The following is a 72,089-nucleotide window of genomic DNA, read 5'->3' on the forward strand; positions in this document are numbered from 1 at the left end:
TTCATTTCTATAAAGAATTATTGCACAATGGTGCACATTGTACACTAATGTGTAGCTACGGCAAAAAGCAGTTATAAGTATTATATACAGTTATATTGGAAATCAGTACCATCTAGCCATATTTTAGAGACACAATACCAACTATCATACTTTAGAATTTGGATTTACACATAAAAGTATTTAAAACTGCTGCATACACCTGTATTCAAACCCAGTACCATCTAACCCCAAAAATGAATGGATCAATCCATTAACAGATGGTGCTACAGACTCAGTTGAGAAACAGTCAGGGAGTGCAGAGGTTGACTCTGACTCTGAGGTTGACATCAGCCACCCTCTTCATTTTCCCCGGACACAGCCAGTAGGCCTATGCCTCACCAGTCCACTGAGCCCACAAATATTGGACAGCTGGAGGGCAAGGACATTGATCAGAGAAGTGTGGTTACTGCAGCTTCAGTGCCTGTTGACTCTGGCTGTAGCCAAAGTGTGGGCAATGTGCCACAAAGGAGGGTTGATAGGGGTGCTCAGAGGGGGCCTGTTGTCCCTCCTCCACCTGGTGGAGATGTCTCTCACCATATGTTTACGGCCATCATGGAAGCACAAGTACATTGAGAAAGGCACTCCAGACAAATGCTCAGGGTTGTAGATGTTGAACAGGCTGACATGCATGACTGGGCCAACCATCTTGCCGACTCCCTGGATCAGATGAATGACATGTTGGAATGAGGGGTGTCTGTGATGGACCAAGGGGTGTCTGTTATGGAATGAGCAGTGTCTGTAATGGAACATCTGCTGGGATGGAAATGGTTCTCTTGTCGGCATCAGTCAGCCACAACATCTACTGATAGCCAACATGCCTGTGCCTGATCATGGTCCCATAGTGGCAGTACTTCCACTTGTCTGTCGGTGAGTGTGCCGTCCACACCCAGAGGTGGCAGGCCATGGGGTTGTAGTTCTAGGCATTCCTGTGAAGGTAGTATAGGTTCATAGGTTCATAGGTAGGTACTAGGCTATCTGCCCAAGGGCATTTATAAGCCTAGCCTGTGTGTGTCAGCTTTTGCCGCCCCATTGATTAATTAACTGAGCCTCTGTCAAGAAGAGCCAATGAAGTGATCCCAGGGGTGTATTTTCTGTTACCCATCCACTCGTCAAGGTTTCTCTTGAAGAGTGTTAGTGAGGGGCTCTGCCTAATGTGGTTAGGAATTTTGTTCCAAAGCATGGGGAGTCTCTGTGACAGGAATCTATCCCTCCAGCATGTTCTATTTATTGTTGGGGCAAGGTTTAGCTCACTAGAGCGAGTGGCTCGCAATGACTTGGATTTCTTTAGGTGGAGCATGTCCATCAATTCTGAGTTGGACATGGCTTTGTAAGTCAGGCAGTGATCACCTCTGAGTAAGCGATATGCCACTGAGTACAGCTGGAGTTTTTCCAGTTGGGCTGCATAGGACATATATTTGAGGCCAGTAATCCTCTTGGTGAGGTACCTTTGTGGTCTTTCCAGCTGTTGGAAGTGTCTTGTGAGGTACATCCCAAAGGGGGCATTGTACTCTATGATGGGTCTGATGAGTGATGAGAAGAGGGGCATTATAACCTCTTTATTTCTAGATGCAAACCCTTTATTAATTAGGTGGGCTACATAGAAGGATTTCCTAACTACTTCAGCAATATGATTGTCAAAGGAGAGATTACTATCTACCTGGGTCCCCAGATCTCTTATTACCTCTTCTGTATTAAGGGGGCTGCCACCTATGTGGTAATTCATGGGTGTTTTGTTTTTCCCAAATGGGATGACTATGCATTTTTTGGCATTTAGCTTGAGACCATGACTTTGACACCAGGTGTCCATCTCAGTAAGCTCCTTTTGGAGAATGTCCGTGTCAGCCAGAGAGTCAATTAAGGCTCCCAGTTTGCAGTCATTGGCGAACTTGGTTAGCCATAGTCCTCCTGTGTTTGCCTGTACTTCTGAGAAGTATATGCTGAACAGTAGGGGTCCCAGGACTGAGCCTTGTGGGACACCACTTGTGACTGGTTTAGAGTTGGACCTGGAGACCACTATTCTTACCATGTGTGTTCTGTCTGTAAGCCAATTGGCAATTCATCTCGTGACGTAGGGGTTTATGTTCAGGCTGGTGAGTTTTTCTATAATTTAGAGTGGGGAATGGTGTCAAAAGCCTTGGTGAGGTCAAGGTAGGCTGTGTGAACTACCTTCCCCTCATCTATGGCCTTGATGACTGTCTTGAAGAAGTCAACCAGGTTTAGTAGGCAACATCTGCCCTTAACAAAGGCGAACCGGGATGGGTCAAATGTTTGAAGGTTCCCAATGTCTTTGCTAATGAGTTCCATGATGATGCACTCCATAGCCTTGCAGACCAGGCTAGTAAGGCTTATGGGGTGATAGTTACCAGGGTCAGTTGTGGCCCCTCCTTTGTGGAGAGGAATAACCGTTGCTGTGCTCCATTCTATGGGCACGTAGCCTGTGGAGAGGCTAAGGTTGAGCAGTGTGTTTAGGTGGGAGGTTAGTTCGTTCTGTAGTTCATGCAAGACACAGCCTGGGACACCATCTGACCCCATTGACGCTGTGCTTTTGGCTTTTGAAAGGGCTGTTTTCACCTGTGCGTCTGTGATTTCCGAGACACTGCACTTTTCCGGTATTGTTGTGGGCCCCTTTGGGGGTGAAATTTGCACTGAATCTATCTGCCAGGATGTTAGCAATATCAGAGGGTTCAGTATATTTTGTGCTATTTTGCACTAGCTCAGAGCATATCTGTGAGTTGCCACTTAGATTCTTGACATAGCTAAAGAAGACTTTGTGGTTATCTTTTGAATCCTTGGTTATTTTTCTTTCGAAGTTAGCCTTGGAGGATTTTATGAGGGACCTTTGTTTCTTACTGATACTGATCAGGGTTGTCTTTCCTTCTTAGGATTTGCTTTTTTTCTGAACTAGTTTCCTCCTTTTGTTCTATTACCTGTTTATGGCAGGGGTCCACCAGACTGGTTTCCTTCTCTTAGGGGGAGTGAGTCTTGGTTTTGCTAGGGATGGCATGATCCATGCATCCTTGTAGGTGCTCATAGAGTGCATTTGTAAAGGTTCCTGCATCTTGGACACTGTTATCCTTTAGCGTGGGGGCTGTGAAACTTACCACCTCTGTCTTAAGTAAGGTGAAGTTTGCTATAGAAAAGTTTTTCACTGTGGTTTTCTTGGTTGGAGGTGGTGGGGTGGTGTGGACATCCAGAGTGATTAGTTTATGGTCTGATCTAACCAGTGATGGGTTAACCTCCGGTGTGGAACACCTGTTGCCCATGTTGGTGATGACCAGGTCCAATATGTTTTCACCTCTGGTAGGGGAGTTTACCAGCTGATCTAGGGCATTTGAGGTGATAAATTCCAGGAAGCACTGGACCTGGGAGTTTGTACTTGAGTAGTTTTCCCAGTTAAAGGTAGGGTAATTGAAATCACCCAATATCAGGGTGTTTGGTAGGACCTTCATGTTTTCCAGTGTCCCCAGAAAGGCAGAGTGGTGGTCCTGGGTCATAGAGGGTGATCTGTAGCAGGCCACAATTTGCATTGCAGATTTGCCTGATGTTAGTTGCACATGGATGATTTCGGAGGTATCATGCTGCACCACTAACCTAGAGGTGTAGGTATCCTTGATGAATATGGATGCACCCCCTCCTTTTGTGTTTCAGTCCATGTTCTGTGGCCAAAATGTGTGGTATGAGTTTTAGCCTGGTAGTGTTGCAGTGCTCTGTGGAGCCTTGAACCAGATTTCAGTTACTGCAGAGATGTCGACATTCTCCATACTGAGGAGTGCTTCGAGTGCGTGCATTTTGAGATTTAAACTCCTGGCGTTGAGTAGCATAACCCTCATTTATTTATTTGTGCTGTTTACAGAGGTGGGTTTGACTTTTGAGCCTTCCCTAAAAAAGGCACTATGGGGGCAGCAAGAGCCTTGGCCAGTATTCAAAAGCCTAAGGGTGACAGGTGCAAGCCATCTCTAGCGAAGCAACTAGGCCTGTCGAGCATGTCATCCCAGGCTGACAGACACTAGATCTCCTTTGAATGATACCAGAAGCTTAGCCAATTGTTGAAACTGATCATTTTCTCTTTATACTGCAGTATCATTCTTGGTGAGGCAGGATGCTACTCAGGATCAGGGTCATACCCACCTGGGCTACATGATCAGAGAGCTCTTCCATGTCTCTTTTCATGTAGTCCAGGGAGGTACATCTCAGGTCATTCACACCAACATGAACAATGACATAGTCATTTTTGTACTTGTTCTGGAGTGAACTGAGTGCTTGTGTTATGTGGCGGATTCTGGCTCCCGACAGGCAGCTAACAGTAACCTTCTCCTTGTCCAGCCTAGTGAGTGGGACATCAGAGTGCCTGACTATAGAGTTGCCTATTACTAGTGTGTTAGGCATGTTATTTCGCCTTAAGGGCTGTGATTGTGCGGAACACTGATTTTGTGTTTTATGTGTTGTCTGGTTTGTGACGGGAGGTGCAGGTTTTTTGGGTGTCTGCTTTGGAGGTCTGTGATGCTTTTGCAGGTTTTTATTTAGAGCCTCTGAATATAATTTCATGTATTTATGTGTATTTTTTGCCAGTGTTGGTTTAGTATGTCTATGTGAGGCTGGAGGTGTGGTGCAAGTGTTAACCTTCTCCTCATGACTGCCTGTTCCAGTCTTGGGTGGAGAGAGCTTAGCCTCCAATTTAGCTATATAATTGCATCTCTCACATATGTTAATGTTTTGTGGTAGGAGGAGAGGGTTGTCTGTGTACATGAGGTAGTTGTAACATTGCCACAGGATACCCAGGTTCACCAGTTGGACTGGAGAGTATACCTGAAATTGCCCTTTGGTCATGCCTGAATACAAGGGTGAGCTGCTTTGTTGCTTGGTTGGTGAGGGGTGTATAATGAACCTTGCCATGCTGGGCAATCAAGTGTTGGGGTATATTAGTGCTTGCTATTAGGTCTGAGCAAGTGCTGGACTGTAGGATGCTTTTTAAGTGCTTAGGTTGAGAGACTACTTTCAAGGGAAAAACTGAAGAGGAGACTTGGAGGAGCCAGGATAAATTTAGCCCTAGCTAACTGGCACTGCCTGGATGTGCAAAACTGTGCAAATGCGGTTTTTACAGCAGGGAAATGAAAGAGATAGAAATTAGCCCAAAATGGCCTATAAACTACTAATGTCTGGGCTGGAACCACTCCTCCAGGGACAGATGGCTGCTCAAAGCTCCCTCTCTCACAGGTGAACAGAGAAACCTCCCTCTATCCAAGTAAGGTATGGGCAACACTGAAAATTGTAACACAGCCCTGAATTCAGCACTAGCCTGAACACTGGACTATACTAGCTTAGAAAGGTGGGAAACAAGGAAACATTTTTTTAAAGATAAGGCAAAAACAGTAAAAAATACACTTAAAACAGCTATAGATGACTACAAGCAATCAGAAAAAGCTTTTAAACAAATTACCTAATTAACCAATAAAAAAATTTCAAAACTGAGCCCTGTTCCTGTAGTCTTCAATCAGACAAATTCTAACTGCACACTCCTGCCATTGGGGTGCAGGGGAACCTTCTCCAAAAAAAGAAGGCCTGGATTAGTGCTCAAGTTATACAAACAAAGCTAAATTCAGCAGGCCTGGATTTAGTCTATGCTGCAGCAAACAAGGCACACCAATTTCAGTAAGAAACAGTTCAAATATGCAGGCACTATAAGCCTTTAACCAGAAATTCCCAGCTCAGAAGGGCAGAGTTCAGCCTCTCCTCTCACAAGAGTGCAGACCATGAACCTTCTTAATGTAAAGTAACTGGCCTGAAGCCCAAGTTCTTAAACCAGAACTAATACACTTTTAGAATAACAGACACTGAGCCTTCAATCAGCAGTTTCCAACTTAGAAGGATGTAAGCTACCTGTCCTGCCACAACAGTGCAGACCACAAACCTTCTTAATGTAAAACAACTGGTCTGAAGCCCAAGTACTTAAACCACAAGGCTTAGAATGATAGCTACACTTTAATCAGGTTACTGCCAAGCAGTAATCATTACAATTGAATACTTTTAAGAAGGCCTGGATTAGTGCTCAAGTTATGCAAACAAAGCTAGATTCAGCAGGCCTGGATCTAGTCTATGCTACAGAAGCAAGGCACACCAATTTCAGTAAGAAACAGTTCAAATATGCAGGCACTATAAGCCTTTAACCAGAAATTCCTAGCTCAGAAGGGCAGAGTCCAGCCTCTCCTCCCACAAGAGTGCAGACCACAAACCTTCTTAATGTAAAATAACTGGTCTGAAGCCCAAGTGCTTAAACCAAAAGGCTTAAAATGATAGCTACACTTTAATCAGGTTATTTCCAAGCAGTAATAAATACAATTGAATAGTTTTAATAAGGCCTGGATTAGTGCTCAAGTTATGCTAACAAGGCTAGATTCAGCAGGCCAGGATCTAGTCTATGCTACAGCAAACAAGACGCACCAGTTTCAGTAAGAAACAGTTCAAAATACAGGCACTATAAGCCTTTAACCAGAAATTCCCAGCACAAAAGGGCAGAGTCCAGCTTCTCCTCCCATAAGAGTGCAGACCACGAACCTTCTTAATGTAAAATAACTGGCCTGAAGCCCAAGTGCTTAAACCAGAACTAATACACTTTTAGAATAACAGACACTGAGCCTTCAATCAGCAGTTCCCTGCTTAGAAGGATGTAGCTACCTGTCCTGCCACATTAGTGCAGACCACAAACCTTCTTAATGTAAAACAACTGGTCTGAAGCCCAAGTGCTTAAACCACAAGGCTTAGAATGATAGCTACACTTTAATCAGGTTACTACCAAGCAGTAATAATTGCAATTAAATACTTTTAAGAAGGCCTGAATTAGTGCTCAAGTTATGCAAACAAAGCTAGATTCAGCAGGCCTGGATCTAGTCTATGCTACAGCAAACAAGGTGCACCAGTTTCAGTAAGAAATAGTTAAAATATGCAGGCACTATAAGCCTTTAACCAGAAATTCCCAGCTCAGAAAGGCAGAGTCCAGGCTCTCCTCCCACAAGAGTGCAGACCACAAACCTTCATAATGTAAAATAACTGGCCTGAAGCCCAAGTGCTTTAACCAGATCTAATACAATTTTAGAATAACCGACACTGAGCCTTCAATCAGCAGTTCCCAGCTTGGAAACATGTAAGCAACCTGTCCTACCACAACAGTGCAGACCACAAACCTTCTTAATGTAAACAACTGGTCTGAAGCCCAAGTGCTTAAACCAAAAGGCTTAGAATGATAGCTACACTTTAATCAGGTTATTTTCAAGCAGTAATAAATACAATTTAATACTTTTAAGAATGCCTGGATTAGTGTTCAAGTTATGCAAACAAAGCTAGACTCAGCAGACCTGGATCTAGTCTATGCTACAGCAAACAAGGCGCACCAATTTCAGTAAGAAACAGTTCAAATATGCAGGCACTATAAGCCTTTAACCAGAAATTCCCAGCTCAGAAGGGCAGAGTCCAGCCTCTCCTCCCACAAGAGTGCAGACCACGGACCTTCTTAATGTAAAATAACTGGCCTGAAGCCCAAGTGCTTAAACCAGAACTAATACACTTTTAGAATAACAGACACTGAGCCTTCAATCAGCAGTTCCCAACTTAGAAGGATGTAACCTACCTGTCCTGCCACAACAGTGCAGACCACAAACCTTCTTAATGTAAAACAACTGGTCTGAAGCCCAAGTGCATAAACAAAAGGCTTAGAATGATACTTACACCAAGCAGTAATAAATACAATTGAGTACTTTAAGAAGATGCAAAAGCAAAATAAAAGTAGGAAGAAACAGAAATACAGGAAAAGTAGATGAAAAAAGTGCAATTTTTTTTTTTTTGAGTGAGCAAATGAGAGGGGCCTAGGAGGAGTATCCAAATGCAAATTTACAAGAGGGGCAGGCAGTTTCAAAGCCACCAAGATTAACACCAAAACAAAAGCAGGGAGGGTGGATGGGAAACTAACTGAAAAAATAGAGCCACAACTTCCAGCTAGATTGTATTCAGTGCAACACAAAGAAATCAATGTAAATGCTGTATTATTTGAAAAAAGTCTAGATAAAGATTTACTTTATCTAGTCTGTGTACAGATATACACACAACAGTTAAATGGTTCAGCCTGCCTGCTTCCTTTTCTTACTCACACACACTAACTGACCTTTTGTGTAAGCCTAGACCCCCTGCCACCAAAACAATACCCTGTGCATGTGATGATAAATGTGCCATATCCCTGTTTTCTCTCTTTTGGTTTCAGTGATGCAAAATATTTGTGTCTGATACAAAGGATACATAGCTACATTAGTGCATAGTATATCTGCATTTGTGCTGTTGACCTAATAATTGTACCTGTCACGTATATTTGCCTTGCCAAGTTTTACATTGGATAGCATCATCATGCCAGTACTGTCTATCATATTCTCTTGTAAGGGTTGTGAAGTCAGGAACTGAACTGCAGTGTGTCTCATTACTTTCCAACGTTTCATTTTAATGGTTTTCCAATATATACATGTGGTACACATTATAATTCACACCATTACATTCAGATGTCAGAATTGTATGACAGCAATGTAGTCAAATCTCATCAAAACAGTAATACAGTATAATGCTGTCCTTTGTAGGAACCTCAGCAGACACATGCAGCAGCTGGACAGACCACAGGGCTTTCTCAGCAAGATAACACAGGGCCTACTAACCATGTGATGCTGTATGTGGATAGATTAAAAACATGTCACTGTAATCTGTTTGGTATCAGATTAGGTGACATCTGCCTGGGATCTAGGTCAGTGTCTAATCATGCCCTTGTAGGATGACTCCATATGCAACAATGTGATACAGCCAATGACATCATCATTGTCTGTTGAGCATATGGTAATAACAATGTCCCACATGCTGGTGTAAAATGCTCTCTGTAATATCAAGTAACAGCTCACATATACCCCCCCCACACACACAGACATACACCCATTTGACTACAGTGAGAATAGAACCACTGCCTATTTAAGTACACAGACTACAGAGCACAGTACTTTACACAAGTGCCACAGCACAAGTCTGACTTTTTATGGCTGCAGGTCAATTTACAGTGGATGACATCAGCAGGCCATGTGAGAGACAAGAGGTTATGATGGCTGCATGAAATGAATATGTAGGCTTATGCAAGTATCAAAATAATGGCAAGCTATGCCATTGGAGAAGCAACTGTAGGATAGCACATCTATTCTGATAAGTAGACACACACACACACACACACACACACACACACACACACACACACACACACACAAAGTTGATTGCAGTGAGAACAGAAACCCTACCTATCTAAGTGCACAGACTACAGAACACAGTACTCTGCACAAGTCTGACTTTTACATGGCTACAGGTCAACTTATATTGGATGACACCAGCAGTGCATGTTGGATGGAAGAAGTTGGGATGCCTGCCTGAAATGGATCTGTAGACAGGTGCAAATACCAAAACACTGTCAGTTTATGGGATTGGGGTGATAACTGCAGGATACACACCCGCTGTTCTGGCTAGATGCACACACACACACACACACACACACACACACACACACACACACACACACACACACACACACACACACACACAGTTTACTCCAGTGAGAACAGAACCCTTGACTATCTAAGTACACAGACTATAGAACTCGGTGTTTTACGCAAGTGCCATTGCACATGTCTGACTTTTACATGGCTGCAGGTGAACTTATAGTACATGACATCAGCAGGCCATGTGAGGGGCAACAGGTTGGGAAGCCTGCATAGGTACATAGATTCATAGGTTCATAGGAGGCCAGTAGCCTAACAGGACTAGGGTGTGTAGAAGCCTAGCTGTGTAAAAACACAAGTACCCTTATTGAGCATAGTTGGATGTTTGCGTTTAGCAGTGCAACATTGTCACCATCACTGACTGGCCCTGTCCATGAGGGAGCACATACCATTATATATTATACTTTGTAATCTGGTTGATATATGTGTGCAAAAATACTGAGCACCTGGGGTTGTATTGCTTGGTAGGGGTGGGTAACACATGTATGTGTTGTGAATATATGATGTATACTTAGAATGTGCCCTCAGTTTTCAATGTTTCCACATGTACTTTTATATCATAGAAAGGAAATGGACAATAAACACTAATAACAAAGCATCATATATACAGTTCCATAGCACAGTGAGCAGCGGATTTGCATGATGGTTAACAAAGTGTACAAGCATGTGAGTTACAGCTGTTTGTGCATAGTTAAGCAGTGCACAAATATGAGCCACATTGCAAACATCTGATAAGCAGAATGCAACAGTGGTAAGCAATGGCATGTATAGGCAGTTGTGTATGTGTTTTTTGCAAAAGTTAAAGCCATGCTGGTCCAGACAGCAGCAATAGGACTATAGTACACAGTATACCTGCAGTCATACATTGGATGATCAGTATGATAATACATAGATTACTCCATCAGTAAACATAATACTGTGTGGGATATGCTGTATTTAAATCCAGAATCATGTGTATGGCAGTTCTACACTTACACCATTTGCAACAAGAATGTTGAGGAAACAGTTGTCTATGCTGCACTTCATTGTTGTAAACTGCAATGTCACAGCTGTAAAACAAAGGTTGCACACTCTGTACTAGAATCCAGTACCATCTGTACTCCAGGCTTATTTTTCACGATGGCCAAGGGCATTCACTGAATGTATCTGGTTTCTATTTTGGGCTGTCTGCTTCTTAGGTAGTCTGCCTCGCTTCATGGAAACCAGATAAATACAGCCAATTCCCCGCTTCCACTGTTTGAGCTGTGTGGCACATCATGCAAAAAGTGCAATTAAATACAGGAAGAATAAGACATAAAAAAGTTAGTACTGGACATATACAAGTAAAATAAATGTCTGCCTGTCAAATGTTAAGGTACTTTCTGTACAAATCAACCACTATTTACTTGATTACTGCACCAATTTAAGAAATACAAGGATATGGCATAATATTATTGAAGAATACATTCTAGGTTTAAGATTTAACTTGCAAATGCAGCAATTGACACAATTTTATTTCAGGGCTAAAATTGCCTTGTCTCTACTCCCATGGTATTAAAGTATTCAGGGAAAAAACAGAATGCAGGCTACAGGGATGCTTTATAGCTTGTTGAATGGCTCCACTGTATTGAAAATCACCTGGTTATACTGTAATCAGCACCTATGAAAAACATCTGCTGCTTTACTGAATATATCAACTCCATTGGTTCTCATTAGTGTGCAATGTGCACATATGAGTTGCTGCATGCACAGATGTTGAAATAAGGTCAACACAAGTAATCTTGTTATTACTTCTCTCCATTTCTATGATATCACACAAACATGCAGCTCAAAAGTAAATGAAAGGCTGCAGACCCTGTACTAGAACCCAAGACCTTCTATACTCTAGCCCTAGCATATACATGCTGCCACAGGAATAGTTATGCAACAAGTACCGAGAACCATGCCATTCATTCCTCCATTTCTCGTGGTTGCATTGAGTACCACATCATCCAAACAGTGGCAAACATTAAAAAATAAATTTTAACTTAAAGCAGACAGAGATGATACATTTTAACAAAAAGTAAAAAGGATGAAACAGAACTTGTGAATTGTGCACTGCTTACATGCTCTTTTACACTTCACAGACCTACATGTACACCTCTGTAAGTATAGCCTGACACACCTCCCTGATGTCATCATTCACGGTTGCCATCCATTGAACACAAACAATGTTGAAGTGCTTACATGAAGCGAACATCCCTACATGGTTACAATTTTTTGGATTCAGCAATTCTAACGAGTTTTTACCTCATTTGCATCTTCACCATGCTGACAGCTCTGAATCTTCATGGTTGGTAACTGTGTAGGCAGAGAAACTAAAGAGCAGCCCAATGCTGTACACTCAAGGGAGGGTATTACTTTGCTATATATCTGCATAGAGTAATGCAGGTTTTGATAAAATTTGACTGTATTCTGTCAGTTACATACTGCATATGCTTACATGACAGTATGAATGGTAGGTTTCATGGGGTTTACAGTTTTAGCTGTCTACATTAGTTATAAGTACATTCTTCATTTGGGGATGGAGGAGCAAAGCTGCATTTACATCATGGCACTTAAAAAGGAATTGCTGCTATTGTTAATCAAATTTTCTAGCATCCACCATGTCTAATAATGTCATAATGTGTGAGGAGTTATGATACAGTCAGTTCTGTACAAATCTATGGACTTTTACTTATTCTTGCTTCTGTGTAAACTCCTTTCCATGGCTGTATTTGGAAAACTTTCGAATACATGGGCAACATGAACATGGAGTCTATATGGTTGCTTTACAGATTGTTGAATCGCTCCACTATGTAGGTTTGCTTCATTAGCATGCAATTCAACTACTTATGCTGTAATTTGCATGCCATAGAAATTGCCATGTTTGTGTTTGAGTGCACGCCACTATGCTAAGTTTACTGAATCAAAAAATCTTTGTGAGTGTGTGCGCATTGCACCTCGATGCTCACACAGTCAAAACTGACCATGTAGACTTCATTGAATCCCCCGTAAATTTTTTTAAAAGCCCTACACAGGCATTTGCATGCTTGGCAAGTGCATTTCTCTCATCTCTTGATTTACTGCATAGAGATGCTCTTTAATCCTCTCATGCATTTTCCTGGCAGTGTTTCCAACATGGAAACAACTACAGCTTATACAGGCTGGAACATAATATACAAAGCAGGTGTTATAATCAGCTTTCTATGTTACTCCAAAACTTCTTTGTTAATATTGTAGCATCAAGGAAGGACCTTTTTTGCAGCTGCCAACATTTTTGTAATCTTCCATTTTGTTGACATACATGTTAGACCGCAAAAATTAGATGAAAACAATGACTTTTTACCTATAATTAATCATGGGTTCCCTTCAAAAAATTTCCAGTTACTAGTAACTAAATTTTTAATGTCTTGTGTATCCAAATTGTGTTCCAGCATAATAGCTGTTTTATAACAATCACTACTTTTCTGTACTCCATTAATCAAGAACTTCTTATCTTTTCATCCTTATTTATATTCTGTTTGCCTAAATGGACAGATGTAGCAGTTTCCTTGCAATGAAAATCTCATTTTAACATCTTCTAAAAAAACATTTTATAACACCTTTCAACAAGATATGTTAAAACAGTTTCCACTTCCTTAATCAAGCGCACGTCATCAATGGTTAAGCTTTACAATCTAACTCATTGATTCTTAGCTGCATTTGGAATCAAGGTCATTTGTAAATGAATGGAGTTACTATTAAACAATATTTTTGTCTTTGGTAAAGAAATGTTTAAGCAGATCACAAGAGTAGAGATGTGGGCTGCTGTATCCTCATCATTTGCAAATTTAATTATGGTGGAATGGGAAACAATACAGTTTTATAACAGGTTTGATGTTATTATAATTTTGTTTTATACTACTTTATTGATGACCTGTTTTTTTATAATGGGTTGACAATATCGAACTCCTGGACTTGCTCCCTGGAAGACCCATGTTAGCACTCATTCCTGGGTCAACACCACCTTCAGGACCCATATTAGGATTCATTTCTGATTATTCAACCCTGCAGGACCCATGTTAGCACTCGCTCTTGAGTTCACACTCATAATTTGCAGACATTCTGGTCTTCATCATTTGGTGTTTCAATATTATGGTCTTAGGATTATGGGTTTCAAAACTGTGGGCTTCAAGATAGTGATAATAAACCCCAGCAAACAGACCAAAAGCAGTAAAATGTAACTCTGCTACATCAGCACAACACTCTGGTACCACTCATATCCCAGAAAGCTCAATGCTTTGCCCACTTACTTTCACCAACTTCATAAACACTGTGGTATTCAACACAAAGAATGCCAGACTCATCCACTGGGCATGTATTCTAGAAATGCTGTTTTTGGTTCTACTCTGTACACCCTCTGACTGTTGCATTTATCTGCTCACACAATTTAGACATAAATAAATTGCATGGGTCTGTTCTTAAGACAGAAATAATTATTTCCTCTCAGATATGTCCCCCTAAAACTTCCCAGTCCCAAGTGCATCTTGACCTCATGAACCTGTGTCACATAACCCAGACTGTACCTCTTCAATCAATCTCACCTCTGTTGTAGAAGTTGAAATAATGTATTAAGCTTCTAGTAAGATTATTAGAATTATCCTTAAAGATCAACTTCATTTTAATTTCCATCTATACAATATAACTGCAAAAACTAACCTCACAAAAACAAACCTCACTTTGGGCAAATTGTATAAGGCTAACTCTTCCAACAATCAAAGCTAGCGTTTCTCCAACTAGATTCTATACCTTTTTATCTGTTTTATAATTTAGCATCACCACTTCAAAACATCTTGGAATAAGCATATAGTAGGGTCACTTGTTCTGCTTTTCGGCACAATGCTCAGTGTATCACTATCTCTCTTTACATGATCTCGGCTGGCTTGAGTATAACTACTGCCTCACTTCTACATAATTATGCATGGCTCATAAATTCCTCTGCTACCCAAACTGCCCTTCTCTATCTATGGCTATTAACTGGAGGGTGACTCTGCTGGTCTATGTTTCTATAAATGCCAATAAATCCAAGGACTCTGTATTTTTCACCTCCAATGGTAAAATTTGGAAGAAGCTACTTCCTGAAAGAAGAACTACCAAAAAGAGTTTATTTAAACCCTTCTGATCTCTTATTACAGTAAAAATTAGATATGCAATTGTGTCAACACTTAACTGCTTCATTCCTTTGCAAATTATTACTATATAGCTCTCCTTCCATGCAAAGGTTGGAACTTAGGCATATCAAGTCATTTTCATTTGCTTCTCTTGTTACTAATGTGTAGAATTGCTTTAGAAAATGTACTTCATGTAACACATATACATGTATATATGAATTACTTCAAAGTTCTCCTGTGGCACTGATAGTTAAGAAGCAAAGTTTAGCACTTTATACTTATTTTAAGGGTTAGGATTGGCATAGGGATTAAGGTGTTTATCTTGTAGTTACAAGGTACAGGGTTTGATTCTCACTTTTGGAAAGCATAAGTAGTGTAAAAAGGCCCTGAGGTCATTAGCCTAATAATCACCTATGAACTTATGTTAATATGTTTAGGACTACATTACGTACATTAGTTGAATTATGACTTGTGTATTATTTAACTGCATAATTTCTACTGCAGCTTGCTGCGTCCTTGTTATCCTTTATTGTCTTAGAATAGCCCTTCTGTGATTCCACTGAAAACGGGGCCTTCTACGTGGACATTCCTGACTAGCAAATGTAAAAATGGACATTTTTTTACATGAGAAACTCATTACTTTGTATTGCTTGCAACTTTTTTTACACAATGATAAGGCTTTTCTTTTTATCTAGAAAACTATCATTAAACTGTTGTTGTTGTAATGCTAGGATATAGGTAGTTTCAGAGATTCTTCCTCACTGACTCCCACCATCATCCAGGGTTGTCATGTTTCATGACAGTCCTGTCTCAGGTGCTGTACAAACTGCACTGACACCACACAGTGACAGAGCCATAACTCCTGAAAGAATCAAAAGGCTTATGGCTGTAGTAGTAGGAAAAGAAGGAAAGGTTACAGGTACCTTGTTATATGAGACTTGTTATGACTAAAAATCATAAAACATGATGTTGAATAGGAAGCAAAAGTAATGGTGGGAGAGTAACTTGTTCCTAAAAAAATGTATGTATTTGACCACACACACACACACACACACACACACACACACACACACACACACACACACACACACACACACACACACACACACACACATACATATATACACACACGCACACCACAAATACCACACATTCACAGACATACTCACACATATAACTGCACACACTGTCTAGGTTTGCATAATACATTGTCTAAAATGGTGCAGTGGTTGCATTTTTGCCTTACAGCAAGAGGTTCTCTGGTTTGATTCTCAGCTGGGGTACCTTCTGTGTGGAGTCTGCATGTCCTCCCTGCCTTTGTATGGGTTTCCTCCTATGCTCCAGTTTTCTCCCATGTTACAAAGACATGCATCTGAAGCATTTCTTCCAGGGCCTCCACTGAGAATTGGCTTCATTCCAAGTCGGACTTTCCTAGTAACAAAGGTTAAATAAATAAATAAAATAAATAATACAGTGCTGTGGTGCTAAAGATGTGCAGGCACCAATGATTTGATAATAGAACAGGATAAATATGCAATAAGTTAAAAACACTGATGCAGCAAACTTTGTTCTAAATTGACAGATTTGTGATCACCACTCTGCAGTAATACATGTTTGGAGAATGAAAGTCCTTTGTTATCTAAAAGTTGATTCTCTAATATGCTCTGGCTGTACAAGAAAGAGAAGGATACTACTCAGAAGGAGCATTGTTTGCTGCAGTCTGTTCCTGTTTACTTCAACAGGACTGGTGAAAGACACTGAGCAGCATGGAAAATGTTACAGGAAAATGGAGGTGTATGGGGGTCCAAGGGCAGGGGTTATAGAAAGCATTTGATAATAAGAAACATAACTAGAACCAAACTGCATGTCACACCCTATGAACATGCAGAACAATACTGGGTGATGCATTATAACAAATGCAGTGTAACCACTGGCCCCTAGAATAATCTCACTAGTACTGTCCATCTGTGTTAATGGAATTGTGTCACTTTACACAGAACTCTGGAGAAGACCTAACACATGATGTATATACTGAACCTAATAGATCTTACTCAGTTATCTGAGAACTAGAAAGCTGTCTGCTAATTAACTTCTCTTTAAACCAGTCAAATAATCAATATGTTACTCTAACAGGCACACACTCACACTTAACAGACAGGCAGTGTTTGTTTGATTTTGTTACTCACATCTACAATGAAGTTGTCAGCCATAATACTGACTGTAAGATAACATAGTAGGAACATCACCACATGAAGAGAGCAATAGACCTGACTTGGCTAAAACATGCAGAAAACACTTTAATAGTAAAGATGAAGAAGGAGGATGTTGGTGAATCAGTACTGTGTTTGATTACTCAAACTTCAAGGGAGAAGGATGAAAGATGGGAGAAAGTAACAGAGTAGCATGAAATGAAAAGAGTCATAGACATGGGAGATATGAATCTGTCAGGAGCAGACTTGAATATTTTATCTCTGAAGTCAAGAGTGCTACTTTCTGCGGTTTTGAACAATGAAGGGTTCAGCCAGCATGTGCGAGATGAAATTCTGGATGTTATCTTAAACAATGTGATGGGGGTGGGGTAACGAATATCCCAATGAGAGTGATGTTAACCACCAGTGATCACATCACTGTTTGCTTTACAGCAGAGGAGAAGATTCATTGACATAAATAGTGGCATGGGGTTTTAGGGAAGAAAACTGCTCGTTAGCAGTTTGGAACCTTAATCCTCTGGGCAGACTGCCAGACATTCACGTGCATCCTCATGTTCTGATTTATATTCAACCAGTAATAACAGTTGTCATAGTTTCATAGTTTCTGTCATTCAGATGCTCTGAAAATGTATGTCGATGCAAACGCTCTTATTATGTTAACTTTTTTAAGTGAATTAAAGTAGTCTGCCTTTTATCTGTATTCGATTTTGCAAAACATCTCTGATTTTGTCTCATATTTATGCTCTGCTTTTTGTTCTTTTTTCCTGTTAAGGGACTGAGGGTTACTGTCAGACAAGAATACCAGTCATTACTTTTTCATAGTTCTTATTGTTCATAGAATGCTTGTCCATGCAAGACATATTATTATGTTAACTACATAGGTTCATAGGTTCATACTAGGCTATCTGCCCTAGGGCATTTATAAGCCTAGCCCAAAGTTTTTGTGGCTTTCACCACCTATTAAGTGTGAAGGATACTATGCCCATTATTTTCCTGTGCCCCTGTTGAGCAGAGCCACAGAATGCTTGTCCATGCAAGACATATTATTCTGTTAACATTTTAAGTGATTTGGAGTTAGCTGGCACTTATGTTAATGAACTGCTTCCTGTAATTAAAGGTACAGGGTTTGAATAATTTCACCTCCATTGCCTACTTTGTGACTTTCAGCAAGTCATTTCATCAGACAGTGCTCCTGATAAGAGACACCTTGCATATTGGTTTACCTGGTCAATAAATACATAAAATTCTATTAAAAAAATGTCCATTGTTGTCTCCCTTAATTTTTGACATTGTCCATAATTCTTGAGCAAAGTACATGAGAGGTAGTTTGGTCTGTTCCTTGTTAAATGTGTGGCTTCTGGCAAATTGTTCCAGTCTATGGTCACTAAATAATGACAGACATGTCAGTTTCAGATATTCTATCCATCAGAAAATGCTTGATGATGAAATGTTTATTATTCTCTCAGTTTTCTAAGTATATAAAAGAAATATTTAAACATCTGTCCCTGATTTTGTTGCTTTTCTTCTGATTTTTGAGCTAAGAAGCTGAGAGGGCAGTTGCGCTCTATGATTCTTACATCAGCAAGCTGAGGTACAATTCTGGGCCATTAATTACAAACATATTAATTCACTTGATTTCAAGTAAAATATACATCTGTACAGTTAAACAAGTGGCTGTAAATGATGGTTATGTGAATGTGTGTGTGTGGGGAGGGGGGGTCAAAGGTGAAAATATGAGCAATGTAGTAGGTAGAATATAACTGACATGGGGAGAAAAGCTAAAGTTGTTTGTCACCGAGCATTTGTAAGTAGAGATGCCAAGAGGAATATAAGAATAATTTCTTATTTTTGTGTGTTTAGGGGTTATACCCTCAATGGCAATCTGGCATCAGATTGATGGCAAATGAGCAACAAAAGTATCTGATTGTGTCAGTCTTACCTTGAATAGACCAACAGAAGCAGAATGAGATGATAGGGTAAGCAGCAAATAAAACGCTGGAATGTATCTTCAGAAGATAGGCTGCAAAAGCAAATAGATAATGTTTCCACTTGGACAAGTCATGCCTTGAGCACTTTGTTCAGGTCTATAGATTTATAAGCAAAGGGACATCAGGCTGCTGAACAAATGTGAGGGGAAAGCTGCCAGTCTGCTGCCTTGGATGGAGCTGAAAGGAAATGGTTTAGACTAGGGGACTTACAACACCTCTCTCTGCATACAAGAAAATATGGGGAGGGTAGAACATGATGTAGATGCACAAGATCATGTCAAGAAAATGTGAAGGTATCATCCTAAACAAGAAGAGCAGAATTCTTTGGATCTGTGAAAGCATTTCGTCAAAGAGAAGATTCTGGTCCCAGGGAATGTCTATTCAAATAGACAAGGAAAAGTGATTGCAAGGAGAAATTCAAAAATGGGAAAAAGTCTAAGTAAAGGAATGGAGGTAAGGTATAATGGTGCATAACAAGAGCCATTGTGCGACATGAGAACTATGGGTGAGTAAATTACAAATGTGGTTGTCTATGTGCAACTCAGCATGTATTACTGCACTTCTGAATTGTTTTTGGAGGGTATGGGAATACATTGTAGACCACATAAGTTTATAGTCTCCTTCTGATGTAAACTAAATATAATGCAATGCAATGGCAAAGAGATCATTTTGAGACCAGAGTAGACACCATACTCTTTTTATCTTTTCCCAGTGTTTTACTGGACTTAAAATATAAAAGTAGACCAAGCAGGTTGAAATAAATAATTTAAGTACTGAGATGCCCTCCTCCTCCTCCTCCTCTTCTTTCTGAGCTTTTTGGATATCTTAGAAAATAAATTTGCTTTTGCCATAGATTGCTTTTTTAGAAAACATCAACACAATGTGCTGATGTAATAAAATGTATTATTTCCTTACTTTAAGCTTAACTACATACTGATTTGAATGCATTACTGTCAACAGCTGCAGCTATCTGAATCAAATATTCATGAACTACTGTGCTTCCAATACATGTGAGTCAAGACTTTAATTCTCAGATGGCTCACAACAGATGTTTTTTCTCTTTTTTACCTTCTGTTCATAGTGATGTTGTATTTTAACTGCTAATTTACACTGATTGTTTTAATTATAGATGAGGTAGATGTAATATGTGAGTCCTGTCTATTTGTGTTTCTCTACACACTGTATTGATTTATTTGGAAGAAATGGTGAAAATGTGTTTCTTATTTTACTAAAAATAAGTTTCAGTATATCAAGATAAGTAAAAATATTTTACAACTGTGCCATTGCAAACGTAGAAATGTGAAGTAATGGCTTACAGCAGTAATGATTACATTTATAACATTATCTGATGTTAAAAGCTGGATTTACACTGCTTACACAATGGCATGATATACAATAATACAGTTTTGCATTGGACCCCTAGCCTGCTTCATTGCTCTGCTACAGCAATAACATTTACTCCTTTATGTAGTCCTTTGTCTGGTCAGTACAACAGCTCAGTGGTAAAGGTTTCTGTCTAACACTACCACTGGCTAGAGTGCAGCCTTTCCTCTGATTACTATCTGTGTAGAGTTTGCTTGTGGTCACTGTATGTATGCAAGAATTGTATGGATTCTTCGGTTTCCTACTACTTTCTCAAAGACAAGCTGGTTGCTAAGCTATACTAAATTGACCATAGATATAAACATAGGCAGACAAAGATGTATATACAGAAATTGGCATAGAAAGACATAGACATTAGATGTAGATATAGATATAGATATAGATATAGATATAGATATAATAGAGATATAGACATAAACCTAAACATTTATTTTATTTAACAGTTTCCTTGTGTTCAGGGATTCTGCCTTATGCTTAGAAGGATCAGTTCACTTATGCGGTTTATGAATACTCATTCTTTTCTCCAATCGCTACTTCATGTTATTCGTGATCACTGGGAAGCTATAGCCTATCTCCAAGGCAAGAATCTACTTCTGGACATGGCACCAGTCTAATACAAAAACAGGCACACTTATATACAGCATACACACATATACAGGCAATTAGGAAAACTGTTAATTCACCTACAGTATGTGTTTGAAACAGGGAAGGAAATGGGAGCATTTAGTGAACACAGACATAAGAAGGATATGCAGAAGGCATCCTAGCTGAACATTAAAAACTACTGTGAGGAAGAATGGCTAACCTCTGCACACTTTAGGGCCCAGGTTAACAATTAAACTAAAAGCATTATGGAATGCCTCTTACATAAGTGAGGGGCTTTTGTTCATGGTCAGCACATTGCATGTCCATGCCCAGTGCTTCATTGAGTGTGTGCGGGAGGATATGGCATTAACAGCAGCAACACTTTCAAAACACCATGATGGCTGTCTGAATGATGTCCTCTCACAGTCAACCCTCACCACAGTGATGGGAAATAAATGGGCCAATTGACCAGAAGCTAGCAAAGATAGACAAAAGAATTAGAACTCATGCTTCCTATTAAACCTTGGATTATTTTCAACTATAGGTAAGAGTGTCTTGTCAGTCATATACAGGGCCAAGACTGTATCCCACAGTGCACATGCTCTTTGCATCCTGAGCAGAAGCTGACACTGCTTTGACTGAGGACATATTTTTCCATTGGGATGGAAAATGATGACACCAGGTTTTTAGGAGAAGGAAGCATGGTGTGTTTCTGTTGTAGGTATAGCCAGAAGTGTGACTTGAAGATGAGGTATTTTTCTTGCACAAGTGAAAATGTAAGTGCAATTTGTACTGATTTTATTTATTGAAGAATATCAGGAAGCAGAGTTATATACATGTTTGGCTAATATGTCTAAATATTTTTTTGCTCATTTTGTAGTTGTGTCTGTTTTTACAAAGGAAGCTGGCATAGAACATTAAGGCTATGTACTGTTAATGAGGTGCTTCCTGTGGTCCATAGTTTAATTCCCTCAGCCACCATTTGGCTAACTGTGTGGCTCAGAGTAAGTCTCAAGCAGACAACACTCCCAGACTGAGTCTAGAAAAGGTATATGGAGATCAATGCTCTACTCTGGTTAACAAATATAAATACGACAAAAATAAAATCCACATAAAACTCCCCATCCACATAAACAAAGTCATTTCCTGCCCATTTTTAGCACAACCTAGATTTATAGATGGGAAACAGAAAATTTTCTCCAGGACTTCCCTCTGTACTATTATCCTAAATGTTTTACCCCATCCATGGGTCACCTCAAATTTTCTATGGTATGATCCCAGTTAACCTCATTAGGGATAATATATAATTACTGACCATGGGATGGATAAGGCCAATCTATTATGAAATGGTTTAGATGATTTCGGACACAAAAAAAGAAAATTGGCTAGGCTTAAAATGTCCTGCAAGGGCAGCTAGCCTAGTATTTACCTATGAGACTATAAAAAGAAGTAATATTTCCCCAAAGATGTTAATTAACTCTGCTTTCTTCCTAAGAAAAACAAAATCATTGTATTGCTTCTACAAGATGGTTGGATATAGTAATACTACATAATACTAGATTAGAAAAACTACCTTGGATATTAGCCTCTAGTATGTCCTGCAGGGGCTGGCTAGGACTATGCACTAAAAAACAAGTTCCAAATTGCAAAAGTAATGGCTGAGGGGTTAAGATCTGGGAAAACCATTCCTCCTTCTCATAAAGGGGTATGCAATACTTGTTTTATTGATTTTTGATTTTTTTTCTCATTCCAAATAAATTCAGATGCCAATTTCGGATGTTTGGGCCCACAGATAATCCAATATGGGTTGGGAATGTTTTTAATATACTAACAGAACTTGTGTATAAATATGGTGACTAAAGCACAGAGTCATCCGCTACAGATAGACAAAGTTTAATTTACATCAGGTAATAATTGTGACATAGAGTTCATGGCATAGCAGTTTCAGGTTAATTGTTAACATGGATATCGGGGATGGGCCTAGCTTCATGGTCCTGAGATACGTAGGTGCATGGTTGAGCGATGCTAAAATCAAGGGGTTCTCTTCATTGTTCTTCTGCTTGGCCAATGTTTTCTGGAAAGAATTCCTTCCTCTCATGTTAATTATGGACTTATTTACTTCTGAGTACTTCAATTGGCATTGAAATGGATTCCTTGAATTTAATCCTCTGGCAATAACACTTAAACACATCAGTGAAAGTAAGTGAGAGAAGAACTGACACATGCAGTAGAATTATAGCATCATAGGATGTTACTAGGCTATTGGCCCCAAGACCTCTACAAGCCTAGCTATGTTATACCCTTGTTCCCTTATGCAACAAGAAATATAAACTATGTTTGCATGCTACTCTAAGATCAGTACCAGATGCCCTGTCTAAGAGGGACATAGGTGAAACCCCCGCTGTAAATTTAGGTTTCCCATCCAGTAAAAAGACTTACACTTTACACAAAAACAATGCAATTGACAGTCAGCCATTTGTAGTAGAAAATTGGCTAAAATCCAGCCCAGGAACATCACCAACCATGGAGGCACATACAACAGGTCAAAATATATACAAAAACATCAAATATTCTGTACCAAATGTTGCAATTAACTGAGGTGAAAACCACCAAAGATACAAAAAAAAAAAATATATATATATATATATATATATATATATATATATATATATATATGTGGGTGTGTGTGTTTGTGTGTGTGTGTGTGTGTGTGTGTGTGTGTGTGTGTGTGTGTGTGTGTGTGTGTGTGTATATATATATATATATATATATAATATATATATATATATATATATATATATATATATATATATATATATAATCACCATAGCAGGGATCCTAAAAAGAAATAAAAAAACAAGAAACAATGTTCATTACAAATACAAAGCAGTTAATACTAGGTACTAAAATAGTACCAAGCACAACAACAAGTCTCCTGTTTTGGTATCCATACTACAAATTTGCAGCCCTTAGTTTTAGTGCACTCAAAATAGAAATAGCATCAGTTAGCCCAGGCTTCTTGCTTTAGAAGTTTGTTGTCAGCTCAAGATAGGCTGAAGGGGGTTGCTTGTGATACAGGTATGGCACTGTGATAAAGTTTCCAGATCCCATGTTCACTTTGATCTACCTGCAAACTTCTCACAATCAGTGAGCACACAATACTGCAGCACAGGCTAGTTCTCTACTTGAGAAAACAGGAAATGAATGTTACTATAGAAAATATTAATGCAACATCATGTGAGTCAAAGGCAAGGACAAAATTCTGCCATTTCATCTGAAGATTTTCAGGAACTTGAACATGATTTGTAGGCCATTTTTGTGGCACATATAGTATGTCTAATGTTAGGGGAGACTCTCCTTTTATTCACTACTGCAGAAGAAAACTCTTGATAGAAAAAACACCTTACAACCAAATATTTCAAGTCTTCCCTTCTCAGTCATATTCATAATTTCTTACTTTGTGCAATTACTTCATATGAATATAGTGGATGTTGGTGGCTTATTACAGCACAGTGGCTGACAAGGAGACTTACATTCTCTTTCTGTAACAATACTTGAATGTGGTAATGTTTTGGTTAAGTTGCTTCCAAGAGACTCCATTCTAGACATTCTTTCAGACAAAAAAAGAACAAGTTAATTCTGTGCTGTTTTCTATGTCATCTACTTTTATGGTGAATAGAGCTACTGAACTTCAAAAGCTGTCATGGCTGTCCATATTTCCATGCCATTTTCATTTGTTAGAATAACTAATTTCACTTTCAGGGCTTCAGATAAGATTTGAACCAATAGCTGAATGACAGACATACCTCCCAACTCTACAGATTTTCACAGAATATCCAGATTTTTACCTTATATTTTTGATATGTTTTTCATAAAACTATATTTTCCCTAAAATCATTATTAAATAATTGACCACTGAAGTCAGAAAATAATGGCAGACATTTGAGTTTTAGACTTCATATCCTTCAGAAAATTCATGCTAATGCAAAACCTGTTATTCTATCAACTTTCTAAGTTTGTAAGAGCAATATTTAAAAATTGTCATTATTTTTGAGTCTTTTGCCCCCCCCCCCAATTATTTATGGCTTTGCCCAGATTTCTTGCTTTAAGATGTTAAGAGGTATGATGACATTGTCTACTTTAACTTGCAGCATAGGCCTCTGACATAGCTTGCCCTGAAAGCCCTTATCTGTTGTCCCCCACCAACACTGGCTGAGGATCAGATGTCCCACCTGAAGGCAACAGCAACAGTGTATAGCATGTAGTCATCTATCCTTTTAATAATACATCAAAGATACTCATAATACATTGGTACAAAGTTATAACAGCCTTTAAAGTATAGAAAGGAGCCATGGAGTCAGTCAGAAAATAGAATATTAATTGCCCTGTGGTTCAGAGATAAAAAAATAAGGCAGCTGCCATTATGGCATCAAGCTCCACATCCCCCTTCACCAAATACATTGCAAAGGTTAAATACACTATCTTTGTTTGGATTCAGGTAGTCTTTCTAACAGATATGGAATTGATGGGACCTTCAAACGGAGTCCTCAGCCACATGTCTGTAATATGGAAGGAAGGTGACTCTACAATACTGAGGCTAGGTAAACAAAAGGTAGCCTTAATTCGAGCTCAGAATGGAGCCTAAAACCAACCAGCAGAGCCTCATCCCATATAAATTGTTTGATTTTCTGGCAAATCACTGAAGATTACAGCCAGTGACAGGCATTAGAGTTATATTCTTCTTACGCACAATGGTATAAAACCTGTTGTTCTATTAACGCTTTAAGTGAATTAAAAAAAAAGCTTCATGTGTTATCTTATACTGGTATTTTTATTGACTCAAGAGAAACCAGCAATGCATTCTTTTCAGCAATTTATACACAGTCCAGTGTTCTCTATTATCTGTACTGGATAGGTGGGTGACAGAAGCAAGCAGACATAACCCAAACTGTACAGGACACAAAAGGTCAAAAGCATGGTTTTAAGCACTGACCCAAACAGTAATTTGCGACCATTTCTGATCCTTTAGTACTGAGTAATATGATCAAAGAAGGGGGAAATCCAACCAAGTCTGGCACATGATGCAACTGTGGCAAGTCACTATCTGTAAGCTCAAAGCAAAAGATATTACAGTAGTACTAGCAAAAACATATGACCATGAACCACAGTTACAAGGGCTGTGAAAAGAATTAGGTGCGTGTGCTGGGTGTTAGTCCTCAGATTGAAGCAAGATATCTTGACAATGGCATATGTGTGGTCCTTAAGTATCAGCCCATCATCAATTATCACACTCACAGCTCTCACAGAAGCAAATTCCAAATGATCCCTCCGTGAAAATAAGGGTGAGAGGGGCTGAACCAGTGAATGAAGGGTTGTATCATGCCCATGAATCGCTTTGCAGGATGAAGCTTAAAGATGAAGTACAAAGGGGGTTGTTATAATTACACCCTCATTTTGTAAAGTGGACGTTTGTATTCTAAAATGTGTAGGTTTTTTTTTTTTTTTTTTAGTATTTTCAGTGGACCTATATTTATTGAGTTTAATAAACTGATGTTTATGTTTACAATATGCTAAGCAACTCTCCAATTACTTCCTGATTCCATGCCATCCAGCCCTGCCTTCTTATAATGCAGTAGAGAGAAGAAACAATCTGTAATGTGCTGGCATGATTTCTGTAGTCTGCAGCAGATTGTATGACAAAATAACCAGAATGCAACACTATCATTTACTCAGGCAATAGATCAGTAAACAAACATAACTATATTCAAGTGAAAGGTAACAAAAGTAAGTTGGAACTGGATAGGATTCTTAGTAAGGTGTATAGTGTTTGGCATTCAGTATAATATTTTCTACCAATGGATTGATTGATCTTTAAGTTTATACAAAGGCATCCAGGTTAATATGTCCACCAAACAGTCTGTTAGGGTGGCAAAGTCTTGTGCAGAAGCCTGAGAAAAAAAGTATAATTAGAAGTTGTCAGCAAACTCATATCACCTCCATTCATAACCTCCCAGAATGATAGCGTGTACGTGGTAAACAACAAAAGTGCCAAATTAAGCCCTGAGGAGTTGCATGGGTTAGATGGCAGCTACTGGAGGAATAGACTTCAGAAATCACACTGAATGGAACCCCAAAGGTAAAAGCCAAACCACATTTACATGCTAGACCACAGTGGGTGCAAGCATGTTCCATCATAATTCCATGGTCAAATCCACAGAGGGATGAAAGGGGACCAAAGTAGTATATAACCAAAGAGCTGTCAGTGTAAGAAAGCTTTTCTTTATTAATATATAGAAATGCTTTTGACTGTGTGGGCACAGTGAATAATAGGATTTGTATGAAAATTGAGTTGGGAGAAGAATGCTGAGTTTTATTGCTTGTTGGTAATTTTTAGTTTAATTTCACTTGCATAGAGGCTGTGATGATCTGTGGAATACATTGTGGAGGTTCTGTCATGTTTAGATGCATTTACACTGCTAAATGAATGTTTGTCACTAGTTTTTAATAAGTTTCCCGCCAAAATGTTAAGAGAGACTATCTGGGATGTGGGCTGTCTTATGCACAATGTCCTTGAGTTACCTCAGAATCTTCAAATCACAGAATTCTCACAGAGAAACTGAAAGCAGTTAGTATAAACATTGACAAGGTTATCACACTGACACACCACAGATTCAGGAAAAATACTCTATTCATAAAATGTGTCAGTTATGATGAGTTTAGATGATGTAGTTTCTTGTAGCAAGTAAATATCTTATTTTAGAAGGCATAGAAAATGAAACATTTATTTAAATGTTTTTGAAAATCTACTTAACAGTAGCATAATAATCTGTGTTAAAAACGTGTGTCCCAAACATATACTTTACTATAACTCATTTAATTCATCTGATTGACAAGCATAAATAATCTTATAACTCTATTCTGGAAGAAATGTCATGTGATATATTTTAAAGCAGTAGGTTAGCATGATTGTAAAATCTGGTTGCTAGTGTGTGTTTGCTGCGCATTATTTTGTGTGAAGCGGACAGATTTGTTCTGGGGACGGCAAGTGGGATGGTGCTCTGCAGGGGCACGGCTCGTGAGATCAGATATATGTATATATGTGTGTGTGTGTGTGTGTGTGTGTGTGTGTGTGTGTGTGTGTGTGTGTGTGTGTGTGTGTGTGTGTATGTATGTATGTATGTATGTATATATGTATGTGTGTGTGTGTGTATGTGTGTGTGTGTGGGTATGTGTGTGTGTGTATATGTGTGTGTGTATATGTATGTGTGTGTGTCTGTGTTTATGTGTGTGATGGCTTTTTTTTAGGTAATAACGCAGGTGTTTCTGAGAATCTGCATCACTATGCAATATGATTTATAATAATTTTATGAATACGATATTTTACTCTATTGACAATAATGAGTTTAAGTAAATGCTCATATACAAACAATTCAAGATTTTTTTTGGAAGCTGTTGATAGAATTCACATGACAGAAAATAGATGCATCTTAATGCATGTAATGTCTGAATCATATTAGCCAAAGTTTTTGATTTAAATGAATGTTAGAACATAATTTTCTCCTCTTGATTTCTAACATTAAGATTATTTGAATGCTATTAGAATACAAGTGTTATATATTACATAGATCTATATAATAGTATGAACAGTTTTTTTAAAAAAAAAAAAAAAAAAAAAGTTTATTTTAGTTTATATGATGCTGTTTTACCAAATGTGTAGTTTTGTCTTGATAGATAATTGAATTGAAAACTGTTAACCTCAGTTAAATATAACTAGTATTAAATTGATAAGGTGGTAGCTGAGGTACTGCTGCTTAGGGTAGGGGGTTAACTTGAGTAGTAAATACTGCTCTAAGTTGGAGTTTTCAACTCCAGGCGGGATGCAAGGTTTAATCCTTACATTATTTTCACTTGTTCATTGTTATATGTATATAGTTTTGACATCCACAATATATTTTGTACACTCATTATCACTACAAACAAAATTGAATCCTATACAAAATCCCATAAGAGATTTAATAAATACAGCTATGTTTAAAGGTACACCTAAAAGAGGAGATGTAACATTATTTATCTTGTTATTTGTTATTTCGATCATAAGATTCTTGAGTTTTAAAAATGCCAAATTACATCTTTAAAAGGAATTTCTTTAAACATTAATGGATTGAATAATCCGTAAAAGGGCAAGCCTAATAAGATACATTAATCTACACAAGGCCAATCTAGTCTTCCTGCAAGAAACCCATCTCTTGAAAAAAGATATTGATAAACTAGCCACTAATAAGTATACAGTATTGGTTAGTTCAGAGCACACTCAGAAAAAAGAGGAGTGGCTATTTTATGGAATAAAAGTATGCCCATTCCTAAAACCATTAAGTCTTATCAGGATGACAAAGGAATGTTTTGTATGGTTACAATACAAATTAATGGGAAGACTTACACTTTAATTAATGTATATTGGATACCTGGAATTGGTATTAATACAGTGAAACATCATATTGATAAGATCATATCATTCTCTGTAGGGATATTATTTTAGCTGGTGATTTTAATTGTATACTACATGAAAGTGATACTACCACTATAAAGAAAAGAAGAATTACATCTAATGCAAAACATTTAAATGATTTTGCTAATTCTTATCATTTGAATGATATTAATAATCAGATAGAGTCAAAATCATTACCATACACCTTTTTTCTAACAGATACAAAACTTATTCAAAAATAGATAGGGTCTTTATTTCTAACCAGATGGTAACAGATTTAATTAATTCCAAAATCATTTCATGTCCTGTATCTGATCATAACTCAATTGTTTTCAATTCATGATAAAAAATACTCATAATGTTCAGATCAAAAGGATACCAGCATACTTAACTCAGCTAAAAGACTATAAAGAATATATACTTTCAGAAGTACAACATTTTCTAGACATAAATAATACTCCTGAAGTCTCCATTGTCTATGTTTGGGATGCCTTAAAATCATATCTATATGGACAAAGTATCAGATGGTATAATAACAAAAGGAAATCTTGGGATAAGGAATTGTTAGATATTCAAAGTAAACTAGACTCTTATAAACATAATAATAAAGAAAATATTATGGACAAGAAAGTTATTGAAGAAATAAACAAACTAAATGAGAAATACAAAGAAATTTTAACTCATAAAGTTAAAATAACTTTAGAGAAATACAAGTTATGTCTTATTCAATAAGCCCCAAATACTTACATAGACTTAAAAATAAAACAAAAAGATTGAATAAACAAAACCATATCAAAGAAATCTTTTCTCTAAGGAAAAAGAAGAATGTTTCTAGTATACCAGAAATACTGGATGAATTTAGAAATCACTTTCACAAGATTAACCATAACAACATTAACATGGAACCTAAAGATAAAATAAAGGAGTTTATAACCACAAACATGAATAAAAAGCTTAATAAACAACAGATTAAACTATTGGACAAGAGTATTTCATATACAGAAGTTATTACACAAATAAATAAGCTTAAATCAAACAAAGCACCGGGTAATGATGGTATTATACCAGAGATATATAAAATCCTTTCTAAAACTACATATTCATTAATACATAAGGTTTTTATTCTGGCCCAAACTGAGTTAATAACCCCCCCATCTTGGCAATATACATTTATTTCACCAATTTTAAAACCTAATAAAGATCCAACTAGATGTTCTTCATATCGACCCATCTCATTACTTAATGTTGATTATAAAATGTTTATGAGTATTTTTGCTGATAGATTGAAGACAATTATCCCCGGCATTATAGACATAGATCAGATGGGCTTCATTGTAAATAGAAATACTTTTGATAATATAAGAAGAACTTTAACATTAATTGATTTTGCAAATAGGAAAAAGAAAGATTTAACACTTATTAGTCTTGATATAGGTTCAGCATTTGATTCAGTAAGTTGGGACTATCTGTTTACCTTACTGAAATGCACAAATTTCTCTGATGCATTTGTAAATTTAATTGAGCATTTATACAAAGGAACGCTGGCTTATATTAAGGTAGGAACATATGTTTCACAAAACAAAAAATACCCATTCTTAAAGGTACAAAGCAAGGATGTCCACTTTCTCCACTATTATTCACTTTAGTAATGGAGCCTTGGGCTAATTTGATTAGAAACAGTACTGACATAGAGGGTTTTGAAATAGAAGAAAATACAACATCAAAAATTCAACTTTTTGCAGATGATGTTCTAATTACATCAGCAGGATCTAATTCTTCTATGCAGTCTTTATTTGATAAAATTATGAATTTTAAAAGTATTTCTGGTTTAATATTCAATGAAGAAAAACTAAAATACTACCTATATATACACGAAAAATACTCCTCATTAGTGATTTTACTAAATATGTACCCAACTCAGGTCAGATAACTTATTTAGGTGTAATACTATCTAAAGATATTAAATCTATTATATATAATAACTATAATACCTGTTTTCTTAATATACAAAATCTTTTTAATACCTGGAATAATATGTTTTTACTATGGAGGAGAGACTTACAATTATTAAAATGATAATATTCCCCAAGATTTTATACTTAATACAATCAATAATACTTTCACCTACAAAAATAACTATCAAGAAACTGAATACACTAATGTTAAATTACTTATGGGCACCTAATAGACCTAGGATTGCATTAAAGAAACATACTAATAGCTGGTCTCAAGGGGTATTTCTTTTCCAGACTTTAATTTATATATTATCTCTTCTATTATAAAAGTTATTACTTTATTAATAGATCGGTCATATGTCGCAAAATGGAAAGATTATTGGGAGCTAATTAGTATGCACTTCATGAAAATCTCCTTAACACATAAAAATATGATTATAAATAACTCCATGTTGTGGTTGCTAAAGGAATTTTGTACTTCACCTATTACACCTAAACATATGGTCTGTTACCCATTAAATATTATTATTAGTTATCATAACTTTATATTCATGCACCCTAAGTATAGGGAATGGAATTTTATTGTATTCCTATAATTTATACTCAGGGTATGCTTATGTCATCTACTTCTGAAGGAGCTCATTTAGCTATAGATAATAATCTAAAGTACTGGTATCAGCTGTTATCTGATAATAAAGTTAAAAATCTAGATTTCTTAAAACAAGAATTTGATCTAAGAGAAACTTGCTGGTTAGAGGTTCAGATCTTTAGACAACATCTCATTGATAGAATAGATCTAATGTCTATAACAGTTAAAGAATCTATTCCAAAACTGATTGATTACTTGATAATAAATTTACAGCATAAAGTTTCTGATAAAGGTAAACTTTCATATATACATAAAATTATCAGACAAGAAACTTTTACAATGTAGATTCATACTGGAATTATTTCACCTCTATTAATGGGGACTCACCAACTCAACAAGATAAACAATATATATTGGAATCTGCTTATAGAACTACATCTTCCATTGTCTGGAGACTTTATACATGGAAATTTTTACATAGATCTTTTATACACCTTTGATGATGAATAAAATTAATAATAAAGATAATCTATGTAAGAGATGTAATGTAGAAATTAATGCTGACTGGGCTCATATGTTTTATGACTGTATGAAGTTGAAAGAATACTGGAAGTCAATTAATGAATTTTTGCAGGCTCTTTTTACAGATAATTTCATTATTTCTAAGTCTCTTATATTATTCAACACACCTGTACCTCAATGTGTTAAAAAGATTAAGCTTCCCTTGTTATGGTCTATCCTAGCAGTGGCTAGGAAAATAATAACTAGAAATTCGATTTCAGATACACCTCCTTCGTTCAATGAATTTAAAAATGTTATGAATATAATGTGTCATATGGAAATAAGCACAATTAGAATGAGAACAACTAGAAAACATCACATTTTATTGTATGGGATAATTTACAAAATTTGTTAAAAAAATTCTAATTTCAATAGCACAGTATTTTAGTTTAATTAATTGATCTGATTGTAGTGGATGTCTTTGTAAATACTTTAGTTGTTTTGTTGAATATTATAATAATACCTATTTTAATTATTTGTATAAAATTGTTATGATATTTCTCTTATATGTTAAAACAATAAACTTGTTTTGAAAAAAAAAGAAAACTCATGCTAATGCAAAACCTGTTATGCTATCAACTTTCTAAGTTTGTAAGAGCAATATTTAAAAATTGTCATTATTTTTGAGTCTTTTGCCCCCCCCCCCCAATTATTTATGGCTTTGCCCAGATTTCTTGCTTTAAGATGTTAAGAGGTATGATGACACTGTCTAGTTTAACTTGCAGCATAGGCCTCTGACATAGCTTGCCCTGAAAGCCCTTATCTGCTGTCCCCCACCAACACTGGTTGAGGATCAGATGTCCCACCTGAAGGCAACAGCAACAGTGTATAGCATGTAGTCATCTATCCTTTTAATAATACATCAAAGATACTCATAATACATTGGTACAAAGTTATAACAGCCTTTAAAGTATAGAAAGGAGCCATAGAGTCAGTCAGAAAATAGAATATTAATTGCCCTGTGGTTCAGAGATAAAAAAATAAGGCAGCTGCCATTATGGCATCAAGCTCCACATCCCCCTTCACCAAATACATTGCAAAAGTTAAATACACTATCTTTGTTTGGATTCAGGTAGTCTTTCTAACAGATATGGAATTGATGGGACCTTCAAACGGAGTCCTCAGCCACATGTCTGTAATATGGAAGTAAGGTGACTCTACAATACTGAGGCTAGGTAAGCAAAAGGTAGCCTTAATTCAAGCTCAGAATGGAGCCTAAAACCAACCAGCAGAGCCTCATCCCATATAAATTGTTTAATTTTCTGGCAAATCACTGAAGATTACAGCCAGTGACAGGCATTAGAGTTATATTCTTCTTACGCATAATGGTATAAAACCTGTTGTTCTATTAACGCTTTAAGTGAATTAAAAAAAAAGCTTCATGTGTTATCTTATACTGGTATTTTTATTGACTCAAGAGAAACCAGCAATGCATTCTTTTCAGCAATTTATACACAGCCCAGTGTTCTCCATTATCTGTACTGGATAGGTGGGTGACAGAAGCAAGTAGACATAACCCAAACTGTACAGGACACAAAAGGTCAAAAGCATGGTTTTAAGCACTGACCCAAACAGTAATTTGCGACCATTTCTGATCCTTTAGTACTGAGTAATATGATCAAAGAAGGGGGAAATCCAACCAAGTCTGGCACATGATGCAGCTGTGGCAAGTCACTATCTGTAAGCTCAAAGCAAAAGATATTACAGTAGTACTAGCAAAAACATATGACCATGAACCACAGTTACAAGGGCTGTGAAAAGAATTAGGTGCGTGTGCTGGGTGTTAGTCCTCAGATTGAAACAAGATATCTTAACAATGGCATATGTGTGGTCCTTAAGTATCAACCCATCATCAATTATCACACTCACAGCTCTCACAGAAGAAGCAAATTCCAAATGATCCCTCCGTGAAAATAAGGGTGAGAGAGGCTGAGCCAGTGAATGAAGGGTTGTATCATGCCCATGAATCGCTTTGCAGGATGAAGCTTAAAGATGAAGTACAAAGGGGGTTGTTATAATTACACCCTCATTTTGTAAAGTGGACTTTTGTATTCTAAAATGTGTAGTTTTTTTTTTTTTTTTTTTTTAGTATTTTCAGTGGACCTATATTTATTGAGTTTAATAAACTGATGTTTATGTTTACAATATGCTAAGCAACTCTCCAATTACTTCCTGATTCCATGCCATCCAGCCCTGCCTTCTTATAATGCAGTAGAGAGAAGAAACAATCTGTAATGTGCTGGCATGATTTCTGTAGTCTGCAGCAGATTGTATGACAAAATAACCAGAATGCAACACTATCATTTACTCAGGCAATAGATCAGTAAACAAACACAACTATATTCAAGTGAAAGGTAACAAAAGTAAGTTGGAACTGGATAGGATTCTTAGTAAGGTGTATAGTGTTTGGCATTCAGTATAATATTTTCTACCAATAGATTGATTGATCTTTAAGTTTATACAAAGACATCCAGGTTAATATGTCCACCAAACAGTCTGTTAGAGTGGCAAAGTCTTGTGCAGAAGCCTGAGAAAAAAAGTATAATTAGAAGTTGTCAGCAAACTCATATCACCTCTATTCATAACCTCCCAGAATGATAGCGTGTACGTGGTAAACAACAAAAGTGCCAAATTAAGCCCTGAGGAGTTGCATGGGTTAGATGGCAGCTACTGGAGGAATAGACTTCAGAAATCACACTGAATGGAACCCCAAAGGTAAAAGCCAAACCACATTTACATGCTAGACCACAGTGGGTGCAAGCATGTTCCATCATAATTCCATGGTCAAATCCACAGAGGGATAAAAGGGGACCAAAGTAGTATATAACCAAAGAGCTGTCAGTGTAAGAAAGTCAGTAGGACTTAAAGTGACATTAACAGCTGTCTCAGTAGTGCATCAACAACTATAACCAGATTAATACAGGATGTTAAATAGGAATACAGCTAGACATAGACCATTTTCTTATTAACATTACTAGCAAACAATAGGATACAGATTGGATGGTAATTCTGCAAACTGGCTAGATCAAAAGATGTTTTTCTGAAAAGGCATAATGAAAGCCTCTTTCAAAATGGAAGGAAAAACCTCCATCTCTTACAGAAAAGGCCTAGTCAAGCAGGTAAATAACTGCAACCAGAAAATCGATGCAGGACTTTATTTATCAGGATATCTCTGAGTCAGGATTTCAGTGGACTGCTGGCATAGGTGTAACCCATTCCCCAGTCTCTTATTATTTATTTATTTATTTTATTTGACATTTGTTGACTGGGTTGGTCTGACTGGGCAAATGCCCATTTTCAGCACAGACCCGAGGAGAAAAGCTCCAGATGATACAATACATAAGTAGTTCATAGAAGTATAACACAATACAGATTAAGATAAAAAAAATACAAAATTACTAAAATAACACTCAGTCAAATACTACCAATACAAAGTTTGAGTGGATTTTCTCACTAAATCTAGGCATCAAGAAAGACGAGTAAGGAATCCTCTTATGCTTGGTCAAAATATAATAGAGATGAAGTTACAGTTAGAGAGTAGGCTAGGAAGTTTTGAGTTAAACTTAATAATTGTAGAGTTGCTTAATGGTAACTCACAAGAAGGATTTAACACAGATTCAGGACTGTAATATTAGTTGTATAATCAATCATATATTATCATGTGGAGGAAAGCAGAGGATATGAGAGAGAAGGGATAGTAGAGAGTAGACTGGAGATATGAATGTAGGGGAAGAGTCAATAAAATATTAGTCAATAAAAAAAATTTCAGTCCAGCAGAAAGCTTAGAACTGTCAATGTGTTACTACTGCTGTGCAGTATAGGTGCACCATGGGTGAAGGATTGCCTGATTTTGACAGATTTTTCCACAAGGAATTATGTAACATGTTCACATTGAAGTGAAGAATAATCCTTATGGCAAAAAGATTGCAAAGCCTGCTCACTATTAGCAGAGCATCAACTGATGGTGAGATACATCAGATATCTGTTTGTACAGTAGCACTGGCTTCTTATGGTAGATCTCCATTTAGTATGCCACATAACTGGCATTGAAAGGAAGTTTACCCTTCAATACGAAGGCTCTCCTTCACCTTCTAGTTTAACTGCTGCTCTGTTTATTACCACAAGCAAAGCTCAGAAAGAACGTTGTTTTGTAAAGTCCACAGATATGTGATGTACATAAAATGGGGCACACTGATACAGGTCATTAGAAACTGTCAAGTTGTAATCAGCAGCAAATGAGTCTAAAGGGTTTACTATCAAAAACACGAAAATCACTTACATGAACGGTGATTTCCACATCAAATAACATTGACTCATACATATTAATTAGGTTGTATGGTCGACGCAACAAAGTCGACATATTCTGTCAACCATAGTTTGTAAATCTCCCATTTACTTCAATGCTGTGAGTCCCTGCCCTGCGTACGTCCTTCTAAACGGACGTACACATGAATATCAACATTCCGACTGTCGCTCCTGCCATGGTCGAGGGGGTGGCTGTTGTGCATGTCATTGTCGACCTTTTGCCTGTAAACCAGTCTGAAGCCCTGACACTGATCCACTCTAAATGTGTCCCACTTCTGGAATAAGAAAGCCAATATACATTTTACAAAAATCGCTGTCTTAGGACTATTGGTTTAGTTGGAGGCTGCACCATCTTGAAAAGAGCCAGCTGATCTTCAGATGATAAATCTGCTTCTAACACTAATTCTGAAGTTTCAACACCAAGATGGAAGACCAAGTCCAGTGCATGTCTTTGAAGATGGGTGGCCATGCTGACAGCCTGTGTGAATCCAAAACTCTAAAATATAAAGTAGTTCCATAGCTAGTTCACAGGTTCTGTCATTAGGCTATGCAATAATGACACTTATCAGATCAATAAGGATGCCAGTAGACTCTAGCAGGGAAAAAATGAACAAGCCAGGATGAAGGTAATCTAAAAGGAACCTTCAATTCACTCTTGCTCCAAAACATATACAGAACAGTTAGATTAGACCATGTTCATCTGTGACACTTCAAACTTTGTAAAAAAACAAGTATCCACACCATACCACCTGTACTGCTCTATCTAGGAATGTGAACTGCATGGAGACCTGAGGAATGAACTCAGGTAGGTGACATCCCAAGCTATCCTTTAATCAGGTCTTCGTGATAAATGCCAGGTTAGCCAAGCAAAGCAGGTCGAATACAATGCCAGGATTGTTTTGGATTGACCTGGCATTAAAAAACACAGCCCTAGATAGAAGTAAAGGACATGTGATAACCAAATTGTAGAGTTTCCTCAGCTAGGCATATGGTGGCAGCTGGCCTTCTAAATCCCCAAACTAACAACCAGATCAAGGATCATGAAAAATGAAAACCTCATATCTCCCACTCTGTGAGACTTTGAGATAACTAACTTACGATATTTTAAATATTTCTCAGGTTCAAGGGTACCAGGCAAGCAAAAGCTCACAAGGGTAGAAGAGTCATCATAGGATTGTTACAAAATTTAGCTGCCTTAAAAATACAATCAAACCAGCTAAGCAAAAGTCTTTTGTCCAGAAGAGGATAGATCATTTACAAAAATAAAAACAGAGACCATTCCAAAGAAAAGTATATGGATATTAACCTGCACATAAACAGTCTGAAATAAACTGCAGAAAGTACCACAAGCACAATAAAGCAGCTTCGATAAACTGATAGAAACCCCAATACAAGTGATTCAGAACTAAAGGAAAATGTTTAAAATAAAGCCTAAAAGCTATAATGAGCCTTTAAGAAGTACTTCAAACTAATAAAATGATTTCCCATCAAGACTATTTTGTGCTGTCTCAGGTCAATGGGTAGGATTTCAAAAACTACATAATATAAAAGTATAACAATAAAAAGCCATCAGCTTTCAAAACAAAATATTAAGTCTGCAGAAAATCAAATTGCAGACCTGTCATATTTAAGGTCCAGACAATACAAGCAAGAAGCAGCCTTTATACAATTTAGCAGAAGTCCCGGTCGAAGAAAATCTCTAAGTGGATAAATTTGAAATCTCAAATGAAAAGTTGACTCAGTGACACATCAGTCAACACACAGCAGTGAGGATCAAAGACAAAGCTTCTGAAAAATGTAGTTAAAATGATCTTGTATTACAAAAGGGAGGATAATTCCATTTACTAGTGCAGTGTCATGCCAATGTGGTGCATGTAAATGGAAAATATGACATTAAGAGAAGAAAGGGGAAGTAATAATACAAAGCTCTGAAAAGATTAATGGATTAAACAAATGTGCCCAATTTCCAAGTTACATGAAGATCAGCATAAAGATTTAACCATTCAGCACTGCTTTCGAAAGTTATGCAACAGGGAACAAAAAGTTAGAAAAAAGAAGTGCAAATATAATGTTCTTCACATAGAGAAAAGACAATGTTTGTTTGTCTTTTTGGCTTTTCCCGGTTAGGGGTCACCACAGCGGAACTCCAGTCTGCTAATGATTGGCAGTAGATTTTTTATGGTGCAGAGTTGCCAGCCCAACGCCCAGCCTTCAGCGAAGGCACGCCCATTCACGCATGTCTTTCAGAAGCCACTCGACCACGGGGAGGACATGCAGACTCCACACAGAAGGCACTCCAGCCGTGAATCAAACAGGAGAACCTCTTGCTGTGAGGCAACAATGCTACCGCTATACCACCGCAGCTTCATAGACAAAAGACAATATGGTCAGTAAATGCTGAGCCTCTCAAAGTCAGCAATCTTCATTAATCAACCTATAATCTTTCGCCTTTAGCCAGACATCTTTGAAAATATAATGTTATTATATGGATCACAGGGGAAGTGAAACCAAAGCAGGATGAGATTCCCCCTCCCAAAAAACCCACAAGCCCAAGTGTGCTTACCCACATAAGGTAGCACACTTATGACCTTTAATGTTCAAGGAAGCTTTTACGTAATGCATATGAAAGCAATGAGTCTAGTTGGGTACAAAGTACATCTTGGCCTAAATATAATCCACCAAGATAGAAAGCCAGAGACATAAGTAATACTAATACTCATATGAGTATAGGAGATACTGGTCTACTAAGTGAGGTCAAAGATGCAAATAACAAAGAAGAGGCCAACAAAGTTTAACAATGTACAGTAGCATAATAAAACAATAAAAAAATATTCCCAGCGAAGTAGAAATCAATGGAGAAATTAAGACCAACATGCAATCAGAGCCAAACATCACCTTCTACTATAAGGAAACACTTTAGCAACAACTTTCTAGCCCACCACAAAGTCATGTTGAGCAGAAACAGGTAACACGCATCTCTAAACTGCCAAATAACTAAAGCTCAAGTCATACTAGTGTCTGTTATGAGCTTGGATCACTTACAAGCTAACCAGTGGGGCAGCACAATTTTATGTTTCAAGTTCATTAAATCGGTTGTTTCAAGAATAGGTGCTCCAACAGTTTTTAAAAACCATCTTTCATACATATACATTTCTAACAATTTTCTAAACATGTTTTTGTTTCCATTCTTACATATATTGACTTTTGCCATCTAAGATTCTTCTTCTTGCTGACTCATAAACCTTCTCACGTCAGCTTCTTAAAATGTATTTTTTTAATTTATTCACCTGTAAAAGTAACCTATATAACTTTTTCCTGGGCCTTTGCAAAGCTAAACGTGCGGGTATAGTAACTGTGGACTCTTCTTATATGGAAAATGTTAAGACTTCTAATCTTACTAAACCTCTGTGTAGTCTTTCCTAAGCGTACCCAAACACTTTGTGCTCATGTAAAATCTCTAATTAACTCATAGACTTGACACTGCAATGGTACATGTAGCACATTTTCCTTTTCTTTCAATTCACATAGCCAAGTATTTAATACCTGTTCACCACTTGGTGTAATTCCCCATATATTTCCATCTTGAATGTAAAAATGTATAGCTTGCATAATGAGTCTCGAATGTCTATCCTGCATATATGACAAGTATTCTTTTTATTATTATTTGGACTCTATTAGCACAGAATTCAGAAAATGATGACTTTTGCTCCTTTCTTGATCTTTCTTCTGCCAAAAATTTCTGTTCAAATTCTTTAGCTTTGGAGCATGGCTTTTACTACAATATTCATCTTAAGGTAATTATTCAAGTACACTGGGCCACACATGTTTTGAATATTTTCTACATAATCCCAGAAACATGATTGTCTAATGCCTTCTTGAGCCCAAAACATCTTTTCTTTTCATACGTGTGCCATAATGCTGCACTTCAGAACCACCTAGCTAGTATTTGTCTTTCTCTCGGTACTTTCTTCTTACTGATCCAAAGACCATGTCTCTAATAAACCTCAGGAAAGGATTTTGGAAATAACAGAGCTTTTCTTAAAACTCAGTATGATGGTTTAACCTTTTTGCTTTGCTTTATGAATATTTTCACTTGTTTTGATTAATAAAATTTTAATAGGCATTCCTCCTGTTTCTAATACTGTATGTACAGTGTGTGTTACATCATTTGTTTTTCTTTTTTTTTTGATATTCAAAATATTATACCCATGATCTAATAGATGTCAAAGTAATTCCCATGTAAGTCATACATTTAACTTTTTTCATCTTTTCTTACTACGTTTGTTACCATGTTATTTTTTACTTTGCAGACTATAGCCAATAATCTGAACTTAGTTACATTTATAGGCACACTGTGAAGGGTCCCATATCCCCCTTAGCATTGAAACTGTTTATTTAGTGAGGCATAAGAGTTTGCCATCACTACTATATCATCTTCAGAAACTAGTGCTAGGAAATCAATACTATTGATTCTGTAGTGATCTCTCTCATCTTTTCCCAACCGTGGAAATATGTTGTTTATATAAACAGCCAGAGAGGAAGAATACAACCCAACCTGGCTGCTTTATTTTTTCAGACTCTGATGTTTTGTTCAGTTCACATTAACTTAAATTGTACCGATTTAGAGTTATAGAGGACAACTATTATGCTTAGCAAGTTCTTTAAAATCTACCTCTTTAACATAGTTGTCAAAAATTTAGATCTATTCACATTAAAAGCACAGATTTTAAGTAATCAAATAATGGGTACAATGCCCGTTATCTTACCTTAGTATAATTCTCAGTCGTGCTGTAGAAGTTACACACATCTAACATTCACCTTTTACCTGGATTTTCATACTGAGTGAAATATATTTTTTTACTTCTGCCCTTTCAAATCTTGCAAGACAATCACTGAGAAGATCTTTTGGGGAATGTCTCCACGTTACTAGTCTATACATTTTAAAGCTTGTATAATCATTTTTCTGATGTATCAGGACAATAATCTCTCCTGTCCACATTTCTAGAAATGTATTTTCCTCTAAAATACACCTGAAAAGCCTAGTTAATACCTCATCACACACAACAGCCACATATTGTTATGTATTCCAACTGGACCTGCTGCTTTGTTCTTCTACAATGTTCTTATGCAGTTTACAATTGTAAGCATTTCAGATTTACTTCTCATGAATGAATATTGTTCATAACTGCAACTATAAAATTTTCCTTCAGTTAATTGTTCTCACCATTCCCTTTTCTGTAAGGTCAGCTTCCATTTATGATTTTTCCTGCACAAAACTATACTAACTGACAAAGCATGCTTCCATCCATCTTATTTACTACATCTATGTCAACATCTAACTGTGGCATACTTACTTGTTTCTGTCTTATATGCATTTCATATGAGGTATTCTTTTTTTGGCATTCAACTCTCAATCACTTCTTGTAATCCATCTTTTCATTGCAGTTTTTTGCTTCCTTTATCCCTGTTTACATTCTTTATCAAACAATCTTCCTGCTCCATTCTGTACATTCAGAAAGAAGCTATGATGCAAGGTTTTGTACACCATAGCACAGCATAGCACAACATAGCACAGCATAGCATAGCATACAAAGCTCTGTCTAAGTCATATACATTTTTAATGCAATAGGAGAAGAATCAGGTGAGACCCCTTGCATGCTGCTGCTCCACTGCTTTACAGCCACTTACCCTCTATGTTAATGAGCCCACCTACCAGGCATGCACGATTCACATCTGGGTAACAGTGCTGCATTTGGTAAGTTTCATTGCAAAAGCTATGACACTTCAGTGGTTTGCAGTAGGTGGTGTAACAGCCACAGACGCAATAGTCCTTCTTGTCTGTTAGTATGCTGCCCAGCAGTTAACTCTGCAACATACTAGAACTGATACAACATAAACCCCATCCATATTTCTACTGCATAATAGGAAAATCCATACCACTAACAGAGCCCTTTACAATGCAGTCAAACCTGTTAGCACACATTCTGTCTTGTCACATCCCACATGTCATGCAGGCGGACACCTTCTAATGAGATCTCGCTTAGCATCAGATTCCCTAATTACCATTATACCACTGCTCAATTGCTTTCCTTTATTTTCCTTGTTCTTACAGCAGATACAGCTACTATCTGATTTATCCACCTTGTTTGATGCTTCCTATTCCTCTTTAAATGATATTGTCTCATTTTCTCCTAATATATTTGTATTGATTATATTTCCTGTTTTCGTCTTCAGCATTTTAAGCCTTGCAGTCTGCCCATCTCATATTGATTGTCTTACATTCACCTATGTCTTATTGTTGTTTTTCATTAATCAAAATGTTGGCTTCTAAAGATTTTTTTAATATATTGATTATATTTCAGACAAACTACTTTTGAATTTCTCAGTTTTATTGCATTCTGCGTTTCTTGTAATTCTTTCTTATTTCCTCTCTCATTATCCATGTATAATAATTTGTTCCATACATTCTTTTTGTCTCAGTAGTTAATATACACAGTGTGTAGTGTTTGGAATTTTAAAAAAACTGCTGCCCACAAAACCCAGCTCCATGCATTTCTTGAGTCAATCAGTGTATCCTCTAACAAATGTAGAGTCGTCCTCACTTGCAAATCTAGATTGAAAAGGCTTTTTTGTTAATTATTTTCCATCCAAGCTTTTCCGGTATTTTCTCTCTTTTTTGTTTTGGCTATTTGATTTTTTTCTCTTTCGGTACACCTTCTTTTTCCTGTTCTTCACCTGTTATTGTCAAATTAACTATAAATCCAATGCCTAATATTTCCACTAGTATTATTTTAAAACCTGCCTGTTTCTTTTTTCTGTAACACTGATAGTATTTTGAATACTCTCCTGATTTTCTTTTCTAAACTGTTTTTGCCAATCTTCTGCTTCCTCATATTCTGCTGGCATACCTCTCAATTGTTCAGATTTTCACAGAATGTCCAGATATTTGCCTCATATTTGTGGTCTGTTCCTCATAAAATTTGTGGTTTTCCGGCAAATCACTGATGATTGAAGACACTAAATAATAACATGCATTTAAGTTTCAGACTTCATATCCTTCAACAATGCATGCTAACACAAATGCTGTTATTCTTGCAACTTTCTTAGTTTGTAAGAGCAATATTTAAAATCAGTCCCTATTTTTAGGTCTTTGTCCCCCCCATTATTTTAGGCTTTGGCCATATTTCTTGCGGTAAGAGGTTGAGAGGTATATCTGTCCAATTCGTGCTTCCATAACTGTTCCTATCATTTGGCAGATTTTACTTTTTTATTTCTAATAGCCTACATAATCCTGTTAAGTTTCTTTGAAATGTTTGACAATCTCACTATTATGCTTGGTTTATCAATTCGTAGTCTTTCTAGACAATGCAGAATTATATGAGCTTAAGCAAAGGACTGGGAAAAGCTTATACATACTTTGAGGCTATTTTTCTACATCTCTGTACATGAGTAACTAAAACCTAAGTATACTTGCAGCATATAAACATCAATCACTCTCATACCAATAAACACCCTTTGTCAGTAACTGATATTAATACTTGCCTGAGATAATTGCTATTTCAAACTACATATCATAAACAATCTACTGAGTGTTAACAACAATCAGTGATATTTCTAATACTAATTTAACAGTAGCTATGATGGCACACCACCATTAAAAAGAGTAACATCTTAAATGCAAGACGGGAAAACATTTAAAGTCAAATACATTTTGTCCTGCAATATTCTTGAATTTTGCTTTCATGTGAGCTTCCCATTTCTGAGAAGTGTTAATTCAGGATCTTTACTGCACATCTTCAACTATGTGACTATTGTCAAATCAAAAAACAAAAACACTCTGTCACAAGTGAAACAGCCACACCTGGTATATTAACCTCATATGTTGACAATCAGAGCAATCACACTAGATACACTCACAATATAGCACCCTTCAGCAGTTGCATGAACAGTAACTTGCAGCAGGCAGTTGCCCCAACAATCTGCCATTATGTTAAAGTTCCAACATAACTGGTGAGCTCCAATCTGTGTTGTCTGGGCAGAGAAGTGTGGCCCACTGATGGCTAGTCCATTCCATTCATTCCACACCACTGGCCAAAGCACAGCTGCTGTCATTCTTTTTTAGAAAAATAGTAATGGCCACTATTAATGCAGCAACATCCTCAAGCTTGGTTAACACATGCTGCCTAGCTTTAGTTGACAGAGTGCCTTAATGTAACTGTTGTGTGGTAGCTAAAGAAAGGCAGCTGAACCAGTGGTTGCACTTAGTAACTACAAAATATGAAAATGCTACACTATAGTCTACAAGAGACATGTGATGTCTCTTTAAATGTATCTCAGCATTGAGATGATTGGTGTTATCTAACTGGTGCACTTATACTATTTAAATGTACTTGACCAGTATTTGTCTGTTTGATGGTCTGAAGAAGCTCCTATGTGAAAGCGCTTACCAGTTTTGAAATAAATAGACATTCTATTTTATTTTACTTTATTTCATGGTGGACTCATTTCATGGACTGCATGGTTGAAGTACTGCTTTGCTGCTGATTTCATTTATTATTTGTCTTTACTACTTAAGCAGTACTATGTTTGCCCTGGAAGGTGTGTTATTTTACTTTTTATATTATTTTGGCATGCTTTTTAACACACCAGAAAGGGACATGGCAGAAGGTAATTTGCAAGACCTAGACTTGGATTACAGACCAAGTAAACCTGCAGAGGTGATTTGGGGGATTCCAGACAGGTTTCTTGCCTGTATTTGATCAGAAACTAATCTTTTAATGATGAATGATGGCATATCCGGTGAGATGACAGTCCACGTTGATCATATGCAGTCGAAGATGTGGAAGGAAGGCATAGATAATTTAGAGAGAGAGATTTTTTGAGCCGGAAACGAGACTCAGCGACATTTTGAAGTCTGCCTTGTCAGGAAAATAGTACCAAGAGGACTTAGAGCACTGAAGATGCCAACGTATGGCATGCAGCACCTAGAGTTGTTAACCAAGTGGCAGCAGCTTAACCTAGAGGGAAGCACCAAGTATATGGCACTTTTGGTTGACTATTTTAGACCAGAGGAGAAACAACTGAGGGGTTTCATTAAAGAACAACAGTTAAAACTTTATACTAAATTTCCAACTGTTTTGGTTGACTGTTCACTTGCGGGGCTACTTGATGGGATAGTAGTCTTCGAGAGAAGATTGTTGCAATAGAAAAGAGATAAGATTTACAGAGATGCACACGATTTTCAGCATGGACATGTTTTTACATGGCCCAGAGCAGAGGTAACAAGGCGTATATGGGAACACGAAGGTTCTAGTGTTTCAGTAAGCTCAAATGTGTCTGAAGCTGCTAATACCACTGATATCCCTGTGCAAGGTGTTTATGCTGGAATATTGTCAGTTAATTATAATTCCTTAAGTGAGGCTTCGATGTCTTCAGAGCCTGTCAATACATTTATTCCTAGTAATGACATTTCTGCACCTGAAAGTAATGGGCCTGTGCCCATAGGAGATGTAAAGCCCAAAACTACATCTGTTGTACAGAATGGGCCAGTTGCTATGCCATCTCCTTCAAGTATGGCCTCCTACCCCCACTTCCCTTCACCTACAAGTGGGGAAAAAGGACCTATAAGAACTCGGTTCATGAGTCGGGGGAGACAAAAATGCAAGCTATCAGCCGAGAGACAGTCGAATCAAACACTGAAAAAGATGTGGAGGCAAGTGGTGACTCTTTAGTTTGGAACTTATCAAAGACAATATTGTATCATTATGAAATTTCCATTTTAAATAAGGGATTGACTTTTATTCCTTCTAGGGCCAGTGATCTGACAGAGACTATGACTGATATTAAATGTTTTAGTAGAAATGTTATGCTCAAGTTGGAATTTGGTGATTGTGTGGATGGTACAATGAAATGTTTTAGGAAGCCTAGCTTATATATGCCTAACCCACATCTCATAGTGGAAGCATTTACTAAAATGGTGGAAGATGATCTGTACAAATTTTATGATGGTAAATGAATAAATGTTCATAGTAAGAATGTAAGATCTAATTTGAATTATAGGGAATGTGTAGCCTTAAAAAGTTTGCAGGAGGACACGTCTATTATGATAAGGCCTGCGGACAAGGATGGCCCTATAATCCTGATGGACAGAGGTCAATATGTTGATGTTATGGTTAACATGTTAAGGGTTGACCACTTTTATGTTCAAATTGATTTAGGGGAAAGTACGGTCCTTAGAAAAGTCTATATCCTGTATGCTGGAGGACCTACTCAAGAGTGGGTTGATAGATTTAGAACTGTATACATTTTTGAAGGTTGATTTTCCATTGTTGCCATGTATACAAGGTCTCCCTAAAATCCATAAAGATGGAAAGAACCCTCCAATGAGACCCATAGTTGCAGGGAGGGGGTGGGTCACTGAACCCTTCTCCCTGTATGTGGAGAAATTGTTAGTCCCTATTTTGAATAACAATGCATATATTCTTTTTTTTCAAAACATTTTTATTTGAGAAATTTAATATACAATAAAGTTAAATGAAATTAACTCATTTTTTTCTTTTTTTAAAAAAAAACAAATAAAATAAAATGAATTTTACATGAAGTAATAACAATAAACAATATATAACTATATACAATATGTTCACCATAGATCAATACATTTAAAATCATTTATAAATATGTAAATGATATTTACTACAATATAGAACTACTTTTGTAAAAAATCATATATTTTATTCCAACTGTGAAGAGAAGAAGTATTTTTAGAAATTCTGTTCCTGATGGTTAGTTTTTCCAAACAAGAGACTTCATTAAGAAGATTTTTAAATTCTTGCAAAGATGGAGAATTAGATTTCCAATTTCTAGTGATAATTTTTCTTGCTATGGCTAGCATAGACCGAATCAGATACCTTAATAAAAGCTGGAACTGGAGTATTAACTAATATTAAGGATTTAGTTAAAGTTGTCTATAAAAATAGCTTGCATAAAATCATTTATATCATCCCAAAATGTTTTCAATTTGATAAATCATAGAACATATGAGACCAATCAGCATTTACTTTATTATTACATCTCCAACAGTTTATATCTTTTTTTCCCAATTTTACTTAATGTATGACGAGTAATAAAGGATCTATTTAGATATTTCCAAGAAAATATTCTCCATCTTAACGAGGAAGTAGTCATACTAGATGATTTCAAAATATTGAATTTGTCTTTGTCTGTGGGAAAATAATTATTAATGGAAAAGAAAAAGTTCCAGTAACTGTCAGAGTAGACATCTAAATCCGATTTGATAGCTTTATATATTTGCGAGAGGTTATTAGTGGAAGGAGAATTATTCTGAAGAGATAAAATCAAGTAATGTAGTAAGTTTGGTATAACTTTCTTAACTGAAGGGATCGTTAAGTCAGTTCTATTTTGTATAAAATTCCTTCCTTCATGTAACTCCAACCAATAAAGGGTCTCAAATCTGAATTCAACAGCTAGTAAATTAACTGATTTCAAGACATCATTTGACATCAATTGATACCAAAAGAATAAGTTTTTCTGTTTAAAGATACACATTTTATTAGAGTCAGAGGTAAAAAGAATACTTAATGAGTAGGCTATAGGAAAGAGAAGGAATAACCATCCTTTATAAACATTATATTTAAATATAAAATGTCTAAAAGATTTTAAAAAAGAGTTAAATAATTACTTTTAAATTTTAGGGAACAAAAGGTGGAAAGCTGATCTTTTAGGACCCAAATTAATGGGTTATTTATAAACAACAGTTTTTGAGAGTTATTTTTTATAGTATCCAACATTAATATCTCAAACAATTTTTTCCATTTAGCTTGATAATTAGTATCAATTAAGAGAGAAATCACTCTTACCATAGATGAAATTGAATAAAATTCTAAATTAGGCAATGCTATACCTCCATTACCCCAGTTTTTCATATGGTGAGATAAAGCAATTCTAGATTTATTTGGAAACCATAAAAATGTAAAATAAATTGCATTTAATTTTTTAATTATCCAGTATGGGGGAGGTATAGAGATGGACTGAATAATGTAAAGATTTTTAGGGACAAAAATCATTTTAATAATAGTGAGTCTTTCATCCATAGAGAAAGGTATTATATTCCAATTCTTTGTTAAATTTTCAATTATTGTAAGACAATTGTTATAGTTAATTTGTATGCTATCCTTAATAATTTTAGCTATTGAAATGCCTAAATAAAGAATTTGATCGGATTGTGTTAGATATTTTTTATAATCATCATGTAAATTAAATTGTTTTGGGCCAGTTAAGATAATTTGTGTTTTATTATTATTAAAAGTTAGACCAGATTTCCTTTGAAAAAGATTTATGTTATTAAAGAGGGCTTGGATAGATGTGTTTTCATCAGCCAAGGTGAGAAGAATGTCATCAGCAAACAATTGTATTTTATATAATGAAGTGGAATTTAAATTATAACCTGTTATATTGTTATCCCATCTTATTAGGTTTGCCCATGGTTCCATAGTTAGTGTAAATAATAAAGGGGACAACGGACATCCTTGTTTAGTGCCTTTAACTAATGGTATATTTTGTGATATACTTGTGCCAGTTTTAATGTATGCTTGACTATCTATATATAACTGAGTAATGAGATTTATAAATTTATTAGAAAAAATTAGTTCTTCTAATAGGATAAATAAATAATTCCAGTTAATAGAATCAAACGCACTATTAATATCTAAACTAATCAAAGTCATTTTTTTATTTAATTGTTTAACTGATTCAATCAAAATTGAAGTTCTTTTTATGTTATCATATGAATTCCTATTCACTATAAATCCTGTTTGATCATCGTCAATCAAATCAGGTAAAATATTTTTTAATCTAGCAGCATAAATAGACATGAACATTTTGTAATCTACATTGAGTAAAGAAATGGGTCTATATGAGGAACATTTGGTTGGATCTTTGTTTGGTTTTAATATGGGAGAAATAAAAGTGTATTTCCAAGAAGGAGGGGTTTTAGTAAAGTTTTCTGCAAGGTTAAAGACTTCATGAAGTAATTTTAGTGCCATATTCGGAAATATTTTATAAATTTCTGGAATGATGCCATAATTTCCCGGGGCTTTATTTTGTTTTAATTTGTTAATTTGTGTTTGAATATCTTTAAAGGAAATAGATTTGTCTATAATATCTTTCTGTTCAGTACATAGTCTTTTATTAGTATATTTGCTAACAAAGGTTTTTATATCTTCTTAAGATCTATTGTGTTAGAATTTTGGTTGATATTGTTAAAAAAAATTCTAAATTCTGATAGAATGTTGTGAAGACTAGTTACCATCTTATTTTTTTTTTGAGGAGAGAATAGTTCTTTGATATGATTAATTTAATTTAATCTTTTAGTTTTATTAGCCAATAACTAAATATTTTGGGTTATTTGAATAATTAATTAATTTATATTTTTCTGCAATTATTTTTGTTTTATGGTTTAATATTTCAATATATTTATTATTTAGGGAGTTTATTTCCATTTGTTTATCAATAGTATATGTATCTACTTTTTGATTAAGCTTTAGATTATCTATTTTATGTTGTATATCACAAAGTTCTTTATCCCATAATTTCTTTTTATTATAATACCAGCTCATAATTTTTCCATATAAATATGCTTTTAAAGCATCCCATATATATATTTTGATATGTCATTTGAATTATTCAGTTGTAAAAAATTTTGAATTTCAATTATAATGAATTCTTTAAATTCTTTTAACTCTGTAATATAAGCTGGTATTCTTTTGATTTGAATAGTAGAGACATTGTTGATATCGAGATCAAAAATAATAGCATTATGGTTAGAAATAGGGCATGTTATTACTTTTGTATTACTTAGAAAATCTAATAGGTCGTTGAAAACCAAAACTCTATCAATTATACAATATGTATTATGTCTGTGGGAATAAAAAGTATAAAATAATGAATTTGGAGTCATAAAATGATTAATATATTTTAAAAGAAATGTTTCAATAAAATCTCTTAATTTCTAAGCTGACGATGAGATCTTCCTTTTACCTTAATTAGAAGAATCTTTATGATCTAATATACAATTAAATTCCCCTGCTATTATTGATTTTCCTTTTGTAAAATGCACAATTTGATCTAAATGTTGTTTAACCGTGTTAGTACCTATACCTGGAATCCAATATATATTAAATAATGTATACATTTTTTTATTTAGTTCCAAAGTTATGGCACAAAAAATTCCTTTGTTGTCTTTATAGCTATCTATTATTTTGGGTAATGGTAGTGAGTTATTCCACAAGATGGTTACTCCTCTCTTTTTTTGAAGATGTTCAGAGCTTACTAAAACAGAATAAGATTAATTATTTAGTTTAGATAAATCCTCCAAGAGTAGGTGAGTCTCTTGTAAAAATATTAGTTGAGATTTATGAAGTTTAAGGTATCTAAATAAATTACCTCTCTTACCTGGATTATTTACGCCATTAATGTTAATGGAAATATTTTTTATAGCTATCATTTAAGATTAAACAAAATAAACCAGAGAATTGACCATCAGGTGTTAATATTATATTAATTTCTAGTAATTTAGTATGAGATTTCCCAGTTGGAATAGAAATAACCATCTTCAGATCTCTTCGAAAGAACTTACTATTCAAATTAGTGGTGAACAACAATAACACTTTCAAACAAATAATACCATAACAGATTAGTAAAACAATATTTACAATCCAACCCCTTCTGGAGTTTAAAACTCCCAATCTAGGTGACATAATATCACCTAAATTAACCCTTAATCTAGTAGCAACATTAAACCAGCCACTGTCTAAAAAATAAAGTTATATTCAGGTAAAAATACCAAACTGTAGCAATACTACTATTAATATGTGAAATGTTGATATTGCAATAAGCAGGTGTAAAAAAATTTTGTGAATTTAATCGAACTATGAATCATAAACAACCCGGCTTAATTATCATGTTCTATACATTTTCTGAGTACTAGCAACATATCAGCGTCTTGTAGTAATTAAACATTTTTATATTAATTCATGTGAACACTTTATACTAACAGGATAAAACAAGAAATTGATACAAAAGAGCATGGTATTCAGCAGTTAAACATGTTGTTAGGAAAGTTATAAAATCCCTGTTGCTCATATTATTTATAGTCATTTGATGAATCTGAAAAACTTCTACCAAAAAAATCAAGATCAAATATGTAAAACATCTAAAGGAAACAATTGGAGCAACATAACCGTAGTTCATATTCTAATGGTCAACCTCCATACATTTATATATATTCATATGCCATGCTGTAAATTAAATGTTGCATATAAAATAAAGTCAAAATAATATTATTTTGATCATCTTGTGTCCAGAGTGGCAAGGAAGGCCTTTCACATTACACATCTCGTAAGTAATAGCATTGCTTCTGAAGTGAAAAAAAAATTATAACCCCCCCTATACTCATCTCTCATCATGCCAATAATAGAGTACAATGCTCACATAGATATGTACCTTACCAGACATCTGCAGCAAATGAGGAGACCACTAAGATCTCTCAATATGAAAATTCAGGTACATGGCATACATGAACAAACTGAAATTAATGTCACAGTACTCTTTGTAATATAAATTTTTAGAGGCAACCTGTGCCTTATCTACAGAGCAATCTCTGATCCTGCCTTAATAAAAATGCTTCATATCTATAAGTCACAAGGGACAAAATTCACTCACTTTAGGGACCTCAACTCAGCCTACATCCTCAACTCAATTTCCCAGAGAGACATTTATGTCTCATGGATGTCGCCATTTCTCAGGGAGAAATTCTTAGTTCAAGTCAAAAAGAACGTCTCAGTGACTCTATATATGCGTAACATTAGACAGTTGGATGTGAAACAGCAAATTTAGCCTGGGAGTTTCACCTGTGTCCTGTTAGATAGGAGCAGTCAATGTTAATCTTTTTCTGCATGAAAATATAATTTGTATCTCTATTATTTAATAAGAAATAAGAGTGAAACATGACCAGACTTATAAGGACCCCAGGGCTATTAGCTTTGTAACCTCCTATGATACTATGTAAATCTATGATTGGTCAGTAGAGGAGAAAAGAGCAAACTATGTTCACCAAAAGCTGCTTTGGGTGTAATTTATTTGCAATGTCAGAACTACCAAAAAGGTATCTGAAAGAGTTGTTTTTCCTTTTTCTTGTGGTATATTAAACTTATAATTTAATTATGTGGCATTAGTGAACATCCATAAAGTTAGTTGGGAAACACTATGAATTGCACTTGCACAAGACTGTAGATTTCAGGTAAATAAGTGTGGTTAAAGAGAATGAAGGATTACTTAGTGGGTTTTTTTTGTTTTTTTTTTCTTCAGTACATAACATCAGAGATAAAGCACTGAAGCAAGACCTGCTAACAGATGCATAAGTCATTCAACTCATTTAAAATGCTTTGACTTAATGCATAAGAAACACAAAACTGCATGCCAAAATGATATGTAATAGTCTATAAGCAGTGTAGTAAGAAAACTACCATTTAATTGTATCCAAATGTTTCTTAATATGTGATGAGAATTATTAAAGCGTTAAATCATTAGAAAAAGGAAACAATTTACAGCCTAAACAAGCAGTGATTGTACTTCAATTCCTATTCCAACAGTAAATGGAGGGGAACTAGGTTTTTATTTGTTTGTGGAATGACAACAAGTTAACTGTATACCAAAAGTTAATTAGTGGAAAGTTAAAGGTCACACAAATTGTGAAAATGTGTTTTTGCTGTATACTTTTTATCTCCATGATTCCCAACCATCATCCTTCCTTCTACTGGTCTTGAACCCATTTATTTCCCTATACTGGATATCCCCTGCACAAGTATGACATCTTACCAGCAGAGCTGTCATTCAAGGATCCATGGCATTATTTTGTGCCCTCTACTAGCGACCAATCAACGATAGCATTTCTGATAAGGCCCTATCCTCCTTTCCTGATGGCTGACAGAAGCATCTCATAGTTAGGGACATTCTACACCCTTCAAATGAAAATGGATTCTCTTTTATATAAGTTAAAAAGAGCTATCATCACCAGCTAGGGATAATATGAGCAGATACTTCATCCTGTCCTTTCCAGTGTCAAGCAAGCCATCACTTGTATGGTGGTAATCAACTAATTGACACCACCATTCTTCACATCCCCAGGATAAATGAGCCCATACCCACCAATTACTTCTACATCCCTTACCTGGGTCTTCTTATGTCTGAGCTGCTAATCGAACTGAGGCCAACTGGGTCATATTTTATGCATTTTACTGCTATTGCAAGCATACAGGATCCTAAATATCAAAAACATGTTTTTGAAAACATCTAAATATTATTTATTAAATTCTTAAAGATGATTCATGAATTTTATTCACAATGTCTTTTTGTAAATGACATAAACAGAATATACCTAGTGGCAAAGAGAATGACAGGAACAGAAAGTATTCAAAAATGAAGTATCTTGTTACTGTCTCGAATTAGGGAATCAGCTGTTTCACCCATCTCTTGCCAGCATCTGAAAGTTCCAAGTCTATGTGAATAGACAGAGCCCAAGGTCAAATGTCAAAGCTGGACGTTTATTTATGTGAGCGAGCTTCTCATCATCTGGCAGGGTCATTCGTAACACAACTGAACCTCTCGAGCTCAATCCAAATGACTATTTTTTGTATGTGAAGCGGGAAACCAGCAGTAATGCTTTTCAAAGGATTTTCTTTCATTTTTTTTTAAAAACAACTGCTACTCGAGAGCTTAACATCACGAGCAAGCCATTCAGATGAAAATAGTCAAAGCACACAACTATCGCCAACAGAACCAGCCACCACATTAGTCACCATCTCAGCTTTTCCCGACTATATTAAAACAATAAATACAAAGAAATCCTAGCTAGCAACTGGCTGTCCTTACCAAGCATAAACACAAGAAATCAATACCAACATACTCCCAAAACACTACCTTTCACACCATTTTATCTATCAAACCCAAAGAACATTTCACCATCCGCATACGGGCAGGAAATCAACACATCAACCAGAGAAGCAACCAGCACCCGACTGACATACAAACAAGTCCAAAAAAGTACATAACCATTCCCAAACCAACAACACCAAATCACCAGCAAAAAAAGAAAATAAAACACGTACAGCCATTCTCAACAATGCCGCCTTACCCCTTTTCAATGCACATCAAGCATCGGAGCATATCTAACCAGCACTACACGGCATCCACAAAGTAGTATGGCTTCAAACAAAGATAACACCCACAGAGGCAACCCCTCTATAGGCATCAGACAGAACAATATGACCAAATCATCAGAACAAACAAAACACTAGATGTATATTATAGACTATTAGTACAAAACCAATAAGCCAAACGAAATACGTTACATTACCACAATCATTTTTTATGAGCAAGATATCATTAAAAGGCATAGAGAAAATAATAAAACAAAACAACAACACGTTACAATAAACAAAATGAAATAGCTCACCTGTAAATCCAGATTAATTTCCTCAATTTATAGGGTCTTTGTAACTAGAAACTTATATTCAGAAAGATTATCATCCAAAGTTAAGTATCCCAAAACCAAAAAGTTTAAATGACTTTATGTGTATAAGTCATTTCTTTAGCTTCTTTTTAGAATCAAATGTTTTCCAAGTGTTGCTCTCAGCGTTTCTTTTGAGACTAGTGGAAGCCCATTCCATATCTTCAATTCTTTCTATTATTTTATTATTTTTAATAAATAAAATTGCAGTATCCAAGTCTTCAAAGGTTTTTTGACCATCTTGAAAAAAGATATTTAGTTTTGCTGGAAATAAAAGGCTAGCTTTAATTTGATGTTTCTTAAGTTCTTTGAGTAAAGGTGAAAATAATTTTCTTTTAGAGATTACAGCTGGGGAATAATCATTATCAAATCTAATGATTTTGTCTTTTATTTTGATTGGTGATTTTGCCCAAGCTGTTTTTAATACCAGTTCTTTGTCATGTGAAGAAAGAAATTTCACAATTACAGATCTAGTAAAATTGGACTTGTTATTTTTAGACATTGCCAAGGATCTATGCGCCCTTTCGACACCATATGAGAGATCCCCTGGTAATTCCAAAATTTGAGGCAACCAAGAAGATAGAAATTTCATCATATCTGATCCTTCAATACCTTCGAGTAAGCCAAATATTCTTATATTACTTCTTCGGGATCTATTCTCAAGATCCATTGCATATATTCTGAAGGATACAAAACAGTTTGTGGTTGACCTATATAAATTTGAGAAAATACTAGGAATTGATTCAGAGGTATATTTTGTAACAATGGATGCACAGTCCCTTTTCACTATTATTCCTAATTTGATGGGGATGCAATCAATAAATGAATATCTACATAGGCATAGTGATTATGGAGACAGACAGACTTGATTTGACTGTTTTTGGAGACATTATTGGAGAATAATGTTTTCAATTTTGATGGCACTTACAACGTGATGGCGTAGCTATGGGCACATCCTGTGCCAATAGCTATGCCAACATGTTTATGGCATCCTGGGAGGAGAAGGTATTGTTTAAGATGATCTTGTATTCAGTGCATATTAAGTTCTACTGGCATTTCGTCGATGACCTTTTCCTCATTTGGGAGGGTACAGGTGTTAAATTGGATATGTTCTTTAGGCAAATAAATGGAACATATGAGTTCTTGAAATTTACCATGAACCATTCTGTTACTAGAGTTGAATATCTGAATGTGTATGTTGAGAGGTTATGTGATGGTTCAGTTAACACAGGGGTATATAGAAAGACATGCTACAGGAACACCTATTTACATAGAAGTAGCATGCACCCCCAATATGTGTTTAAGAATGTTATCAGAGGCCAAGGAATGAGGGCCTCTAGGCTGAATGCATCGGAGGAAATATTCAACTATGAGATAAATATATTGAGGAACAGGTTATTAGATAGAGGTTATGGTCTCATTGAGGTGGACAGGAATTTAGATGGGGTAGACAACTAAGGCAAGATATAGCCAGACCATATTACTCCCATCATTCAGAGGTTACTGAGAGCATTAGGAATACTCAATGTTTTGATACTATCAAAGTCCCGATGTTTTATACCACAGATAGTAACCCAATCATGGACATAGGAAGAATTGGCGTGTTTTGACCACAGATCCTGAAGTTAAGGGAGTGGTAGGGGATAATCCCAGTTTTTTGTTTAAAAATAAACGTAATTTGAAGAGGTTATTATGCCACTCTAGAGACAAGGATGGAGGTGATGTATGTACTAAGGGTACACATCCCTGTGGCCACTGTAGTTTTTGCAAGTACTTGGATACTTCAGGATCTTTTATACATCCTGATACTGGTCAAATTTTTCATTTTGAAATTAGTGCAAATTGTAAGACATCTCATGTGGTCTATCTGGCCAAATGTGTGATCTGTGGGTCATTTTATGTCGGGAAGACCAACAGACCCTTTAAAGATAGAATAAGGTAACATGTATATCAAATTAGAATCAAAACAACCACTAATGCCCTATCAAAACATATTATAGCAGAGGGGGAAGAGCATAAGTTTAGGCTTTTAGTGATGGATTTGGTTAAACCAACTGTGTGGGAAGGTGATATAAGAAATCTAACTGAAAGTAAAGAAGTTAGGTGGATTTTGAGGCTTAGAGCAGATAGGGGTAGGGGACTGAATGAAAGGGCTTCCATTAAGCCCACCTTGAAGTCTAAGAGATTAAATGTCAAGTAGCATTTGCCCCAAGCATATGTATTGTGTTATGCATGTATTTTTTAAGTCATATTTTTATGTTATATATATTTCCCATATATATTTTATATTTTAATATGTATGCTTTTAGTTTAGATGCTGCTATGTGAGTTATATGATTTCTCTTTAAATGTATTTCAGCATTGAGATGATTGGTGTTATCTGATTGGTGCACTTATACTATTTAAATGTACTTGACCAGTATTTGTCTATTTGATGGTCTGAAGAAGCTCCTATGTGAAAGCGCTTACCAGTTTTGAAACAAATAGATATTCTATTTTATTTTATTTTATTTCATGGTGGACTCATTTCATGAACTGCATGGTTGAAATACTGCTTTGCTGCTGATTTCGTTTATTATTTGTCTTTACTACTTAAGCAGTACTACGTCTGTCCTGGAAGGTTTGTTATTGTCCTTTTTACATTATTTTAGTTGATAGAGTGCCTTAATGTAACTGTTGTGTGGTAATTAAAGAAAGGCAGGTGAACCAGTGTTTGCACTTGGTAACTACAAAATATGAAAATGCTACACTGTAGTCTACAAGGGCCAAGTATAATCTTCTCAGTTATGTTATAGGTACACAAACAAAAATACATTGCTTTTCCCTAGCAGAAAGTTATCTCCCCAACTAAAACAATTTCCAAAACAAGGACTGTTGTAATTGTTTTATTCAGAGTCAAGTCAAAGTAAACGTTATTGTCATTTAGCCTACACAAGTGCAGTCTAAACGAAATTGCATGCATCAGGCTTGAATTGAGAAGACATATGCATACATACAATAACACATACAATGGACATATATTCATCATTTCACATGAGTCTGATATGCAAAACTATGGAATGCATTATCATGGACTTAATAAACAAGGATATAGGGAATCTCCAAACTCTGGATGCCACACAGTTTGGTTTTGTGAAGGGTAGATCATGCCTGCTTAACTTGGTCGACTTCTTTGAGTCAGTCACCAGAGCTCTGGATGAAGGCAAGGTGGTTCATACAGCCTACCTTGATCTAGCCAAGGCCTTTGATACTATTCCCCACTCAGAAATCATAGAAAAACTCACTAAGCTAGGCATCAACCCTTATATCACAAAGTGGGTTGCAAACTGGCTCACAGATAGAACCTACAGTGTGAAAGTAGCTGACACCAAGTCAGACTGCCAAACAGTCATGAGTGGAGTCCCACAGGGTTCATTCCTGGGTTCTCTCCTGTTTGGTATCTACTTCTCTGAAATTCAGGCCAACACCAAGGGACTCTGGCTGACAAAGTTCGCAGATGATTTGCAAGTTGGGAGCTAATATTAACTCTCTGAGTGATGTTAACCTCCTACAGAAAGGTCTCACTGAAACCAGCAACTGGTGTTAGAACCATGGCCTTAAGCTCAATGCCAAAAAATGTGTCATCATCCCCTTTGGAAAAAAAAACAGTTCCCATGAATTACCACATCGATGGTAGTCCACTGAACACAGAAGGCATTATGAGAGATCTGGGAACACAGGCTGACAGCAACCTCTCTTTTGACCACCACATTACCACTGTGGTCAGAAAGTCCTTGTATGTGGCACATCTCATTACTAAGAGTTTTGCATCCAGGAAAAAAGAGGTCATTGTCTCCCTCTACTCTTTCCTCATTAGGCCAGTCATCGAGTGCAATGCCCCATTTGGCATGTACCTCACTAGACACCTGCAACAATTGGAGAGGCCACAAAAGTACCTCACAAAGAGGATCCCAGACCTTAAACACTTGTCCTATGTGGACAGACTCAAAAAACTCCAACTATTCTCTGTCTCATATTGCCTACTTAGAAGCAATCTCTGCTTGACTTACAAAGCCATGTCTGACTCAGCTCTGTTAGAAATGCTACATCTAAAGAAATCCCAATCCCTCCGCACTACACACTCCAGAGACCTCAGCCTCATTACAGCAATCAACAGAATGTGCTGGAGGGACAGGTTCATAACACAGATACTGACCATGCTATGGAATAGACTTCCTATACATGTTAAACAGAGCACCTCACTGGCCCTCTTCAAGAGAAATCTTGATGAGTGGATGGGAAATAGAAAATTCACCTTGGGGATCACTTCATTGGCTCTACTCGACAGTGGCACTGGGATCTAAGGTCAGGTGGCATGATGCCAGGGTAATCCTATGGGCTAGGCTTGTAAAGCCTCCAGGACCATTAGCCTACAACACACGCATGAACCTATGAACCTATTAGACAGGTTATTCTACTACATATTACCACAGTTTACCTTATCTATAATTTCAGCAGTTGAATGATTTCTTATTGCACAAGTTCCTATTGCACTGTGTGATTCTCACATGAATAAGAGGATCTAGTTAGTATAATATTGCACATTCCTTGCCATCTTTATATAGTTTATGTTTAGAGTCTGAACTGTCTCTCATTTATTTGCACCAAAAGAGTTGGCTGTCCCATATCTTGCCAATATCTGGCTTCGCTGAGATTATTGCCAGAGTTCAAGAGTCTGACAGCCTGAAGGAAGAAGCTGTTTCTGAACCTGCATGTTTTACAATGCATGCTGTGTATTTCCTGCTGGATGATAAGCGTGTGAACAGTTCATAAGCAAGGCATGTAGGATCCCTGATTATTTCTGTAGGTTTGTTGCGACACCGTGCTCTGTATAACTTCTGTAGTGCTGGAAGTGTGGAGTCTGTTATCTTCTCTGCCACTTTCATTATCTTTGCAGGGCTTTTCAGTCTGCAACTGAGCAGCTCCCATACCACACTGAAAACTTATACATTATGATACTTTTTATGGTACCCCTATAGAAGGTGGAGAGGGGGGGGTAAACTCACTCTCCTCAGTCTCATCAGGGAATGCAGACATTGATGAGCCTTTTTCATTATATGACTGGTGTTTATTGACCAAGACAGATCCTCTGCAATGTGAATGCCCAGGAATGTTGTGCTCTTTACTCTTTCCACCATCAGTCACGAGGGGAGAATGTGCTGGCTGTGTTTTCCTGAAGTCCATTATGATCTCCTTTGCTTTGTTGACATAAAGGTCGAGATTGTACTTGGCACACCTGTCAATCAGTGAGCTCACTTCCTCCTTACAGTCTTTTTCATTTCCTTTACTGATGATGCCGATGACTGTAGTGTCATCCGCAAACTTGTTCATGTGGTTGGTGTTGAATCTAGCTTTACAGTCGTGGATTAGTACAGTAAACAGTAGCAGACTCAACATACTGCCTAGAGGTACTCCTGTTATTGATTGTGATGCTTTCCAAAGAGTTATTGAGCACACATACCCTTTGAGGTCTTTCAGTCAAGAAGTCAAAGATCCAGTTGCACATATGGGTGCTGATACTTAGATAAAGAAGTTTTTCGATTAACTGCTATGGGATGACAGTAGTGAATGCTGAATTGAAGTCAATAAGCAGCATTTTAACATAGTTGTCCTTATTCTCAAGGTGTGCCAATGAGAGATGTAGTGCAACCAGAATGCCATCCACCATGGAGTGATTGGCACGATATGCGAACGGGAATGGATCTAGTGCCACTAGAAGGCTTGCTGTCAGGTGCTTTATGACTAATCTTTCAAAATTTTTCATAATGGTTGATGTGATGGCTACTGGTCTATAGTCACTGAGGCTTGAGGGATATGATTTATTCAGCAGTGCAGTAATATTTGCGTTTTTGAAGCATTTGGGTAGCTTCGCTTGACTGAGGGAGATGTTAAATATATCCATGAGTACAGTATTCAGTTGTTCAACACAGTCCTTTAACACCTTTCCCATGATGTTGTCTGGTCCTGCAGCCTTCCTAGGGTTCACCTGCTGTAGGGTCCTCTTGACATCTATTGAGTTTAGGCTGAGCACTTAATCTCCTGGGTCTGTAGTGAGTTTCACTGCCTTGGAGCTGTTCCTGTCCTCAAACCTGCAGATAAAGATGTTCAGCCTATCCAGGAATTCTGTGTTGTCCTCACATTGGGCTGACTGGTGTTTGTATTTAGTTACAGCCCTTATGCCCTGCCACATGTGCCTGGGGTGTCTCATGTCAGTGAAGTGGTTCTGGGATTTCTTTCCATAAGTCCTTTTTGCTTCTTGTATCCCTCTCTTCAGTTTTGCAGTTGTCACACTGAGAGCTTCCTTGTCTTTTGATTTGAATGCCACATTACGTTCCTTCAAAAGCTCGTATACTTTGTTGGTGAACCAGGGTTTTTGGTTGGCTCTTATGATGATGTTTCTGTTGATGGTCACATCATCTAGCCATTTAGATATATATGCCATCACGTTTTTTGTGCATTTGTCCAAGTTAATGTGCAGATCAGCTGTTGCAGCCTCTTTAAATATGTTCCAATTGGTATTGTCAAAGCAATCTTGGAGTGCTGTGATTGTTCCATTTGGCCATATCCTGATTTTGCTTCACAGTGTTTTTTTCCCTGATTAGTGTAGGTTTTTATGCTGGCATTAGCATGATGGTGAGGTGGTCTAAGCTGCCCAAGTGTGGGTATCGCACTGCTTTATATGCCATATCAACATTGGTGTATACCTTGTCCAAGGTGTTGCTACCCCTTATTGCAAATCCCACATGTAGGTAGTAGTTGGGTAATGCTGACCTCAGATTTGCCTGGATGAAATCCCCTGCAATAATGTGTGCAAAATCTGGGTTCTTATTCCACAGTGCACATATTGAGTTATACAGCATAGCTGTAGTGTTTGCACTCGGTGGGACATACACCACTATGATGCTGACACCATTGAACTCTCTAGGCAGATAAAAAGATGTACATCTGACTACTAAGAACTCTATGTTTTAAGAGCAATGGCTAAGGGCAGTCTCACAGTTTATACACCAGCTATTGTTTACATAGATGCACTACATACATTCACATCCACATTTACATACATTCACTATCCATCCAGCAATCTATTAACATCCTCATCAGATGTCGGCAACAGTGACAGCAGTAAATTTAACAGTAGATTAGGGTGATTAGTCTGATTACCTGAAGAACATGGAGATAAATAAGCTGATCCTTTCCACACTGGTGTGTCATTGGCTCTCCAATATGATCCACTTGTCTGCAGGGCAGTCAATACAAGTCACCCTTAAATGGGCTGGTGGTTTCAAGTTCTTGATGACCTTTCTCATATTCTAAGAGAAATGGCTGAAGCAAAGTCTCCCATAAAAGAAGGCAAGCAGTTCCAAATGGCTGATCCTACAATAATAATAGAAACAGCAATAACATGTTATTATTTGTAGTAATTCATTAATAGTAACAGTACTAGTGTTATTATTATTATATTCCTCTTCTACTTCATTGCTTCTGGCTTCTTTTTTATCCACTTAAAAGTATCTGATTTGATTATCTGCATTCACATTTGACTGCCATTTCCCATAAGCAGTGGCTTTCTTTGTTGAAAATCACTTTTACAACATCTGTACCCTAGGCCCGTCTCAGGAACAAGCATTCATTAACTCCAAGTTAGAAGCAGCGCATAAACAGAACTAACAGTCCAGTACACTGAAAATGAATGACCATTGCTTACTATAGAATTCTCAGAGTGATGACAAAATAAAGATTCACACCTCTCAGCCACGTTATAGTTACATAGGGGTACTCTTTCATTCAGACAGAGTACATCTTCTACTTGGAGGCATTGAGTAGCTAAGTGGAGGGTATTCTAATACCTTTACTACCCTCTGAAACCTCAAAAAAGATGAAAGGGTAGATTCAGGTGATCTAGATCAGAAGTCAGGCATTGAAGTTAATTGGCTTGTCACTCCATCCTCAACAGGAAAATATCCTTTTCTAGGGCAAGCAATGTTTCCTATATTATCATGGATCCTTGTTTTTTCTTTAATGGTCTTTTTGATAAGTGGTGGAATCAGTGGAAATGAAGGTAAGGCATGCATGACTCATTCATCCACAACAAGGATAATGTGTATTTTACTACCTCACTCTTTCTCTTCTACACAAAGGAGAACAGGAAAATGATCACACTCTCCCAAGTAACAAACAGGTAAATCTTCAAAGTCACCAACATTTGGAATACTTGAAAACCCAGCACACACTCGAGTAGGTTTATTCACTTTCTAAGCAAAGGGAAATGTTGACAGAGTAAAGCCCTATCAATGGCCCACTGCTAGATACGCATATTATCCCTGCACAGTAGATATGAACAGACAGAATAGCTGACTGACCAGATGAAAACAAGTTCTGGAAGGAGCTTTGTCTGCAAGGCTTTCAGGGTCAGGAAGACTGCTTAAAATCATAAATGGTTGCTATGAAGCACACTTTAATGGTGCCACATCTTTTATTCCATGTGGAAGGCCAGGATTAGTCCATGATCCTGCAAGCCATTCATCTGTTGTCAGAGTTTAACTTGAATTCAGTTGAAGAGTGAGAACTGTCCACTGCTAGTGAATTTAGCAACAGAAATTTGACACAAGGATAAGGTCCACTAGCAGATAATGGCTCTGTAGTCACTGACAAATTTCAGTCCATCAGTACAACAGCATCTTCATGTTTGCAAATAGTACTAAGGATAATTTAGTCATCATTAGGACGAGAGGACACAGCAGAGGCTAAGCTTGGACTACATTTTGTGTCATCTTCCAAACTGCCAAAGCCATGACCTCCTTGGCTTTTCCCAGTGCAAGGAATTACTATTACTGGAGTGCCTGAATCCATGACCATAAAGGCTGCCCTCTTAGAAGAAGTCATAGAGGATATTTCTTAATTTTTGTCAGCCAAGAGCATGTACAGTGGAAACATCCACTGGAAGAATGCTTGCAGGGAGCCATGAATAGTGCTGCCAGGTGCCAGTACCATAGGTAGGGTAACTCATGAATATGTATCTCTTGTTAGATTTCTGTACCTACAGATAAAAACTATTATGAAAATCTCAAATATTGATGTACAAAATGGTATCAATCATGTCCAGCAACAGCATCAAAGCAAGAAACAGCAGCATGGCATGAAACCCTGAAGGGTCACCACCTGGGATGTGCAAAGTATCTTGGTGAAGTTGCTGAGCACCAGAATTAGAAAAAAAACCCTACCCCTTCAGTGATAGAAATAAGTAAAAGTAAATGCCAACCTCTGTTCAGATATGAGACAGCTCTTTGTCCCTTTCAGTGGTAGAATATTGGTCTTCCATGAGAGTTCCACCAAAATTAATTGATTATTCTGTGTTTGGAGTTATTTCTACTGCAGGAAATGTGAGGTCTACGTTGGTCAGATTAACCACCTCTAGCATCTACTTGTGCATTGAGATGGTTGTCCAAGCTGGGGCAACCTATGGACAGCTCCAGACTACAGTAAAGACTGCATAAAGCAGACATTATGCTTATCCTCCTGGATGGTTTATTTGGCGCAGAAGATGTCAAGAGCATACCATGTTTTAATCCCACCTTGTGCAATGAGGTGTTTTCTTTCTGTGTTGTAGTTTGCTTGGCAAATGGTGGCAGTAGTCAGGGGAATCATACAGGCTTCCACAGTGACAGAGGACTGTTTCTGCTTGGGAGATCACAAGGTACATCTATGAGACTCCTCCTTAAATTGGGCATCCAGAATTTTTGTTTTTCATCTTCTCTTTGAGGAATGACAATCTCAGGTATGCATGAACAGGCACATGCCTGAGCCTGTTGCCCTGGCCATTGCATTTGCAGAGTAAGAACTGCAGCAATGGGCTACAATGGAAACACACATTAGGTTAAGATGTGAATAAGACCCTCCTTAAATACTGACATATGCAGATTTTCAAGCTCTTCTGCTGCGTAAGCCATAATAGAGGACTGGAACCTGCAAAAGAGAGATGAATAGTTAACAGCCATAAGACAAGGATAACATATGATCTGAAGTAGGAACTTCATTTGTCAGCAACCTTTGGGATACAGATCCGATCTCGGATCCGAGCCGGCAACTTTTACCAGAGCATAGATCCGAGCTCCAAGCTCCTCCCTTTACCCATAATCCCCTGCCAACCCTAACTGACCCCAGATCTAGTTTGCCGTGCTTCAAGCCTACAAGCTGGATTTCGAGCTCCTGGTAGTTCAGTAAATTTGTGAGAAAAAAACTCCTAGCAGACAGGCTCAGTCATTCGATTCTGACTCCGTACGAATGGTCTCTCCATCCTCTAGTAGCGAAACAAATATTTGCCCAATGGGGGCATCCCTGTTGCGATCTTTTTGCCTCTCCTTCAAATACCAAATGCAACAGTTACTTCACTCTAATCCCCCCTCAGGGGAAGTCCCCGAGAGACTCTCTAGTATATGCTTGGCCTCCCGGTCTCCTTTACGCTTACCCTCCTTTGCCCATGATGCTGAAACTTTTACAGAAAGCCAGTTGGCTGGGGAGCAAAATGATCCTCATTGCCCCATTCTGGCCTCGTCAAACATGGTTCCCGTACCTGTGGTCTCACCTAATTCATCCACCATGGATTCTGGATCCACTCCCGGATCTCATTACTCACCCTCTGGGTCTTCCGGCCCCCAACCTGGTCAACCTCAAGCTGACTGCTTGGTTGCTCCAGTTCTACTCCTGATTAGGACTCCCGGAATCTCCTCACTAGTCAAAGCCATCCTAGTAGCAGCACATAAACCTTCCAACAGAAGAGTCTACCGAAGCAAGTGGAAACGTTTCTCCATCTGGGCGGAGCACCATCACGTGGATCCTTTCACGGCGCCTCTCACGTCGGTTTTGGATTTCCTAACTACCCTTTTTCATCAAGGGGCTAGCTGCTCTACAGTCAAGGTACAACTGGCAGCGATTTCGCATTATCATGTAGGGCATGAATCGGGCCCTCTAATTACTTCCAAGCTTTGTAAAGCTTTCCTCAAGGGTACCTTCCTTCTCAGACCTCCGGTCAGGGAGGTAGTACCCCCATGGGATTTGCCTTTGGTTCTCCAAGCCTTGACTAGCCCCCCTTTCGAGCCGGCGGCCAGGGTTGATCTTAAATATCTCTCTTGGAAGACAGCCTTCTTGGTGGCCATTACTTCAGCTAAAAGGGTCTTTGAACTTCAGGCTCTATGTGTTAAACCGCCGTATTTAACCTTCCATCCAGATAGAGTTTACCTCAGGATCAATCCATCCTTTCTGCCTAAGGTGTCTTCGGAAGTTAATATTAATCAATATATTAATCTTCCCATGTTCTTTCCCCATTACCGGAACAAAGGAGAGTACAAACTGCATTCCTTAGATGTGCACAGACAATTACATTTTTATATTCATCGAACTGCTGGTCATAGGCAATCTGACCAGTTGTTTGTCTCCTTTGCCAAAACAAGCTTAGGCAAGTCAATTTCTAAAGTTACACTATCACGGTGGATAGCTAGTTGTATCCTCTTAGCGTATCAGAGTTTGGGAAGGCCTGCACCTCAGGGAGTCCAAGCTCATTCTACTAGGGCCGTCGCTACTTCGGCGGCTTTTAAATCTAGGGTTCCCTTAGATGATATTTGTCCCGCAGCCACTTGGGCCTCATCTCATACCTTTATCAGCCATTACAAACTGGATGCTGTCTCCAGAGGTAGGGCATCCTTTGGCTCTGCAGTGCTCCGGAATGTTCTTCCATAAAGGCCACCCAGGATTCAGGTAGCTGGGGACTCTGTCCCAAAGGTTGCTGACAAATGAAGTTCCTACTTCAGATTAAGAAGTTATGTACTCACCATAACGTTCCATCTGAGTAGGTATCTTCATTTGTCTGCAACCATCCCCCCTCCTTCCCCCTGACCTATAGGATCTGTCTTGGATAAGCCCCTTCTGGGGCACAATAATAAGAAGTTATGTACTCACCATAACGTTCCATCTGAGTAGGTATCTTCATTTGTCTGCAACCTTTGGGATATGGATCCGATCTCGGATCCGAGCCGGCAACTTTTACCACAGCATAGATCCGAGCTCCTAGCTCCTCCCTTTACCCATAATCCCCTGCCAACCCTAACTGACCTCAGATCAAGTGCCAATATAAGCACTGTTATTGTGCCCCGGAAGGGGCTTATCCAAGACAGATCCTATAGGTCAGGGGGAAGGAGGGGGAGATGGTTGCAGACAAATGAAGATACCTACTCAGATGGAACGTTATGGTGAGTACATAACTTCTTAATCTGAAGTAGGAACTTCATTTGTCAGCAACCTTTGGGACAGAGTCCCCAGCTACCTGAATCCTGGGTGGCCTTTATGGAAGAACATTCCGGAGCACTGCAGAGCCAAAGGACGCCCTACCTCTGGAGACAACATCCAGTTTGTAATGGCTGATAAAGGTATGAGATGAGGCCCAAGTGGCTGCAGAACAAATATCATCTAAGGGAACCCTAGATTTAAAAGCCGCTGAAGTAGCGATGGCCTAGTAGAATGAGCTCAGACTCCCTGAGGTGCAGGCCTTCCAGAACGCTGATACACTAAGAGGATACAGCTAGCTATCCACCGTGATAGTGTAACTTTAGAAATTGACTTGCCTAAGCTTGTTTTGGCAAAGGAGACAAACAACTGGTCAGATTGTCTATGACCAGCAGTTCGATGAATATAAAAATTTAATTGTCTGTGCACATCCAAGGAATACAGTTTGTACTCTCCTTTGTTCTGGTAATGGGGAAAGAACACGGGAAGATTAATAGATTGATTAATATTAGCTTCCGAAGACACCTTAGGCAGAAAGGACGGATTGATCCTGAGGTAAACTCTATCTGGATGGAAGGTTAAATACGGCGGTTTAACACATAGAGCCTGAAGTTCAGAGACCCTTTTAGCTGAAGTAATGGCCACCAAGAAGGCCGTCTTCCAAGAGAGATATTTAAGATCAACCGTGGCCGCCGGCTCGAAGGGGGGCTAGTCAAGGCTTGGAGAACCAAAGACAAATCCCATGGGGGTACTACCTCCCTGACCGGAGGTTTGAGAAGGAAGGTACCCTTGAGGAAAGCTTTACAAAGCTTGAAAGTAATTAGAGGGCCCGATTCATGCCCTACATGATAATGCGAAATCGCTGCCAGTTGTACCTTGACTGTAGAGCAGCTAGCCCCTTGATGAAAAATGGTAGTTAGGAAATCCAAAACCGACGTGAGAGGTGCCGTGAAAGGATCCAAGTGATGGTGCTCCGCCCAGATGGAGAAACGTTTCCACTTGCTTTGGTAGACTCTTCTGGTGGAAGGTTTATGTGCTGCTACTAGGATGGCTTTGACTGGTGAGGAGATTCCGGGAGTCCTAATCAGGAGTGGAACTGGAGCAAAGAAGCAGTCAGTTTGAGGTTGACCAGGTTGGAGGCCAGAAGAACCAGAGGGTGAGTAATGAGATCAGGGAGTGGATCCAGAATCCATGGTGGATGAATTAGGTGAGACCACAGGTACGGGAACCATGTTTGATGAGGCCAGAATGGGGCAATGAGGATCATTTTGCTCCCCAGCCGACTGGCTTTCTGTAAGAGTTTCATCATCATGGGCAAAGGAGGGTAAGCGTAAAGGAGACCGGGAGGCCAAGCATGTACTAGAGAGTCTCTTGGGGACTCCCCCTGAGGGGAGATTAGAGCAAAGTAACTGTTGCATTCGGTATTTGAAGGAAAGGCAAAAAGATCGCAACAGGGTTGCCCCCATTGGGCAAATATTTGTTTCGCTACTAGAGGATTGAGAGACCATTCGTACGGAGTCAGAATCGAATGACTGAGCCTGTCTGCTAGGATGTTGGACCATCCCGGAATGTGCGTTGCAATAAGAAAGCGGTTGGTGGAAATCGCCCATTCCCACACTCTCATGGCCTCGCGACAAAGAGGATAAGACCTGGTTCCCCCCTGTTTGTTGATGTACCAGACAACTGACATGTTGTCCGTTTGTACTGCAATCGTCCCAATCGGAAGAAGGGTGTGAAGTGCCTGCAATGTCAAAAGCACCGCCCTCATTTCTAGGACATTGATATGCAAAGAGGTCTCTCTGTCATTCCATGTGCCTTGGACCGTTCTGCCTGAATAGTGCCCCCCCCACCCCAAGAGAGAGGCGTCCGTGGTCACTGTGGCAATGGGGGAAGGCATCAAGAATGGTCATCCCGTGTGGAGACTCGGGGACCGGAGCCACCACATGAGCGACCCTCTGCAAGCCCTGCTTAGGGGAATAGGATGGGACAGGGGGTTGCGAGACAGGGACCATTGTACTTGGAGGGTCCACTGCAGGACCCTCATATTTAGGCGGGCTAGGGGCAGTAGAGGAATAGCTGCCGCCATGGACCCTAGAGCCCTCAGGATCAATTCCGCAGGTGGAGCAGGAAGTATGAGAATGACCTGGACATACAACCTCAGGTTCTGAAGCCGATCGGGAGTCAGGAAGGCAAGCATTATCCTGGAATCCAATCTTGCCCTTATGAAATCTATTGCCTGTATAGGGACTAGAAAGGATTTGGACATGTTGATAGTCAACCCTAGACGTGGAGCAAGGTTGAGGAAATAATCCCTACCTGAACAGAGCAGATGTCTTGTTGGGGCGATGAGGAGCCAGTCGTCGAAGTACAGAAATACCTGAATTCCCTGAAGCCTCAGGTGGGCCGCTATGACCGCCAAGACTTTGGTGAACACCCTGGGGGCTGAGGTGAGACCGAAGGGAAGGGCCTTGAACTGAAAGTGACTGGCTCCCAGCCGGAAACGGAGGAACCTCCTGGGGTGTCTGTCCACTAGGATGTGGTAGTATGCATCCTTGAGGTCTATCGAGCACATCCAATTGTTCTCCCATAATAGGGGGAGAATAGATTGTAAGGTGACCATTCAGAACTTTTCTTTGGGTACTGCCAGGTTCAGGAGAGAGATCGAGAATGGATATCAAGTCCCCCATCTTTTTTGGCACCAGAAAGAACCTGGAGTAAAACCCCGATCCGAACTGATCTGGGGGGATGGGTTGAATGGCTCTTTTTTGCAAAAGCTGCTGAATTTCTGTAGCAGCCACCTCCCTTTGATTGGGTGGTACATCGGGGAGGCTTTTGGTTTTGGGGGTTACAATAAAAGGAATTTGGTAACCTCTGGATATGATGCGAAGCACCCAGTGATCTGTTGTTATGGACTCCCACATTGCTAGGTGCTTCGAAAGACGCCCCCCGACTGCCTCCAGAGTGGAGCAGCCGGGCAACCCCTCAGGGGTTCTGCGTGGGCCTCTCAGAGAAGGGTTCTCTGGACCCAAAGTTTCTGGGACCCCCTCTGCCTCTTGGGTGGCGTCCTCCCTGTCCTCCTCTGCCACGAGAGGACTGGTTGTCCGAAGCAGACTGGGACTGATGCGATTTTTGGAACCACATCTTCTTCTGACCCTTTTGGTTCTTAGAAAAGGACCTCTGGGGAGCAGAGAAGCGGACTCTGATGGCAGACAACGTCTTCCCATCTTTCTCGCTCTGGACTAAAGTGTCACGAACGGTTTTGCCAAACAGTGCAGAACCATCAAAGGGGGCATTCGCGAATGACGCCTTAAAGGGTTCCGAGAAGTCACAGTGTCGGATCCAGGCCTAACGCCTAATTACCAGGCCGGCTCCGCCAGCTCTAGCGGCTCCTTCAGTGGCGTGTGACAAGAGCTGCATAGAGGTGTTGAAAACTGAGCGTAGAGTAGACATTCGGGAGGAGTACAGTTGCTTGTCTCCTTCCGACATGGACTCTGGGAGGGATGCAGCGTATTCTTTTATTAGATCTCGCTGCATCCGGATGACGTGTGCAATATAGTTCAGCGCTCTCATGGAGAAGGTTGCTGAACTAAAGACCCGCTTCCCCAGGTGGTCCATCCCTCGAGAGTCCTTACTCGGCGGGTGGACCGCAGAGCTCTCCTGAGCCAGCTCTTTCTTGGTGGCTGCCACCACCAACATGGCATCCACGGGGAGACCTCTGCTCCAGTGGGTTCTTTCAGCAGGGGGACTCAGGATCCTATCCGGGCACTTGGGGACTGGCTCTACAGTGTCCGGCTCCTTCCAACCCTGGTGGAAATAAGGTCCACCAGGGGGTTGGGGGAGGGGACACCCAAGGGGTAGATGGCCCTGCTTTGAACGCCTCTAGGAATACGGACTCATCGGAGGAAGCCTTGGGGGCAGATCACCCTCCCCTAATCCTGAGCATTTCCATGATGTCTCCAAAGGAGACATTCTCGGGGGGTGACCTTGGGGAGCCTTCCCCTTCATCTAAGTCCGTATCTTCGGTAAGGGACTCAGGGGAGTCCATGTGCCTCCTCTTACACTTGGCTTTGTGAGGGACCTCCTCGGGGGGGCTGTCCGAGGAAGACTCACCAGCAATATCATGTTCCAAAGGAACACCCAGAGACGCTGAAGCAGGCTGTCTGGGTGATGAGAGCCTGGACCAGCTGAGAGGGAGTGCAGGGAGGAGCCGAAGCCAGGATCGGAGGTCCAGATGCACTCAACAGTGCCCTCTCCACCACCGTGAAAGCCGAGGAGGAGCCACTCTCGATAGGCTCCGAGAGTCAGCTCCCACTCGGATCCTAAGCGGGGACCAGATCCGGGGCCGAGACCCTCGGATCCGAAGGACCCGTTTGCTCCG

Source organism: Protopterus annectens, chromosome 2.part0, assembly GCF_019279795.1.
Source record: "Protopterus annectens isolate FY-2018-M chromosome 2.part0, PAN1.0, whole genome shotgun sequence".
In the NCBI taxonomy this organism is placed as follows: Eukaryota; Metazoa; Chordata; order Ceratodontiformes; family Protopteridae; genus Protopterus; species Protopterus annectens.